The sequence below is a fragment of the Pelmatolapia mariae genome, linkage group LG16_19, assembly GCF_036321145.2.
Source record: "Pelmatolapia mariae isolate MD_Pm_ZW linkage group LG16_19, Pm_UMD_F_2, whole genome shotgun sequence".
Taxonomy (NCBI): domain Eukaryota; kingdom Metazoa; phylum Chordata; class Actinopteri; order Cichliformes; family Cichlidae; genus Pelmatolapia; species Pelmatolapia mariae.
The window spans coordinates 53,511,835-53,582,714 of record NC_086241.1 but is presented as its reverse complement, the minus strand read 5'-3'; the positions used below and the strand labels follow the sequence as shown (position 1 = coordinate 53,582,714).

The following is a 70,880-nucleotide window of genomic DNA, read 5'->3' as shown; positions in this document are numbered from 1 at the left end:
CTTTTAAAACCATGCGAGCAGAGCTGAGCCCAGAGAGTGCGCAGATGTGAGAGTTCATATATGATCACACGCTCTCACACACACTCACAGCCAGCTTTGCCTATTGAAGCCACATCTGTAAGAGCGCTGCTCAGATTACAGCATAAACGGTGGGTTCAGGTGAAGCCTAACGTTTGCCAGATGCTGCGATTAAGTCACCAGGAGGTTAGCCTAACACTGGAGTGTTGTTGTTGGTCGGGGAGGGTGGAATCATCAGCCTCCTTAACAAGAGGGGCGCACATCTGGCGTGAAGCAAAGTAATTTATGAGCATTATCTTAAACAAGCGTGAATAACTGCACTGATGCTCTGGCTTATCTCCATTATTTAAACAGCACAATGGATCAGTAATCTCGGGATTGATTTGAAAAGAAAGGTAGCTTCTCCTGTTGATCTAATCCTCGGCTTGTAATCTCTCGGCCTCTGAGGCCTCACAGACGTCTGGAGGACAATAATTAACTCAGTCCCTCAACACGTTGACACAGGTGAGCACTGCTCGAGTGGTTAAACAGTCATTATGAGGTTGTTGTTACGTGAATGAACACATATGCACACTCACACACACTGATCAGCTAACTTTGTCTTAGCTTGTCTGTCACGTCAGGCTTTGGCCTAATCAGCTACAAAATGCCACTGCTGATTGTAGTAACACCGATTAGATCAGCTCCACTCCTCCATCCTCTGCTAACCTTTAAAATATAACCCACAGGAAACCGAACATGTTGCATCCCTTGGTTTTTATGAAAACAATGCAGAGCTGCGAAACTTAACGCTAACTTCTTAGAAACTGTTTCTTTCTTGAAACTGAGATGTTGCTTTGTGTCCTATAAAGTATTTGAAGTGTTGTATTTATGTGAGATCACGTGTTTCAAGTCATGTAATGTAATCTAACAAGTGAAAGATCCCTGGTTCAGTTCAGAGGTTGTGTCACGAAGGGCTTCTGGTATAAAAAATATGCCAATTTGGACATAGCAAGCTGCCCAATGTGGTGAAAGTAGCATATGTGTGTTGAGGTCATCTTTCTTAGGCAGTGGTCTTTATCAATGTAGTTAATATACATCTTTTGTCTTTTCAAATATTTGACTATCCATGAGGCAAAAAAGAGAAAAAGATCTCAAAATCTGAGCAAATAAACGTCACCGATCATAAGTGCTAAATCCCATACAGGAGTTGAGTGAAACAATCCTTTTATGTATCTCATATTATGCATTGATATTTATTGTATTCAAATTGACACATATTTATTACACATGTCAATTTTATTATGAATTTCAGGGTCTTTTTTTAAGTGCTTCAAGTTTATGAGAACTTTCTCGCAAAGGCCATATTCCTCTTTTGGCCATCCTAGGGGTTTGGAGGAAGCAACATTTTTAGAAATCTTCAGTGGCGTTGACCCTCCACTTTTGGCCAGACTCTTAACTTAGTGGTGTGAGGATATTTTCAGTAATTACAGAGTAACCAGGGAATGTTCAGCAGGAAATGTCCATAATACAATACACACACAGACCAGGCACGGCTAAACAGATATAGCAGTTTCCTGGTAGTGTTTCTCTCCTCTGGAGTGAGTCATGCTTCTATTACTTCACCTTTTTTGCTCAGAAGTAATACTTTGTACAGATTTCGAAGCTTTTCTTGGGGGGGGGGGGGGGGGGGGGGGGTCGGCTGTGCTGTTTGTAAGATGTAAAAAAAAATAACGGGTCACAGAGCCAGGATGGACTCACAGGGCCTAAAATGATTCACAGACAGAACACGAATAACAAAACACATTGGACCATTATATGAGCTGAGAGAGGTGACCTTTCAGTGATGGTGCCTGAACATGGCAATGCAATGCTAACCACCTGGTGCAGTATCCATTTTCCCCAAATCTTTATGTCTATCCCGTGGTGGCGTTCACATCACAGCACTCCAATTAAAACCACTCGGGATAAAAACATTATGTCATTTTGGACTGATTAGATCTGAGCAGAAAATTCACAAGCACCTATGAAATAGTTCTGATCACTGTACACATAAGTGGACAAGTATACGACAGCCAGAAAGTATTAGAAAAAGTCCAGTAGCTTGTCCAAGACGTGTGTCATTTGCTTGCTTGTGGAGATCACTAGTCTGTGTAAGAGCCTTTAATCAGGTCACTGAGAGCCCAGGCCTCTCTGCTCCCACTCTACGCCCTCCGTCTGGAGGGCTCCGCCAGGGGTGACCAAGAGGGGCACCGCTGACCCAGATTAGGAAAGGGTAAGTGTATGTGTGTGTGTGTGTGTGTGTGTGTGTGTGTGTGTGTGTGTGTGTGTGTGTGTGTGTTTGTGTGTGTGTGTGTGTGTGTAAGAGTGGGGGAATCAGCTGTGCATCATGTCTCAGTCTGCACCGTTCCAATCCATTAGCAGCACAAGGAGCAGACAAGAGAAATGAGGAGGGGTGGATTGTGTGCGTGCATTTGTATATGCATGCATGTGGAGTGGGTGGGGGGGCAGAGGGAGGAAGAATACAATGTCAGTGACAGAAGGAGAAAGTCACTGCTGCGGTTCATCTTAGATTATCAGGCACCCACTTGACCTAGAAACACATGACACACAGGTGCAGAGATACCCACCAGGGACCTAATGGCCTCTGTATGTGTGTCTCTGTGAAGCCTGACCAGCTGAACCCCTGCAGCATCCGCCACAGCGTCAGACCCCTCTACAGCTTTCTTTCTCTCAATTCCTCTCTTTCTTTCACAGTCTGAGTGTCTCTTTCTCCTTTCTGTCACTCGCCCTCAAGTGTGTTCCTCAGACATTTTCCACACCAATTTTCTCTGCCCCTCTCAGCTCGCTCCCTTCATTGGACTGCTTTCTCATCACCCAAGCAAATTTCCTGTTTGTATTTCTCTATCATGTTTCCCGGTCCGTGTGTTCTTCATACAAAACCACATGTATTAACTTCCGTGGGGTCTGTGAGGAAGTTGGACAGCCATATTTGACCCTGAACGCCTCAGTTAGTAGATGCAAGTAGATGTCAGAATTTTGAACCAACCTCTTTTGTCTTAAAACTTCGTACCAATACCATTACACCATGTAATTGGTCACAAATGTTGGGATTAGTTTATTTCCATTTCGATGGTAGCTTGCAACCGCAACATGCCGGCTAGCACTACAGCAAGATAGATCAGTATAACAGACTTGGACCCCCACTCTTAAACTCTCCTCGTGGTACTGGCCACACTGTGTGGGTATGTCACATAAAGCGTGGATCAAGACAATCTTTAAATGCAAGGTCAGAACTCTAGTTCAAGTGAGTTTATAGTGCACCACAAATACCCCCTTTGCAAAAACTGCGAGAGGAACAGCTATTACACGAGAGCATTTGTATCAAAAATAATTATATAGTCATCATCTGGTAGTAATCAGCAAATAGTTGCCTGGATTGATTCTGGTTAAATGTTAAGATTGTAGCTCCACAATGGTGAGACCAAATGAAAACTGTGGATCAGACTCATTCTTTCCTAGCATTGTGGAGACAACTAGCAGACACAGCCAATTTGTGCTGTCTGCAGACGTGCATATTTTGCAACATTGAAAGCAGAGATTTGGGTCCAAAGAACTTCCATTAATGGCCGACCAGCTGTACAGTAAGCTCAGTGTCTGATGGAAGAGTGACTGTTGATGAATATCTTGATTAAAGAAAAAGAATAAACCTACAGATTTCAAGTCCAAACCCTTTTTTGTTTACAGTTGAAGACCAGTGGAAGGTGTTGTGACTAATCAGACCAAGTCACAGACACCAGGTGGAGTTGGTGTAGATCCTAGCCACAATCACCAGGTCTGGGTTGTGCACGGAAAGCCAGATGTTTATCCTCATTGGATGGCTAGAGAATAAACCAACTGTTCCAGTCTGTTGATGAAAATGACAAAACAGTAGTGTGACCAACACCTGCTCTCCACCCGCCAAGCCACACTCAGCATTATACTCAGCTTGTTTTGGACCAGTGTGGTGATCATGGACTTAAATGGTCTTCTGTGGCTTGTCTCCCACCTGCTATACAGTTCCACTGCCTGGATGGGTTCTTGCATCTAGAGAGCATTATTCATACCCAAGGACATCAACAGGGCCACCTGTCAACATAGTTATGACAACTACCCTGTTCCCACAGCGAGCAGCACAATATTTCCTTACATTATTGGATTTTTTAAACATAAACAGCAGCTCTACATGCTGTACTTCTGATGTATGTTTAATGGGACACATGCTGCTTAATCATTTGGCACTCTCAGTGCTGGACAACGGAAATTAATTCCCTATTCAGTAGCAACAAAGACCTAGAACCCCTGTTCACACACTCCATTCGGATATTCAGCAAAACAACAGAAAACGGCACATAGTGGGCGAGTGTGTGACTCAGTGAATGACGTATGGGTAAGTTTATCTTCTGACATATTATGTACCCTCTCATCTACAAATCCAGCAGGATCATTATGCGCAAGCTTGAACAAGGGACTCTAACATAGATAACAAGTGGCCAATACAAAACAACAATGTGCATAAAATGTCATGTCACTGCCTGGGTCACTAAGGCGAAAAGCTTGGGATCTGTAGGCTGCTCAAAGCTGATGGAGAAGACTGAGGCGTCTTTGATGAAGGACAGAGTGAAAACACACCAACAGTGCATGGCGTGTACTTGCGCACACACACACACACTTGGGATATAAAGAATTAAGTTTCACTGAGTTTCTTGGCACTTAATTATCCTCTCAAGATGAGTCTGCACTTGCAGATGAAAAAGATACCCTTCTGTATACAGAGCTACCTCTCCACGGGACAGTATAGAGGTTTATCTTCGCTGTCTTGTTCTGTTTCATCTCATTATCCTACACCCTGTTTTCGTGCAAAAGGAGGCACTTTGTTTATGTTAACACAAGGTGCTTTGAGAGATAAAGACGAGTGGGGGAGTGAGATCCTGCATGTGAAAACTGATTTTTTTTTTTTCATAGAAGTAGAACTGATGTTAATATCTTTTGCTTCCTTGATAGTAATTGAAATTTAAAAACAGAAAAAAAGGAAAAAAAAAGTGAATTCAAATGCCATCGGGAGAGAGAAAGGGAGAAGGGAGAAGAAGGGGGTGCTGCTAATTATGCGTGGCGATTGTTGATGGCTTGATTGTCTGCGTCCAGCTGCATGGAGGAGCAGGGAGAGGGAGGGCGGTGAGAGAGGCAGACTCACTGACGCCGGGCTCGGAATTCTCCCATCCATTGAAAGAGAGACCCGATTGTGTCCGGGGCCTTTCCGACAAGCACCTGATCCCTGCCCAGACACACTAGTGCGTGTGTGCGCGTTTTCACAGATTTACGCACTAGGAACTCTGGAATCTACAGGCCCCTGGCAATGAGTACCACAGGAAAATGCTATACTACCATTTTTAACAAGACAGAAATGGCTCCTTGCTCTTTAAAATGACCAAGAAAGTGATTTCTGTCTGATTAACAAACGCCAAATCTTTACCCAGACCCTGTCACGACAGCTGGCTCGGTCAGCAAACGCAAACAATTATTTTCCCACCAAGCCTGGGAATTTGAAAGCAATATTTGTCCTTCCCTTCAGCAAATTTAAGAAAGATACTTTAGGTCAAAGTCTTGTTTGGATACCCAGCGCTGCTCACACAATATGACTTTAAAATAGTCTGGATCGAAGTCCCATCTCACGGTTCAGTGTGGTTTGCGCTAAAGTGAGGTCTCTGAATGACTCGTAATACAGGGTCAACTGCCGTGAGGAGGAGGGGGGGGGGGTGCCACAAGGAAAGCAGCGAGTGGAACATCTGTTGAACCTCTGGGCAGATGGGACATCTCTGGGAGCATGTTTGTGCACAGATTTATAAGATTGTGAAGTTTTTGTATTACCCAGCTATTTTAATCAGCTACTCCTGTAGCATGTGACGCGATGTTCAAATTGTTGCCACCTTCGCTACAGTTAAAAAGAGCCTATGATAACAAAGATAGGCCAAAGTTTTAGTTCTCTGTGGTGGAGACTTTCAGAGTGGTTGCAAAATATCGCATACAGGCTACTTTTGTGGCACCCACAGACCACTGGGCAACACTATTGTTCAAATCATTTTTTTCTCTTCACACTGAAATGTTACATTTGGACTTCTTCATTAGGAACAGAGATAGAGAATCTACAGTGCTGTGCTGTAACTTTTCATGATTCATCTCTGAGCTACAGTTGCGTATATCCAGCATTGCAAAAGTTGTGGATATTTAGAAATACTTTCCCTTCGATTTCTGTCTTGAGTCCATCTGTAGACCCAAGCAGAGAAGCGTGGAGGCGCAGAGTCCGGTTAATGAGTGATAGAACCGCTCAGCCAATCCGATCTCCGAGCGCCTCTGCTTCCCTCCCTCCCCATGGTTCACGGGGGAGGGCGGGCCGTCTGCCAAAGAGGGGAGTGCGCGTCGGGGTGAATGGATGACGTCGGGAGGCTGGCGCCAGCATGTCTGGGACTGGCGCGTTAGATCAACACAGCTGGGCCGGGATAGGACACACAGCTGGCTCAGGCCTGCATTCCTCCACAAAACAGGATTGTGAGAAAAGAGGAAAATAAGACCCAAATAGGAGCAGAACGGGGCGTGCTTTGATGTAAACCAAAATGGAGCGACATTCTACATGGTTAAAATATAACTTTTATAAAAAGAGTCTCGCCCAAAAGAAGCCAGATTTTTACATTAAAGGACATCTTAAGCACACAGGGCTTCAATAATAGGAGTGATTTTTCGTTAGTCATGGCACACAGTGAGACTAAACAGTAGGCTGTGAACTATCACTGTACCCTAAATGGACAGCCAGGGAATAAGTGGATGAGCATGTGATTCTTGGAAACTTTAATTTCCTCTGACCTTTTGCCTGTAATCGGTTATGAATTTCCAATATATTTGTATCTTTGTTGGGAAGTGTGTGTCCGAAAATGTGGAAGTTCATAAGATTTAATATAGAGCCTTTTTGTAGGCCCGTACTGATGTGCTGAAGCGATTCAGAAGCCTGTGAGAGAGGTGTTTCCAGGGGCTGGACATAGACACATTTCCTGAAGGTCCAGTGATCACGGATAACAAAGTGTGATGAAAGAAGTAAAAGTCCAACTCTAAACCACGTTCCTTGCTATTATTCACAAGGCAGAACTCCATGGGTAATAGAAGCCCTCATTTACACGGTATTCTTCTGCAGCTCCAAAGTGACCTAGTTTAAAACCTTTCATCTGTTTAAAATAAACAGCACTATCAGAAAACGATAGCTTAAAAAATCGATTGACAATTCCCTTCAGGCATCCCTACCTTATTTCCTCATTCCTTCCAAACGCTTCCCCAATTCCGTATCAGCCAATGGGATTAGGTTTATTCTTTACATTGGCCAATCACGAGAAAGGGGGCGTCTGCAAGCGCGTGCCTTATAAAAACCGAAGTGTACGCCGCTGTCACTGCACTGTAGCTGTTCAGGACACTGATTGAAAAGACCTTAGCAGGAAAACTTACAAGCCGAGTGAATCGCTCTAGTTTCACCTGCGTTTTCACCATGAAAGCCATCAGTCCCGTCCGCTCGGTGAGGAGCTGCTACAAGGCCGTGTGCTGCATTTCGGAGCAGAGCCTCGCCATCAGCCGGAATAAACACTCCTGTCTGGATGAGCCGGTGAGCGCCCTGTGCGACATGAACGACTGCTACTCCAAGCTGAAGGAGCTGGTTCCGAGCATCCCGCAGAACAAGTCGGTCAGCCAGGTGGAGATCCTGCAACACGTTATTGACTACATCTTCGACCTGCAGATCGCGCTGGAGGCAGGGGACACGGCCACGCCGGAGATGGTTTTGTCAATAAAGGTGAGGGGAGATGCAGGCTGATGCTGGGTCGCTTTCCGACATCCCCAGTCACGATCACTGGCAGGAATTTGCTGCTGGTTATTTGCACTGCATAAATCTGGACTGCAGAGTCATTTAAAGTTCAAGGCCGTGCTCTGTGAATTTTCCAAAGTTTGTTCGCATGCGTACGTGTGCGCATCGCGCTGCTGTTCTGCTGTAGACCGCAGTCACACAGCAGCAGATGGTGCTCTGCGATGTGACACCTCTGCTCAGGCATTTATTAGAATATACTTCTGTTATTGCCAGCTGCTGAAACTTGCTTCTCTTCTCTCTGCTCTCCATTCAGACTGCGGACATTAGTCGCAATTTCTCCAAAGAAGATGGGCGGTTGTGCCATTAAGATGGAGATGGCATGTTATGGTACGTATATATTCCTAATTGATACATATATATATATGTAAATATATATAATAATATAATAAATATATATATGAGGCAAATGTGCCCTGAAGCAAATCATCATATCTCGAATTACTCCTTTTTACTTAAGTTCAAATAAATCTATAAATGCCAGAGAGAATAATGTAAGTACTGATATGCTTAAAAGTGAAAGTCTTCACTCGTCCACATTCATTATGCTCGCCAATTAGACAGGCCAGTGATTGTGTAGTGGATTCATTGCTATCTGCCTGGGGTTAATGAAAGTTCCATGCTAGGCGCCAGTCTGTCTGCTCCCCTCTGCAGGGAGGGAGAGAGGGAGGGTGAGAGGGAGAGATCTGACTTCACTTTTCTTCCTTTCTCTCCACGCAGGTGCAGGGAAACACATGTCTCCACTTCACTCCGGGCAAGAGGACAAGAGGGGCAGAAAGGGTGGGATAGGTATTTGGGAGAGAAGGAGAAGAAGAAGGAGGAGGAGGCGGGTTTGACGAAAGAAAGAGAAAAAGTGGACTGTTTCCTAGATGAGTGGGGATCAACAGTATTGCATGAGCAAGAAAACAGAGACTCATTCTTTGGCCCCCGGACAGACAAATCAACACACCAAAGTAGAAGCCAGGATTGGAAAGTGAAAGCTACCAGCTTTGTATGCCTTCCTCTTAAAAAAAAGAAACAACAACCTGGGATTCCTTATAGATAGTCGGAGGAATTGTTCTTCTTTTCTTTTCTTTTCTTTTCTTTTCTTTTCTTTTCTTTTCTTTTCTTTTCTTTTCTTTTTGTATTGCATTCCAAACATAAGTTTTTGTGGACACACAACCTGAACTTTGTATCCACCAAGTCTCATATCACCTCACACAATTATCACCCCCCCCCCCCCCCCCCCCCCCTCCCCAAAAGCAAAACACATGTTTTCTAATAATCTCGAGGACTGATCAAACTTCTTAAGAAGGTGTACATATCTGCTGGGGGTGTGAAATGTGAATCAATATGGATGTTTCTTTTTCTTTTGGTTTTTTTGGATTGGGAGTTTGCGTGTCTTAGGTATAATCAGAACTCTATACTAGAGTCAATTGTAAATGTTTGTAGGGATTGTGTTATTTCTACAGACAATGTGCTGTGAGTTTCATAAACTCTTTATTATAAAGTTTGCTTTGTATGTACATGTATGTTTTTATGTAATGAAATAAAAAAAAAAAAGAAGAAGAAGAATGTGAAACTGTTTTCCTGGTGTGGTGTGTTTGGTCTAGAAAAATGAATGAGTTTGAACTAGTCGTATTCTTCTGAAGACGATGGGGATGCTGACGTGACTTTCTGGCTTTGGATGACAGTGAAATGCTGATACAACAGGATGTATTTAGATGAATCTTGAGGTTGAGTGGTTGGAAATCAAACAAAGGGAGTTTCCTCTGAGTGTTTCTATTTTTCCAAAGAAAGCATCACCAGTTCATAGCAGCTGAATTTCCTAAATGGTGTAAAAGAGAGAGGATGTTACGTGATTGTTAAACTGCATCTGATCATTCATAAATCTGGTTAAAATGTCACCTTCATGACACCAGTGTATAGAGGTATGCTGCCTACCTAGAAAGCTAAAAAGCACCACTCTTGAGGTAGCACTATACAATTTTTAAAAAAGAAGATAGGAAGATGTTTCCATGGCTTTTACAGAGAAGCTTTCCTTATGGAATCATATTAATTAGAGAGTGAAACAATGCATGGGCAGTATGTGAAGTATGACTGTAGACAACTGATTTCCAAAAGCTGAACAAACGCTTGGATCTGTGTGGAATTTCAGGAATTAGATGTTGACACACACTACCGGTATCTCTCTAGAACAATAGTTACACTGAACGGAAGTTTTGTACTTTTGCACTTTTCTTTCTTTCTTTCTTTCTTTCTTTTTATTTATTTATTTATCTGAAAATAGGAGAAAGCTAACAACAGCAAAACAACTAGGGAGAAGAGTTAAACATGATGACCCAATTCTAACCTTCCTCGTACAGCTAATAATGAAATAGCAACGCCATCTAGTGGTGTAAATGCGTTATTGGCTTTTCTCGCCGTAGGAAGTTGTCACATTAACAGTACACGGTGGAGAATATTTTGTGATACAAAATATAATTATTACTACCTATATGGACTTCATATTTAATATTATATATGTTATATACTTTTAAAATGCTCGTGTACATTATTATTAATAGTAACAGCACCACAGCCTGAAGTTCAGGACAACAAGGTTACATGACAGCTTAACTGCTATCAGACTAATAAGTGGACAGTATGCATCATAATAAATAGATAATACATGGATACAGTGCAATAGCTGAGCACACCTCAGCTGTAGATTCTATTTTGTATATATTAGTTTTCTTCATTTTGTTTTCTTTGACTGAACGACAGTCAATTTATAACCCTGTCTTTTTTTTTATTGTGACGTTCTTGTTTTTCTCTGTGCATATAATTTTGTTCAGCAATATATCAGTGATGTATTGCTGAACGATAATAAAGGAATCAATAAAGGAATGAATTTTAAAATAACAGTGTTAGGATGGCTCATAGCGGGTGGGTTTAAATAGGAGGCTTGTGGTAGAGATGAGGTGCAGACCACCCACGTGTTTATTCACCAACGTTAAAAAATAAAAAACAAAAGCCAAAACATAACAAAAAATAACACAATGTAGCCCAGTGGTGGGACCTGGTTCCAGCAGGATGTTAACTGGCAGCCTTTTATAGACTGCTGCTAATTGGGTCTCAAGCCATACCAGACATACATGCTAAAGTAAAATAATAAACTGCACACCAGTCTTTTCTAATAATGTTTCTTAACATCAAATCAATACTGTAAAAATAATTACAACTAATATTTTCCCACTTGGCCTACCACCTAAAATCTACAATAAAACTATTATGGCTATTCAATCCCCTCTTCGATCACTAGGTGCTGCCTGGAACCTTTAAAAAGCACTTAGGAAGTCTTGGGACTCTTTTGGCTGGCAAAAACATTGGGAGAAAACACAAGTAGGACACGATCTTGTCATCAAAATAGTCACTTGGGATATAAATTGGCTCTCCTACCCATTAGAATACACACCAGGTAAATATCAAACTGGTATTTTCCACCAGTTTAACCAAATTTACGCACATATTAACCAGTGCCAGCTGAAAGATTGCCAACAAGAAAACCCTACAGACAAATAACCAATAAAAAAACATGTCAAACTTTTTTGTATTTATTCTTTAACACCAATGTTAAACATTAATCATGTATGTTAATCTGGTTAAGTAATGAAGAAGACTATTGCAAGCAGCAAACAACATGAAGATCAGCTGCCAGTCCACACTAGATGGGGCTGTTGGATGAGGATGGAGCCTCCTGACATCAAGAACTGTTGCTTTCAGTGTCAAAATGAAGCAGAGTAGACTAAAGCTCAAGCTCAAAATGTAGGATTGCACAATAATTTGAAAATGATTTTTCTTCTTTACAGCAGCACAGTGGACAAATGACTGACAAGCTGTCTCGTGGCCAAGTAAGCCCAGTTCTCTTCTTATTTTGTGACAAATTCAGAAGGTGAAAAATCTGGAGGCGATTCCAATTGTTGAACTTGCTGGTGAAAGGTGCAAATCAGTAGTCTACTATATTCTTAAAAATAATGAATACCCTGACCAGCTCAATAACATAGAAAGGCCCAAAAGACTGAACTAGTGCATGATTATAGGATAACCTTCTTTGTTCAGAAAACACTGAAGACATCGTTGAAAACATTCTCAAACAGGTGGGTGTATCACTCTCAAGGTCTGTTATTAAATACAGAGGGTTTATAACTAAGTGCAAACTACTGGTGTCCCTCCAGAACAATGAGGAGGGATTAGTCTTTGCCAGGAAACAGCTCAAAGAGTTTGCACAGTTCTGGGGGGAAAAAATGTTGGACAGATGAAACCAAGATTAACTTGTACCAGAATGATGGGAAGAGAAAAGCATGGAGAAAGAAAGGAATGGCTCATGATGGTGATAAATAAACTGGTACTTATATCATGCTTTTCTACTTGGAGCACTCAAAGCACTTTTTACTACTCTCATTCACCCAATCAAACACAATATTACAAGGGCTTTTTTTTCTATATACCTAAGCACCACGAACATTCGCTCTAACGTCGATTGACGCAGCGAGGGTTCTCGCCTGAGGATACTTCGATACAGAGTGGAGTAGTCAGGGATCGAAGCACTGACTTTCCGAGTAGGCAACCTGCTCAACCTCAGGTGCAGCCACCCATGACAAGAAGCATACCACATTGCCAAACATGGTAGAGGGGATGTTATGGGATGAGCATGTACAACAATTCGGCATAACATTATGACTGCCTGCCTGATATTCTGTTGACCATCCTTTTTGTTGCCAAAATAGCCCTGATCCATGGAGGCATGGACTCCACTAGACCCCTAAAGATGTGCTGTGATAACTGGCACTAAGATGTTAGCAACAGATCCTTTAAGCCCTGTAAATTGTGCGGTGGGGGCCTCTGTGGACTGGACTTGTTTGCTCAGCATATCTCACAGATGCTTGATTGGATTGAGATCTGGGGAACCATTTTTGCTTTGTGGCAGGGCGCATTATCCTGCTGAAAGAGGCCACACCCATCAGAGAATATAATTTCCATCAAAGGGTGTACATGTCCGTAACAATGCTTAGGTATTTGGTACGTGTCAAAATAACATCCACATGATGGCAGAACCTAAGTTTTCCCAGCAGAATGTTCCCCAAAACCTCACACTACCTCCACTGGCTTGGCTTCTTCCTGTAGTGGATCCTGGTGCTCGCTGTTGTGCCAGGTGAGTGACACACACATACCGGGCTATCCATGTGAAAACATGCTTCATCAGATGAGGCAATTTTCTTCCATTGCTCCAAGCTCCAGTTCTGATGTGCACTTGACCATTGTTGGCGCTTTCGGTAGTGGACACAGGTCAGCAAGGGCCCCCTGACTGACACCTTTCTATCAGAACCAGCATCAACTTTTTCAGCAGTTTCAGCTACAGTAGCTCGTCTGTTGGATTGGATCACATGGGTCTTCAGTCCTGCTTCGGTGAGCTTTAGCTGCCCATGACCCTGTCACTGGTTTACCACTGTTCCTTCCTTGGACCACTTTTAAAAGATACTGATCACTGCAGAACAGGAACACCCCACATGAGCTGCAATTGTGGAGTTCTAGCCTTCACAATTTAGCCCTCGTCAAGCTTGCTTAAATCTTTGCCCATATTTCCTGTTTCTGTCAGCTTTGTGGATAAAAATGTTCACTTGCTTCTTAATATATCCCACTCAAAAACAGGTGTAATGATGAGGAGATAACCAGTGTTATTGACTTCACCTGTCAGTGGTCATATTGTTATGCCTGCTTGGTGTATGGCTCTAAGTGGAACTAGATCACTAGTGTTTATCGATTATATGAATGCCGATATAAGCAGCATGAATTCTGAAATGTGCATTACTATACTCTCTGCTCACATTCAGTCAGATGCTGCAAAACGGATGAATGATGACCCAAAAGCATACAGCAAAAGGTACCCAAGATTTTCTCAAGACAATGAGATATCAAGGGCTAAGTCGGTCACCTGACTGGCAACCCCATCTAGCATGCACTTAGTGCACTAAGTACAAAAACAAATGCAGAAAAACCCATAAACAGGCAGCAGCTGACATTTCTGCAGTAAAGGCCTAGCAGAGTGTCTCAAGGGAGGAAAAACAGCATTAAGTGATATTTCCTGGTTCTACTTCAGTCATCACTTGCGCCCTTACTGAAAATAGAGGACTCTATATACAAATGGCTATAAATAGCACAGCCATTTGGGGGTGTAGGCAGCAAAGCTACAATAAATGTGTAACTGTCCCAACACTCATTTAACTCCACATGAGTTTCATAAAACAAATTCACAGTTTGATACACTGAACAAATTTTGAAACATCATAAATTTTGATGTGACAGAGAGAAACAACACTAAAAAAAAAAAAAAAAGAAAGTAGGAAAAGAAACAAGCAACAAAGTTTAAAGTACAAAATGTACATCACTAGAATGCTGTGAGATGTTGCATGTCATGCAGTTGAGATAAAACATGAATCTGAATTTCCAGTATTGCTAGTTATGCAAGAACACCTACAAATTGTGCAGGATTTTGTGTGAAAGAGGAAGAAACATGAGGGTGGGGATAATATACGTTGCACTCTGTGGGCATCCAGTGCAGTAATATGTGGGGAACAAAGCAAATTTCTTTCATCTGACAATTAAGAATTATCTCCCGATCTCTAATCCAGTGTAATAAGGAGGCAACTGTGTCAGCTTTTTTTCTTCACCCTCGGTTTTTTAAAGGCACAGATGCACAACAAACAATCATTTTTGTTGTGCATTCAAACCACTTTCAACTTTGATTATTTCATTCAAAATGCAGTTCAGATTGATACCGGACAATGGGGCTGCTTTGGCGGAGAGTCTACTTTGTCTTGGCCAAGGGGGTCAAGTCATATGGCTTGGGTTTGGTTGCTGCAAATGGGGGAGGGGGTGTTTTCTTTCAATACCTCCTCTGAGCCAATAAGCAGGAGTGGTACTGAGTGAATCCAATTATCATCTATAAACTACCCCAGTAACACCTTGTAACAGAGAACAATACACTTTGATCACATGGAATACAATAATGCAAAATTGTCTTTATTGTTTACAAAAAACATACAGTGTATATTTAATTATATTTAAAAAATAAAACTTAAAAAAAACTTCCCAATCCTTTCTTGCCCTCTGATTTCTAATACACATATTTTATTATGTCCTGATTACCCAGAGAGCAATTCGGCACTATTTGAACATACTGTACATGATTGTGCCGTTTGCAGAATCAGACTTCATTTTAATACACTGCAAATTTCATATAAACATATGAAGTTAATGTTTAACCGTTTTTGTAATCTTTGACTGTCAAGGAACTGAACTGGGATGCTGTAAAATGCAAGTAAGTGGTTACAAGTGGAGTTAAAAAGGCAATAAAAAGTGCTCCAACAACAATAATGCACCTCTAAGCATGGTGATTATAAAGTCTGGGCAGGTCATTGTCTCCATATCCAGCCTGGCAATGAAAGAACACCATGTCTCGGATGTGTGCTCCTGTCCCTTTAAGCAGATCACTCCCATCCCCGTACAACTGTTTTATGCAAATTAGACAAGCCGAACGTGCCATGAGCCAATCAGAAGCGGCTTTCAGCCGCGGGAGATCCGAATTTCGCGGGATGAAGTTTGGCGGTAAAAAGACTGCTCTGCCCCAGCTCTTGCCCCCTTGTATGGAGAGAGGAGCTCTGAGGTGGACGGACAGGACTGGCATACTGGGTCGGATTCAGCACCAGAGGGAGGCACAATAATTTGTTAATCTCCAGCTGGATCTCAGTGAGACCTGGAAGCCTTGGAGAGTTAAACTTTAAAGTTCTGGACGTTTGAAATAGTTTATTTATTCAGGAAGCTATTCTTTATAACTGGTAAGGCAAGTTTCCTCTACACTGTTACAGGACAAAGGATAACAACACCGACCAGCCTGTTAAATGTACTAAGGATAAACGTCACATTATAACATATAAGCCTGTACTGCATGTGTAATTCATGCGGCTTGCAGCTAATTCGGCAGTTTACGCTGTGAAAGTTGCTTTTGTTTTGTTTGTGTGTTACAGTATAGGCAGTTAATATATTCATAGAGGTCCTGCAGTAGGTGAAGCTTGCTGAGCGATTCAGTGTGCTCAAATACAGGCACACTTCTGCCTTCGCCTCACCGGTCCGGTTAAATTTAGTCTACTCAGGAAAATGATGCGGATGCCTAAAGGCGTCTCGCCGGCATCGGGTCGGCAGGCAGTGGGGCTGCCTTGCTCTCAGCAGAAGATGAAGCTTTTGTCCACCGGTGGAGTGAAGACCGACTTCTTTCTCACCGGACTGTCCAGTCCGCAGATGAACACGGTACCGGCCGGATATTTCACCCAGATCTGCAACACCAGCGTGGCCGAACAAAGAGCCAACAGCCTGTATTCAACCCCCCATGGACCCGAGGTTAAACCCATCAGATCATCCTCCGGGCGACTGCCGGTAAATAATCACACAAATACAAGCCTGGGGTCGTGTTTCCTTACTGTTTAATATCCAGCGAATGATATGCATATGTCCGGGGGAGGAATATTTAACGTTTTTCATTGCTATGCATGTTTGAGAAGGGTGCATTCAGATATGTTTTGACGTGATAAGCCACAGAGGGGCCACTGTGGCTGCTGCTGCTGCTGATGTGCATGACTGGTGTCTTCTCTCTTTCTTTTTTTTCCTTATCCATGCCAGGCTGTGTGACATCTTCTCCCGCAGTCCAGCTGTAGCTAAGACAAGGCCAGACGCCTTGTTCTGTGTTTGATGGTTTTGATGAGCCAGTGGGGGTGCTTAGAGAGAGGCCCCACTCTCTTGTGCCCAAATGATGAGTGTCGCCCCTCCTTGGTGCAGCAGAGCTAGTTTTTTTTTTTAAATACAAGCAAACAATGCAGGGGCTCGACCAAGCTGGAGGAAAGACACTTAAGGCAAATTCATAGCTTCCCAACAGTTGTAATGGGTGATAACACACATAACAGATGCTCCACCCTCACTTCCCATTATGTCAAAACAGGGTCTGTGTTGGACTGTGGGAAGAAAGCATAGGTCAGAGGTCATAACCACAGAACAGGTGTATTTTCTGGAGTGTGAAAGTATTACTATCGGAAGGCCTAAAGCATCACCAATAAGTAAAGGATTAACCTGTTTTGTAAAGCACATACACAGTTGGCTTTAATGATGTTAAGTAATGTTGTTCATTTTAAACTCGAATGCTGAAGATTATTTGAAAATCCTGATCTGAGAAGATTGGATGACACTCAGCAGCCTTTTAGTGCTCCACACCTGTTGTTGTTTGTTGTATTTGGTGTCTTTATTCCAGCTGACTCGTCAGCCCTGGAGTCTTTTTTTAGATTTAATGAATTGCAGTAACGCTAAAGGGGTTAGAGTGTGTACAGGGTTTTCAAATCTCATGTCAAATCCCCAGCCCTAATAGGCCCTTCAAGAGGATTAGATGGATATAAGTAAAGTGAGAAATAGGGTACCACCTGGCATATCATGTGTCAAGGTGAACCTAACTGCTGTCAAAGTGTGTATGCGTTGTTGGTTTCTAGAAATATTACGTGCATTCACGCTTGATAACCTGGTTTTCCCCTTGAAATCCAACCTTAAAGTTTGTTCATATAAGGGGTCCATACTGGATGTGATGTGGTTCAGTAGGCTTTATGACACGACCCCCGTGTACGCAGTCATGTCGCCTGTGTTTTTCTGCATGCACACTGTGACCACGGTAACTTCTGTTTTCAAGGGATTTGAATATTTTCAGTTGTTGCACATTGTCACAGGTGCACGTTTCAATTTTACCAGAAAAACAGGAGCCTAGTTCGGGTTGACAGAAGTGACGTCACGGTTGAAAATACGGATGAGGTTTCAAAAAGTTCTCTGATTAAGAAACTTCCTCTGGATCACTTCGGTAATTTGGGTAAACTTAATCAAAGGGAGTGAACCCACCTTAAAGTTTCTGTTTGTAAACTAATCATTTTAAGTGATTTGATTCCCGTGTCTAGAAATAAGTGGTACAGTGGGCTTTAATGATGTTTGAGCGTATTCCTTCTATTATACGTTAGTTTATGATTTGACACAAGGATGTCATTATCATTATGATTGGGTTTGAATGACTAAACGTCACGACATTTGAGTTGCTCCTGTATCTGTTGTAATGGCTGATGGTAGCTATCTTGCAGAATACATTTGATGCGATGATATTATGAAGTTTTATTGACGACAGTAAAGAAGCTGAAGATAATAATGTGTTGCTGACACAGCTGTTTCAGTGCATGTTCAGTCATGACTCCTCTGTTTACAGGAAGTATTGTCTTTTCATGTACTTACAGCTCACTTCCTTTAACCTATACAACATTTTAACCACAGCTTTTTTCTTTAAGCTTTCCTTTTTTAAAACTTTGACTGGGAAACCAGATTCTAAAGCTTAGCATTTATTTCTTTTAAGTACAAACAATCTAAACACTCTCTGAACACATTACACAAAGTCCCACACTTTTGTAGGCACCTACCTACAAAAATAAAAAAAAAGGTTAATATTTGACTGATTTTAGTAAACTTTAGCTGCAGAAATCCCGTCTTTACTTATTAATCTTACCAACTCTAGAAAAAGGCAACGTATCAGCTATTGGCATGTGAATTTTAACCAGGGTGTGTAAACTGTTGATAAACTGTTGTCTCTGCTTCCTTTCAGCTCGATAGGGATGTAAATGTGTTACAGTATTCAGACCTCCAGCCAAAGTCCAGGGAAGCCCTTTTCCCTTATTGGACTGCGGATGAATGAATTTGTCAGTTTAGGCAAAGTTCAGTACAGTCAAACAGCGGTATGGCAACAGGATGCATCTCCATAATATTCACCAGGAACAATGTCCCATTTATTCCATGCTTATGTGACGTGTACTCGGAGTTTCATGGAATGCGCACAATCCACCACAACTGAGTGATTACGGATGTCAGCTAATGCCTTAGTCTTTCTCCCTTGGTAATTTTTAGGAACACACACTTCTCCTGCAACGACCTTCAGCTCTGGTTTGACCTTTTTTGAGCCCCTAGGGTTAACAACCCATTCAGGCTGATGCTTTGGTGTGATATTGGACACAGTACCAACTGTATGCATTCTCTCTATTATCTGTTTTGTTGGTGTGTTTTCCATTTAACCCCAGCTTCAGGCAAATACCAGCCCTACAGGGCAATGCTCTCTATAGGGGAAGTTTTGCATTTCAAAGCAGCCTACCCCCATCAGGCAGACAAGCCACAGTGTGGACGGATCCACACCTCTGTTTAACCGCTTAAGAGGCTGTTGTAGTGCAACTTTTGTTTTTCCTTTATGTCCAAGGGTGTGGTAGTGAAGGGGCTCGGTACAGAGCGGTAGGTACTTGCAGGCATACTGAAACTTGCCCTTTGCCTGGATGGAATCTAAGTCTGGTGCAGCCTGACTAGCAAGATCTGTTTGTTTGAGGAGAGGCCCGACTACAGAAGCCCTTCACGTGATTATGATTACATGCGTAGAGTTTTGAGCACAGCAGCAGAGACGGCGGGAACCAGCCAAAGAATACACAGCAAACAGAAGGGGCCACGTGCAGTAGATGGGCGTAACTGGGCAATCAGGCAGGGTGAGGTTACAGCAAACGTGAGTGGCGTGATACTGCCAGTCTTTGAGATAAAGTGCTAATAAGGAGGGCAGCTGACTCGGGCCTCTCCCATCCTCTCTTATAGCTGCACCATACGTATGTGAGAGCTAGTTTTAGGGTGTGAAAGCTTTTGGATTCAGATTTTCACAATGTTGTGTTGTAACACCTTAAAAGTGATGTGTGCTAGGCGGCATACCTGTGCACTTTCTGTAAAATGTAACCATTTCTCAATAGCTGCACTTCTTCTTTCAGTGGTCTGTTAGTCTGTTAAGTGAGGAATTAAAAAAAAAAAAAAAAAAGGTCTTTCCTCTAAATGACTTTGGGTTTGCGTAATACGGTTGAATCACCAGAGAAAGCACTCATGCAAAAAAAGGAGCACCCAAGCCCCCACTCTGATGTACAGCTGCAGGGGGAAACCGCTGGTTCCATTCTTACAAGTCATCATGCATCAGGCTATGACTCAAATTGTACACGTACATTAAAAAGTTTGACTTGACACACGTTGACCTGCTCGTTTTAAGTCATAGAAATGACAAATCTTCAGCCTTATTTGGTGAAAAAATGCGACATTTTTTTTCTTTGTGCTGGGACACTTAGTCAATGGAAAGCTGTGGCAGTTTTTCTCTGGTTAAACCACAGCTGTCACGGCTGTAGGCAGTCCAACTGATATCATCTGCTTCCTTTCTGCGACTCCAAGTGTTTGATAGCGACTTTCACGACCATCAGCCAATGAAAACTCAAAGTTTGAATCGTGCAAGAGGTCGTTTTAGAGGCAACAGTGAGCATTTTGTTCTTCGGTAGCTGGTCATCGTCCTGTTGCGGGTGTCTCTGTATGCCTGACTGTGTGTTTTAGGGATTAAAATCCAGCCTGCCAACAGCACAGGGCTGCTCCAGATGTCACGAGTCAACAGGTGGACGTGTTAGGGAGAACACTGGGGGACAATGGCAGCCTTCATTATCCCTTTACTCGCACATGCGTAGGCACATCCACACGCGGTAACGTGAACTCCCTGCTTTTCCCATCTCTGAAAAAGCAATTTCCCTAAACCTGTTAACTAAAACAGTTCACTGGCCGCATGTACGCTGTCGTGGCAAAAGGGATTATTCCTACCAAGTATTCGTGAGGAGACAGGATGAAAGGAGTTTGTGAGATCTAGCCAGGCACTACAAATTACCCAGCAGCCAGAGTGTGCTGAGGTGAAATGCCATTGCCTCACTAGCTCAGTCATTGTGTTTTTGTGTGGGCAGTTGTTGGATTTCCAACTGACAGCAAACGTTCTCGTCCACCGTGAACTTTTGATGATGACAGCATATCTGCACGTGGGGTGTGGTGGTAATTTCCTAATCCTTAAGAGAGTAGCGCTTTCACTTCAGCTAAGTAGGCCAGTGGATGGCGGGAAAAAAAAAGCAATGGTCATTTGAAGATTTTATATTGGGTTACAAAGGTTGTTTATGTGCTTTTGATTGTATGATGCATCGCTGTTATGGTCAGATAATGTTCTGCTTGTGTGCGCGCGTGTGTCTCTGTGAGGAGCCTGTGTGCTAAGCACAGAAGGAGGAGGGTTGAGAGGGGGGAGGAGAGGTCACTGAGTGATTCCAGGGACTTCCTGACGTATGGCAGGCAACGAGTCGGGCCTATAGACCTCCCGCTTCTGTTGACTGCAGACAAACAAAATCAGCCCCTGTTGAAGTGCTTGGGAAAGTGTGCGTGTGGGGGGTGCTTTGTTCCTGCACTTGAGGGTTGTTGGCACATTTACGACATGGTACTTTTAAACAAGCCCCTATTTAGCCGTCTAGCATTGATGCCACTGTTCCACAGAAGGTCTGGACTTGCCCTACAAACTATTTAATTCTTTCAGCTTTTTAACTAGCCATTATTTAAAGTCAGTAGGATGAGTTAAACACCTTGCATAATGTGCTTTTTTTTCAGCCTACACTGGGATTGGAAGAATTTCAGTCTTATACACCCTTTACATGTTCTTATGTAGTGAAACAGCAGTTAATACAGAGGAAATAGTAGAGCTGTAAGTCACACCTGCTTTGTAACATTTGCATCTTTTTGCTTATCTTTGATAAACGTCTTTCCTCTAGGCCAAGAGGAAGCTGGATTTAGAAGACCCTCTGTATCTGCCAGAGTTTCGTACGCCAAAAGGAAAATGCAGCATTGCAGCACGGATACCAAGCCCAAGGAGTGAGTAGACTGTACATCTTTTGTTGTTTTTGTGTACAGCACTTCGTGTCTGCTGTGACGGTGTTGAAAGTGCTCTATAAATAAAGTTGGTGTGGTGTGGTACACATCAGTGGGTGGAAAATATTTTTTGTACTGTGCAAAGGGAAGAAGCAGTTCAACATTAAAAGAAAAGAATAAAAGCAAACAATGAAAAGAAGTTGATTGTACAGTACTCTTTAGCATTAATCTGAACCCAGGCAGGGTGGGTAATGCCAGGTTCACATGACACGACCTCAGCCTGATTGCGTCCTGACCCTTTGGGTTGTGAACAAACACGAACAGACCTGTTTGCTATGGGTCAAACTGACATGGCAGGAAGACTACTGCTTTTGGAGTATTCCGCAATAGTTTCCTCACTTTCTGCGAAGTTCACCCATATGAGCACAGAGTGCTGTACCAGCAGCTCAGTTGCGTACAGCTTTACACATAACAGATAAAAAAAAGCAATGGTGCAGCCAGGAGTAGAGAGCCAGTATCATAAACTGGCTTGTTGACATTCTTTTCCTAGAATACACAAGCTAGCGCCTCCTTCCCAACGACATCTCAAATCTCACAGCTCAGCAGGAATGACGGATCAGGGAGGAATATGCGGTCTGCCGTGTCTCTCAGTTATGAAATTGCAATGTCTTATGATTGTTTGATGGCCAGTTCTCTGGAATTCAGGAGCCCTGAGAATATGTTATTACTAACATTATCAGACCTATTGATTCATTTTCTATCACCATTGTGGTTATATGTTATTGAGTCATGGGGAGAGCACAGTAAGCAGAGATGCCAGGACCTCTTTCACAGTATTCCAGGAGAATACTTTAGTGTTCCCAAGACAACAGAGGGCCATAATCTCCGATGTGCCCCGAGTCTTACACAAAGATTCCCACCAGCTGGAGCTGCCTAAACCACCTAAACTGGCTCTTTGATGCAGAGGAGCAGAGACGTCCAGCTAATCAAGACTGATTATTAAACCTGTAGCAGATTAAAGCAATATGAAGACACAGTCATCGGAGACAGATGCTGTTTCTGGTTTACAATACCGTACCCATAGCGCTTATTTTCATATTTTCCGTGCGAGGAAGAAATATTGCTGTTCGGAGGATTATTTGTAATTTCGAACATGATATCAAACATAAAAAGTAAAACATAAAGGCAGAAATAAATCTAGTTGACACATTCCAATAACTGTTTGTTTTCATGTTTCACAGTTGTCAACAGCTTGTATGACTAATTCAGTAAATATCTGAATCAGTGATCTCTCCGCCAGCTCATCAGCCAAATAAAACACTTGAATGAATTAGTATAAATCAGAGTTGTATAACTCAAGCACATTTCTAGTCTTATGCGCTACTTTTCTGTGTGTTTCCTCGCAGCTCCGAAATCTCCGGGTGAGCGGACGCGGTACGACACGTCGTTAGGCCTGCTGACCAAGAAATTTGTGGGTCTGATTGCCGAGTCTCCTGATGGAGTCCTTGATCTGAACTGGGCCACTGAGGTCCTGGAGGTCCAGAAAAGACGCATTTATGACATCACCAATGTTCTAGAGGGAGTCCAGCTTATCAGGAAGAAGTCAAAAAACAACATCCAGTGGCTGTAAGTAGAAATGCAGAAGAAGGTTAAGTAGCAGGAATAGTGGGAGGTTTATCAACTGCGTGTAGCTCACAGAAGCAAACCAGGGACTGCGTAACTATTAAGTGAAGCCTTGGCATTTAGGGTTCCTTACAGACTTTCACAATAATGTTGGGCAAAGCATGGGCAGGACTGTTGACAGCAGCAATTTGGTCTTATTAACAAAGCTGTGTAACATAGTGGAATGCAGCTTGGTTCTTTTTGCGCATGTCAAACAGCTGTGACAAGATATTAATATCTTATAAAAGTTTGCTTTTATAACATATTTACTCTAGATTTTTATAATGATTTTACAAAGTAGTGTTTTTATGCTGCACACTTTGTGGACTAATTAGTAAAAAAGAGAGATATATAGACATTTGCAAAAGAAACTACCAGTTGTTCTTGAGTCTATTTATACTGGGCTTTGATTGCATTCTAAAAATGTCTCCATTGCTTTTATTCTTCATGAAGTATTAAAAGGAAAAAAAACTTCATACTGGTACTCGCTTGTCTGCCCCCTAGTGGCAGTCAGCAGACATTGCAGTGCCAGTTGTAGACACTACCTAAACGTGTGGAGTTGTTTTGACTGTTACAGACTTTTATTATTCATAGACGTGTTTATAGTGTGTATGTGTGTGTTTCTCCAGGGTTGGAGACGTGTTTGAAGGTGGAGCGGGTGGAGGGGAGAAGGCCCGTGCCCTGAGGAAAGAGCTTGGAGACCTAGAGAGAGCAGAGAGATCTCTGGATGAACAGATTCAGTCCAGCACCACACAGCTCAAACAACTCACTGAATATAAAGAGAGTCAGAGATATCCTTTACATAGAGCTCCGCGGTTATCCACATCATTCTTTCATGATCTCGGTTTCCACTTGTTGTTGGCATGTTCCACTGTAGCTTGCTTGGTTGAGTAGGTAACCCATATGCTAAAAGGCAGCAGGGACGTTTGTCTTTCCCTACTTTACTATCAGATTTCTACTAATATCTTGCCAGATATAGCCAAAAAATAATAAAAGAGAAAAAAAAGACAAGCACACACGCACGTGTATTTAAATTCCACTGTTGTTACCCTTAACCCCATGATCCACATTGGGCTATGTGACGTATCAAGACATCCGCTCCATCGGCAGCCTTCAAGACCAGACAGTCATTGCTGTTAAAGCCCCTGCAGAGACCAAGCTGGAGGTGCCAGACACAGCAGGGGTGAGATTTGGTTTATGTTTCAGTTTGTCCCCTTAACCCCTCCTTTCTTTAAATTGTGCATTTGTCCTGATGTCAGATTGTTTTGATAAATAACTGCTTCTTCTCTTGTTTCCTTACAGCAGGGGTCTTTGCAGATCTATTTAAAGAGTAGAAATGGTCCCATAGAAGTCTACCTATGTCCTGATGAGGGTCTTGAAGAAGCTAGTCCTGTTAAGAGTGTTGTCACTCCCAAAAAGGAATTCCCTCAAACGCAAGACCCTCCCGCTGCAACCCCAATAGGACCACCGAGTTACAGCGTCAAAGAGGAACCTGTTGACTGTAAGCTTTGAGTTTTGAATAGAATACCACCTTTATTTGAGCTACCCTTACTTTGATCGTACCCGTGCACTAGTCTTAGACTGCATCTAGTTTTACAACTAGCATTAATTTAGTTTTACAAGTTTTACAAAGTGATTTTATGCCAAGGCTTCCAGAACATTAAAAATGAATTGCGCCTCTTCAGCTGGAGCCAGTCCAAAGATCAAATAGCACCATTAAAGCAGAAAGGTCACACTTCTTTTTGGCGGTTTCATGCGATGCCATGATAAGTCGGTGACAAATTGAACAAATGGCATGTTATTTAATCAGCTTTAGATTTGCTTGTTTGGTTGTTGTATTTTGTTTTGCATTCTGCAAAAAAATGTTGAACTGTTCCTTTAACTTTTTCATTATTTAACCCCTCAGCTGAAAGCATAAAAAACAACAAAAAACTCAGTGAGTATGTGCACAAGAGTAGAATAAAAATAGAACTTGTATGAGGATAAAAGATGTAAAAACTATTCAAATTTAGGAAGCTAAAAAGAAAAGTGTAGCAGTACACCACCTCTCTAAATGTTTTTTTAATGCAGTGCCCTTAGCACAAAATTAATTTCCAACGCTTTCTTCAACACAGCCAACATTTCCGCAGCAGCTCCAGCCGCCTCCTCAGCTGTGACCTCCACGTCCTCTCTGCTTGACGTAGAAGGTCTGCTGGGTTTGCCCCCCAGCCTGCTTCAGATAACCGAGGACCAGCTTCCTGGCACCTCCTTCACTTCAGATCCCAACACCCCCTTTGTCAGTTTTTCTCCACCTTTGGACCACGAGGACTACCTCTGGAGCCTGGAGGACAGCGAGGGAGTGTCAGACTTCTTCGACACTTACGATCTCGGAGATTTGTTGAAAAGCTGAGGCTTAGATGAAGGGACGGGGCGAAGAAAATTCAGGGAGAAGAAGGGTAATATTTAATCGAATGCCTTCTTGGGACAAACTATTACACTATGAAGCCATCTGTTTTAATGTCCGATGGAGGAATCAACTTCTTTGTTTAAATTATAAAGTGAAAATATTTGTATATATAGTAAATTTGGGCAGTAAGTCGAGTAAATCTCATAGAAAGCAGGAGTTATTGTTTATATTGTATTGTCAGCGAAAGAACTGATGATGCATTTGTTTATCAGTCATTGTTTAGTGTGACCAACTCAGGAACTTTTTTTTTGTTTTACCCCTCGTTTCCAAAGTCTAAATAATTGTTTGTACCACTCTTTGGCCCATAGGGGGCAGCATTGTATAATGTCAGCTTTAACTGCCATGCAGCTTTACAGGATTCAATCACTGGATCAAAGTAAGCTAAAGCCGTGAAGAGCCATACACACAGGGTATGTTTGCAGTGTTTTCACCACTGATCAAATTAAGCTGTGAATGAACTTCAGTGTCGACATGCATCTACAGCTCGAGAATACACATCAGGTGAGATCTCAGCATAGATTTTAGACATTAAAACTGGTTTTCAAAGGTGCGCATGTTGCTTCTTTCATGCCTTAAGCTTTGTGTCAAGCCTTGTGTGCCTGAATGTGCAGGCTGTGACCCAGAGTCGAGTTAGAGGTAATGACAAATGGTGGCTATTTTTTTTTCTTTTTATCTCTTTGAACATGTACAATCTTTGAGCGACCCCTTGTAGGTTTGGCAGCTTTGTTTCAGTTGTTGCTCTGTTGAGTTTAATAGTTGTCTTTAACTGAGTGGTTTTAATTTATTAGTGTAAAACTACTATTGTATTTCTTAGGAAATAACCCAAAACAAATTAAATGCAGCATCTGTGTTGCAAGGGGGGTGAAGAGGGGTGGGTGATGGGGGAGAGGAGGGGGTTAATTGATGTAAATGAGGTTTAATTAGAGGAGCAATTTCTTTTTCCACTAGTTTTAAAATGAATGAACTCTGTTACTTCAGCAGAAACAGAAACAATGAGAAATTTGTCTTTGCTGTTCAGGTTTTAGGCCCACAAATACTTTCCCTGCCTGCTGCGGCGTAACACTTTTACATGTCAGAGATGTGCTCCTGAGGATGGAGTAGCTCTGACTTTAATCTGTTTGTTTGTTTTTAAAAAGTGTTTTTTTGAAGTGTTCTAGAAATATAAAATTTGGTATATTTTTGGCTTTCCCTCTACACTGCAGAGATAAGCTAACTGTCCTGTCCTATCAAAACTTGAAATTGAGTGTTGTGGTGCGTATTTGACAGCTTGGGAAATGGTTGTTGTGCGTTTGTGCGTGCAGGTTTTTTTTACAATGTAGATTAGAGAATTGTGAATTCAGATTTTGTAGTGTGTGTGTGTGTTTTTTTTTTTTTCAATGAGCATTATTGTTTTTGGTATTTGTACATAACTTGTTTTGTATTTATACCTATTTTTTTCTGAATTTTTTGGACTGTTGTAAGTCATTCAGCACTTAATGATTTGTAATATTGTGACGTTATTAAATAAAATATACTGCAGCCATTGTTTACACATGAATTTGAGTTCCTCCTTTTTAATCATGTCAGAAAAACCGGAATGCGTATTAATTGCTTTGTATGACGTGACTCTTGGTTTGATATTCTGATGTATCGCTAATTCTTCGACATCTGTGGAAGCCATATGAAAGTTTAAACAGTGCAGCCACTGAACTAATATAAAGTGACATTTCCTGAGAGTGACAATAAGTCTGCATAGTGACAACAAAACAGAAACAGCTATAAACACATTCAGACAGGTGCACAAAGGCACCCATCATTCTTCACAGGCTTGTTGCTTTGGAAACCGCTCACAAAAGGGAGCAAGCAATCAGCAGGTCAAAGTTCAGTGGGTCACGTTGGAATGGAGTGTTGGGGGTGAAAAATCTGCAAGGAAAAACTATGTCATTAATTTTAGTCAAAGGGGTTTGCACATTGCTGCTAAGTTAGAAAAGCAACTACTAGTTTCTTCAGAGATCGGTTTATGAACACTTCTTTAGGAATAACTAAGCTCGCATGGAACTCCAAGGAGCGTCCACGTGACTTGTATGACCAACTCGAAGTTTATATAGCTTTATACTCCTTACAATGTAGGGAGAGGGTGTGAGTAACAAAGGACAATTTGTGCTGCTTCTCTGCAAACTGTCTGTTAACAGAAACTACAGAACAGCTCGTGTTCTGAACAAGAGATCTTAAACAAGCATGTCAGCCATCACATGACAGCCCTGGCTGCATGGTTTGCATGGAATCTAAAGAGCAAGCTACCTTGTTTCTGTTACTGCTACAATCAGCTGAAGTAAATCTTGTCAGCTGGATCATTTAATTGCAGAAAATATAAATATCTCTTTCTGACTAATGTTCACCAATTTGCAGCACATACCCACACAGTCCTTTAAAACACTACATGTTGTTTTTTACGGCTCCAGGATGAGAAGCGGTTCTGCTTGGTTGGGAAACTTTGGGTGGACTTACAACCTATTAGTTACATGGATAGTATCACTCGTACGACTCAAATGACACGCAATTAACATCAATATGAATCACAAACAAGTCTGTCTACCTGTTCCCACTCTGCAAAACCTTTTGTTACCATACCAACTGTAATAACAGGTACACTGACATTGGCGTCTGTTTGAGGGTGGAGTAAACATTGTTGCCTGCCCAGAAGCCAGACCACGGAGAACCTGCATGGAATGGCACTGGACTGACAGTGCTCAGTCAGTGAGTCACAGATGATGTATTTTTCCAAAACAGCAGCTGTCACTTAACATCAGAACTATTATTTTATTTACATCAAAGCTGCTCTTCAATGCAGGTTCTTGAGGCAAATTAGTTTCAATGGGGCTCCAGTCCTATTCAATACACCTCATATGCCTATTCCAGTGGGAAACTAAAGCCCTGTGTTTTGCAATGAATCAACTTTACTTTGTCTCCCCAGTCCCCCAATTTTCAGTCATCCATGTCAACCAGAAGAGGGGGTATTTTACGGTAAGCCCGGGCCCCCCTGTCCTGACAGGGGTAGTAAATTGATAGCAGTGCTAGTGGAGCTGAGTCAACAAGCAGCAAGATGAGGGAGATATTTTTTTGGGGGGAGGGTTGCTGGAGGCCGGGTTCATTGAAGAACCTTATCCTGCTCCTCTGGGCTGCTGGGAAGCAAGAAGGGAAATCCGGGCAACTCTAATCTTTACTGGAAGATGTTGCTGTAACCTCTAACGCCGTGTGTGCGTCACAGAGAAAGAGAAGCTGTATTTGATGTATATCACTTCCTCACTGCCAAAATTTCCCTGCTCGCAGTCTCTGAGAGGAGTTTGCTCTAACACAAGAAATGATGTGGCATGAAAGGGAAGCAACCAGTTAAATTACCCTTAAGAGGGGAAGAAGAGAGTTTCTTAATATTTAAAAAGAAAAGGGCGGTAAAGGGTGGAGACAAGGAGGGAAAACATTAAGTGAGTCACATTTCCAATAAAGCTTTGATCTTTTTCTGCATTCCTGTGTTATTCCACCTTTGTCGACCTTCCTGCAGACAAATTCTCACTGCTAAACTCCCAACATCACTGAAAAAAAAGGAAAACAATTTTCCCCTGTCAATTTTTCATCTCTTCTCTCCCGCCCACCCTGGCCTTGGACTTGGGTTCTTCACTACATGTTAGTTCATTGCCTGAGCAGACCGGTTTGCTCAGTTTTACAATAGGACCCGGGCTCAAAGGCTGGCTGGCATACAAAGGCTCTGCTTCTTTACTGAGTGCTGCAAAGAAACTGAAGGAGGGTATTGTTTGAACACTGCAAGCCCCTGCATTACATCAGCTAGAAGTGCATTTTAAAAAAAAATGAGTGCATGCACAGTGAGCATAAAATCACACACGCTGCACATATGTCACAATAATAGATGCCAGCATGTATCCATGCAAGTTGCAAATATACAATATCTGTTTTCTGTCTTTCCCTGCTTAGCGTCCTCACACTTGGAGCCATGCAACAAACAATGACTGAATGAGGCCCCGCTAAAGTGGGTCGCCAACCCTATTTATGTGATGTGTGCCCTCACTTCCTTTCAAGAGTGCACATTTTTTCACAATGATTGAAAGGTTAAAGAGTGGGGTTTTACAGCTTTTCCTCTGGAGACTTTGGTCCACATTTTAAATTGTGTTGCGCCTTATCTCATAAGGAAAAACCAGAGATATGTTTGTTTGGACTCCAGAGGAACTTTTTTTTTTCCATAGCCCCCCCTTTGAGCTTTCAGTTTAAGCTCTCTGTGTGAGTGAGCGTGTGTGCCTGTGGGTGTGTGTGTGCAACACAACAATGATATCTTGTACTGCTATGCATGTACATTTTGGCCTGTCTGTGTTATTGGCTTAATAACACGACATGCAACTCAAAAGGAGCTTGTCTATCTTTGTGACTGCACACACACAGCACCACTGTGAGCGCCCACATTTAAGACACTGCATCCATTCTGTACTTGTTCACTGAGCTGCAGTAATAAGCGGGAAAAGCGAACAGATAAAATCCTTTAAACAAAAACTAATCCTATTTTTGCTGATTGAATATGGTAGAGATAACCGGTTACCTGTTGAATTGGCTGTAATTCAGTTTTTCCCTTCATGTATCTAATGTAGGCAAATATGTGGTTTTGTGGTAACGCTAAAGGGAGCCACTAAAATCAGCCATCTGCACTTCATAGTGTATTTTATCGCTGCTCAGCCTGAGGCAATGTTCACTGATACAACTCTTTTTTTCAAGTTGACAGGCTTAACAATAGCAGGCATGCAGGACTTATGTTAGACACACAACCCTTGCCTTTTTCACCACCTCTCTGATGCACTAGGTCTTCTTTTCTTTTCCCTTTTTTCCCTTTCTTGTCTCCCCAAACGACTACAGGAAATGTCAGTGAGGAGGGATATCAGAAATCCTCCCCCTTTGAGAAATATCTTTTCATTAGATGAAAAGGAAGAAGAAGGAGGCTTTGGAGCCTCAGCCAAGAGGATCAAGGTGCAAAGACGCAATGAGCCATATAATTAAAGAGCAGCGCACATAAAAACCCGAATCCTTTTCTCGGGTTTAAAGAAATACCTTTTCCTCTTTCCAGTGTTTTGGTAAAACTGCAAAGTGCAGTTTTGAAAGACAGCATTCAGTGACAGTCGATAAACTGAGTCCTATCATAGCATCCCATCCATTGAAATTCTTCTCCTTAAGTTAAGTCTGTGAATGAAGAATTCTGCATCCATGGCGACCGGACTATAGTTTGCATAGAAATGAGAAGTATTAATGAAAGAGGTGGTGACAAGAACACACACATACACACACACACATACGCTTTTCTCTCTGTTTCTGGTTTGCCAGAAAGCACAAACATTCCCACGTGACGGTGGAGTTTGCTCCCTCCCTCATTGAATGCGCTCACAGTAGCGCGCTGGTGCACCTTCACGCGCACACGTTCTCGGAGTCGCTCGGGACTTGCAAAGTCTAGTTTGACTCAACTTTCCACCTTAAAGACTTTGTTCAAAGGAACTCAAACTCAGAGGAATACGGTGTTTTTTTTATTATATATTTTTTCAGTTTCCGCAAAGGAAGGAGGGAGTGACCGTACTCTTTCCCTTCTTCTTCTTCTTCTTCCACTTCAAATGGGAATTACATGCGCGCGTGTAACTTTGCCTCACTTTTCTCTTCACTGACTGTCGGACCCGCTTCGCCCGAAACATGCCGGAGCGAATAAGCGTTTCGGACTTTGTGGTCCTGACAAACGAGGATTTGTCTTCTCCGGGAACTTCAACGTTTCAGTCTAAAATGAGCGACTGTCGGAGCACAGTTTCAGCCGTGGAGGAGGTGAGAGTTGTGGAAGGGGGAGGTGTGTGCAGAAGACATACACCTTTGTTGTTTACCTGACGTTTTACCCCTACCTGTAGCTTGTTTTTTGTTTTAAACTCAAGCTTTAATTTTTTTTGTAACATAGTTTGCACGTGAGCACAGGTTTCAGCAGTAAACTTGCTGTCTTTCACGGACCGGTAATTTAATTCCAAAAGGTATAGAACCTACAACTATGCAGTGGCTTTCTGTCGGAAAAAGCGGGACTGTCAGTGTATTCATTTTGGAATTTCATGGTTCCCCAGTTTAGGACATGGGAGTAGGTTATGTTTTCTGAAATGTGGAAATTGATGGGTGCTGCGCTTGTACAGGACAGGCTTAGAGTGCGTATATGATCTGTTCAGTATAAACCCCAGTGCCTGATTCAGCAAATGAGTGAAGGTTACATGAGGTTACAGTGTTCTTGTCGTCGGTCTAGTGGGAGTCAGAGTGGTGGGGCACTAACAGAGCACACACGACACAGAAACATGCCTGAGTCACACAGAGTGATGGATTGTGTTTGTAAGGGTAAGCATGCACACATGCCCATAGCTGCAAGCAGGTCTGTCTGCATGCCCCTCTTCATAACTAGTACTATGAAGACTTGTTTAAGGCTTCTCTGTGTGCGCATTGGTGTTTTGTTTGAAATCTTTTCTCTCAAAGCTCCTCGGGCAAACGAGGAAGCAGAGGGAGCCCACTATGAACTTGGCCATAAAACAAATATTCCAAATGTGCATGTCAATACTTCCTTGTCTGTATTCTTTGTGACTAAACCTTATGGATCAGGGTTCTGCTGTGGTCCAGATGGATTTGTGTTTTTGGTTAGAGTCACATCAGTCTGAGTCACTGCTCCTAGCCTGGATATCTTGATGGCCACCTCTAATAAGAGGAAACCTCACCATAGCCAGAGAGAGATGAAGGGTGTTCTTTAGGAGTTCCCTGGCTTGAAAGTGAGACTAAGTGGAGACTCTAGTAAAGAAGAGCATTTTAAACAGCTGTGTGATGCATTTTACTTGGGCTCATGTCCTTATTTATCAGCATGACACGCTGGAAAATACATGGCTGGAATTGCTGTTTAGGGAGGGTCATGCTGGAATCCTACACATGTGAACACAACCAGATGTAAGGGCAGTTATTTCTTTTCATAGATGCTCAGATTATAGTTATCATGTTCGGTCAGCTCATCCAGGACTAGGTTGATTAGTGGCAGGAGTAAACCACAAGAAGAAAAGCAGAAATAAACAGTTTCACTTTCTTTAGCAATAGGCAACAGTAGGCCATGTCATTCCCAGACATGCTTTTAAGAACCGATCTAATCTTGATCAATGGGTTGATGTGTTGAAATGTAACACTGTGTAAATTTTCCCAGTGATAAGTGTAATCATCATGCCAAACTTAATGTGGTGAGTACAGATCATATATCAGTGAAGTCATCCAATGTTAAAGTCTACTCACACACCCGTACAGTGGGAATACACAGCCATAGATAATGAAGCAAAGTAACTGTAAGTGACACTGCATTATATCAACATGAGTACACATGCATTGTTGGTCTATTTCAGCTGAATGGTGGGTTGTCTCTAAAGTTTTTGCGCGCTCTTTCTCGTATTTATCACATTTAGTTCATCAAAAGCAACCTGTTTCACTGACCTGCCTCAGCTTGTTTCCACTATTTATTGCCATCTGCCAACCAACTCACCAGAGGAAACTCCAGCAACTCCCATCTCCAGTCTCTACTAAATCACTTTCCCACTTCTTGACTATGGCGTCACATAACAGAACACACCCGCACCGCCTTTTAATTAATGAACTAACATTTAGGGAGTGAACCCGACCGGGAAGGCCTGTGGTTTGTAAACAACACCGTCCGATGAGGCAGAGTGTCTGTTAAGTCTAGATTGCTGGCTCATTAAAGCTATTTCTGGTGACGTGTAGGTGGAGTGTCGTAAGTGTAGTTCATTTAAACAAGGGCCCGCGAGAGGAGCATAAACAATATGTAGCTTCAAATAGTTTGGGCTTTGAAGAGTTATTGTTCAAATACAATGAAGGCATTTTAATGTCTGTGCCATGTCTTTGTTATGCAGTGGGGTTTTTTTTTAGTCTCACAGTGAAAACTTGTTGTTTCAACGCAGACAGTGACAGGTGAAATGCATATTGTGACATCATTTGGGACTGTACACGACAGTGAAACGCAGACTATCATATGCTGGGTGAAGGCTTACTCATCTGTTTGGCTTTGTCACACACCGTGAGAAAATTAAACCAACGCAGATTCTCAATGTAATTTCTGAAAGTGTACCGATACACTTGCTGGCACTTTATTAGGTACACCTTTCTAGTATTAGATTGAATCCCATTCAGAAGTGCCTTAGTTCATTGTGGCATCGATTCTACAAGTTACTGGAAACATTCCTCAGAGATTTTGTCTATATTACCACGATAACATCGTAGTTGTTTTTACAGATTTGTCGGCTGCATGTCCACGGCGTTAATCTCTGTTTTACCACACCTTGAAGTTGCTCTGTGGGATTAAGATCTGGTGACTGTGGAGGCCCTTTAAGCGTCACAATCAAAAAAGCAGTTTGATATGATTTGAGTATTGTGAAGTGGCACGCTATCCTGCTGGAAGCAGGCATCAGAAGATGGATACACTGTGGTAATAAAGGAATGGACATGGTCAGCATTCCTGAGCATTGTTTAAATGCCAAAGGATACTTTGGCATTTAAACAATGCTCAGTTGGTAGTAAGGGGGAGAATATATGTCAAAAAAATATCTACCACACCGTTACATTGCCAAAAACTTGAAGTGTTGATACAAGACAGGATGGATCCATGCTTGCATGTTCAGACCCTACTATTCACATTTCATAGCCAATATCAAGACTCATCAGACCAGGAATTTTTTTTCCAGTCTTGTGTTGTCCAGTTTTGATGAAACCGTGCGAAATTGTAACCTCAGTTTCCTGTTCTTAGCTGACAGGAGTGGCACCTGGTGTGGTCTTCTGCTGTTGTAGCCCATCTGTTTCAAGTTTCAACATGCTGTGCGTTCTTAGATGCTCTTCTGCTTACTTGGCTAAAAGGAATGGTTATTTGAATTAAATTTGCCTTCCTATCTCATTGAAGCAGTCTGTCTGTTCTGTCTGACATCAACAAGGCATTTTCACCCAGAGAACAGCTGCTCATTGGATGTTGGTTGGTGATGATTGTCGTATGGGTGGGAAAATCCCAGTAGATCAACAGTTTTGAAATAGCCAGACCAGGCACCAGCAATTAAGCAAAGTTCACATGAACTTAAATCAGTTTTCTTCCCCATTCTGATGCTCAGTTTGAACTTAAGCAGGTCATGTTAATGATGTCTACATCCCTAAATGGACTAGGTTGCTGCCATGTAATTGTCGGTTTTAGATATATGTTTAAACAAGCAGACGAACTGGTGTAGCAAACAAACTGATGTAACAGAGAATTCAGTAAGCATACTTTTTGCTGTAAATGTTGAGTTACTGCAAGTGCAAACATTCTTATCTCATTCCTGATTTCTCTTTCTTTGCAGTCTCTGGAGACAGACCACATAGCCCTGCAGAGGATGAAGAAAACAATCAAAGCTATACACACTTCTGGAATCTGTAAGTGCCAGCGTGTCACATGCAATTCTCATTCACTCAGTAGATTATGAGTTAAAGAAAACAATTCTACCTGCACTTATTACTTAGAAAAGTCCCCTTAGTTCTCTTTTTTTTTGTACATGAAAAAGGTGATACCGGAGAAAATGCAACAGAAGCACAATAAATTAGCTTACACAAGCTGTAGTTGCACATAAGTTTGTATTTAAAGTGCTACAGTGCAAAAGGGAGCAACAGAAAGGGGAAGAAAGTAGGGTTATTTAAAAACAAAATCCCCAGATAATGATTTCCATCTATACAGAAAGTAAAATAACCCATCTCTCACTAGCCAGCTGTCAAGTAAAGGTCAACCTCTATTTTGACTGTATGATCTGCTTAGTGCATAGGGGAGCCTTCAGTTCAATTCAGTTTTATTTATGCAGCGCCACGACAACAGTCACAAGAACATTTCCTTACGTTGTAAGGTAAAAACCCTACAATATTAGAAAGAAAACCCCAACAAACATGTGATCCCTTAAGGGTGAGCACCTGGCGACAGTGGGAAGGAAAAACTCCCCTTTAACAGGAAGAAAACTTCCAATAGAGCAAGGCTCAGTGAGGGGCAGGTATCTACCACAAGCAGCTGGGGGGCGAAGGGGAAAAAGAAAAGAGCAGTGACACACTATGAGAGAAAGAACCAGAGTTTAATAATTACTAATGACCCTTCACATAATTTCTGCTATGGATGACGTCATCCGACTTGTGTTTATGAGTCAGGCCCCCTATTCTGGCACCCAGGTACGTGGGATGATGTTTATTTAAACAACACACTCTATTGTTATGGGCTGTGTATGCGTTGGATTCTGTGTTTAAAGTAAGTGGCTTTGGTGGTTTCGGCAACTACAAGGCACCCTCTTCATTGACCTCAGTATCCACAAGGTCACCAAGTGAGTGCTTTCTGAGTTTGTGTGTGTGTGTTGTGTAGATTTATGTCACTGTAGCTCGCCGCGGAGCTGTCAGATGTGGGCATGAATAACACATTAATGCTCACCTCAAAAATGTGTTGGAGAAACAGAGAAAATGCTTAACATATCCTGAGTTTGTTTTTCTAAAGTTGCTTGCAAGCCTTGCTTCCCATTTTAAGGCATCGGCTTGTACTTTTTAGTAAAATGAGTCAGCAGGCTAGCTGCACAGAGTTGGGCAACCAGATGTATCCAACTGTGCTATAGCATCTATAAAGAAATATTTCATTATTGTTTGCTTTGTCTAGTTTTTGTCTCTCTAAGTGGAATCATGTGGGTTAGTTCCAGTAATCCGAGGCTGGGAGGCCCTTCCCTTTCACTCATTATGCTATTGAACCTATTTAACAGTCCTGATGTTAGTTGTGGACCAACAGTGTGACTCACAATGATAAAAAGCCTGACTCCCACTCCTCCCCCGTGCTGGTTTGATGCTCTGTTACTGTGTCACACGTATGTGCAAATTAAGAGATTCTTTTATTTCTTTCTCTATTCCCATAAGTACTCAGTACTTGTTTATGCCAAGATGCTGTGGCCTGTGAGTCTGTGTGTGTTCTGGTAGAGCAGTGAAAAAGCAGAGTTGCCCCGGTGGTATCTGGCAGTTAAAGGTCAGCTGTAACATCATCCTTTGAGCTACGCAGCGACTCAGCTGTTTGTTATTTGATAGTTGCACGTATGTTTATTGTAATAATTTTTCTTTTCAGCGGCCATGCAGCCACAACCTCTGCAGTTTTCATGCAAACCCATAGATCTCATCTCCTCCATCCCGCAGTTTGTCTGCATTCCTTCCTTAATTCACAATTTTTCTGTCAGACAAAATGTTCCATTTCTGCTTTTCAGCCAGTGTTAGCCTGTCTCCCATCTGCAGTCAGTTTACCATTTTATATTTGTCTTGAAGTGGAAGTGGAGCAGAAACTTGCTGTGCTTCCTCCCCATGTCTACTTCTGTCTGTTTAGTCAGCTCTGGGTGCCTCTACAGATGTGAGGTCCACGTTATAAGGAGCCCATATTTGTTGATTTACATCCAAGATTTCCTAGCTTGCATTATAACGTGTGTTTGTTCATCCTCTTTTAAAAAAACCTGTAGAATGAAACCTTGTTTTATACTACGTAAACAAAAGTCGTGCCCAGATTCTTCTCCATCAGCACTTGTTCATAAATATTCAACAGACCGAGAGCTTACAAAAGTCATGGCCTTTAAGAAAGGGACCTATAAGCCTCTTGGACAAACATGAATTTCTATGTGTTCTACTCCTCCTCCTCCACTGGGTGTAAACCAGTGCTAATTTGTCCCACATGCTCACCTTGTTAAACTATTCCCAAGACAACAAGTCAGTCTGCCTTTGTCAGATTTTCTGTGCCTGTAAATTACTCTGAGTCACTCCTTACGGTCTGTATCAATACTTACTCTGTGTGTTGTTTTTCAGCACATGTGGACAGCAAGGAGCAATATATTGAGCTGCTGGAGAACTTGGGAAATAGCCACCTGACTCAGGACAACAATGAAGTCTCCACAGGGTTCCTCAACTTGGCTGTGTTCACCAGAGAGGTCACATCCCTCTTCAAAAATCTGGTGGGTTAAAAAGGACAAAAGATGGGAATACAAGGGAAAGGAGACATTTGCTTAAATTCTGCTGCTTTTACTAGAGTTAAAATCATTTACACTAGGTGCATAGAACTAGGACTAAGGAAGACATGGCTCTAATATACACAAATATTCATATAATCAGAGAATTTTCAAAGGAAATGTGCCAAATTTACTTTATTGGTCCCCATAAGCACATGTGTGTGCTCGCATACTTACATGTTGCATGAACGAAGGTGGTTTTCAACAGCTGAATACTTGGGCCTTTTGTTTGAGGCAATCCAGAACCCTCCCTCTGATAGTTTCTTTGGTGATGATAATTCATCCCAGACCTCTACGTGTGAGTCAGCACACACACACACACACACACATAGACACACACACACTTAACATGTGTCAGGGCCTCACAGGGGAAACTACAGCTTACAGATGTAAAAGGAAGTGGGCCCAAAAGCCTAAAAGGAGGGTGATTTAAGGAGTTGTACTGCAAAAAACTGCCTGAGCATGTCCCTTAATGCCTCGTTTGAGTGTTAGCGTACGTGCCCCACTGTCTCAGTGTGCATATAAACATGAATCCATTGATCCATGTCATCTGTCCATGTGTTGACACTGGAAGCCGGAATTTCCCTGTGTAAGAACTTTATGTGTTATCTATCGGCTACCCCAGTGTTTGGCTGCCAACCAAAACAAACTTGCCACTCTTCAGGCTGCTGTGTCAATATATCAAGGTTAGCTCTACAGTCGGCTCAAGGATGTGGTTGGACATTATTTATGTTAAGAGCAGGGTTCAGCTTGGTTGTAATTCACCAGAAGCCATAAAAAGGAAATCTAGATGATAGTGATCCGGGGATGTGTATCAGTGAGTCATGATGAATGTATGTTGCCATGCATGCCAAATTACTCATGTGATGTACTTAGATGGAGGAACTGGTTGTATTACAGTAAAAAGCGACTTGTTGGGGTTATACTGGTTGTTTTGTGATTCATTCTTCCCAAATCCACAATGGCGTTAATCTAAACTTCATCCAAATTTCAAATGAATTTCACTTTACTTTGCACAAACACTTCATCTAGAGTCATTGCATCATCCTCCCACTTGGATTCGAGCATTGTAGTGGTGCAGTGTTTTGTTTTTGATGACTCGTTAGTCCAGAATAACAATATCACCGTGCTTGTGAGTTATCAATTTCTCATTCCCAGAAATGCTCGTACAGACAGTCAGAGTGCGTAAAACTCAATGTGAGTGCATCTGTTTCTGCTTATACTGCAGCAGCTAAAGGTCATCTGTGGCATTTTACGAAATATTTTTCCATTCTTCACTGATTTATTTATTTTTTTGTTCTCTTACATGCTTCAGGTACAAAACCTTAACAACATCATGGCGTTTCCTCTGGAAAATGTACTGAAGTCTGAGCTTCGGGACAGCAGATTGGTGCGTCTGGATTTTATTACTAATAAATGAAATGCTCATTTAATTACTGCTACCTAAACTGGTTCACATGTGATAAAGTTTTATCGTTATTGTTTATCTAGCAACAGATATGTGGATTGTAATCCCTTTTTTGAAAAAAGAAATGCACATTTTTGTCAAATATGTGAAGATAGCTCAATATTATAAAATAGAAAAAGATGTTTAGATGTTACAGTTCACACAGAAATCTTCCTATGAGCGAACCAAAAGCCTCGCAATGACTTTATATAGTCAAGATGCAGTGCTTTGTATCTGACGAGGTTCTGTTTGTATATGTGATATCATTGTCTGGAAGAATGATTCAACTATTGCAGTGTAAACTCTATTTTAGGGCAGATTTCAACTGGCAGAAGTTGTATTCACTTAAATGTTGACCCCACTAAAGTATTGTTTAATATAAGATTATTTATCCAAATTAAATAGTAAGAGTTTGCTACGTTCCAGCACAGAACTTACCCGTCTTGCCAAGTATTTAACCTTTTGATTTGCCATGCTAACAGACTAGTGAGTAATAACCAGCCAGTGCTTCTGCAATCTCCCATCTCTGCCCTGTCTTTTAAACAGCTGACTCTGCAACTGAATATTGCTTCATTATAACTGTGAAAGAAGGCACAATGCCACTGAAATCCTGTTCATCCAGATAGCAGACTAGCCAGGACAATTGCTCGACTAATTGCATCACAGTGTGTTACCTGTCTTGCTCCACCCGCTTGAGTAATAACCAGGAAGAGCTGTAAAATACAGTTATTACTGTGTGTAATGCAATGGGGATATATTATTAATCGTTTTCTCTCCTCTCCCCTCAAACAGGAGCTCAAGAAACAAATGGAGAAGAGCTGGAAGGATTATGATGTAAAAATGTAATTATCCATACTCTATCCATACTGTTACTTCACATTCATCTGCAAGACTCAGACTGCAGTAGAGTTCTTCATCATTGGCTCATTGTTTTCCTGAGAGTAAACAACCTTTTAAAAGCTGCACTGTAGATATGATGTAGTAATGCCATAGCCTCATGTGACATTTTGATTTGTGCGACGATAACGGCGCCGTGAAATGAAAATGTTTGTATGTCAGAGGCTGTAATTGTATCTGGCTTGCTCATAATGCCAATGCAAGCCGGTAATCTTGGAGTGCAGCCTCATGCCTTTTTAATAGCTTGGCTAATCCACGTATAGCCCTCTGTGTCCTTGTCCTCTGCATTGCAGCAACTTCAGCAAAAGTAACTTTTGTTTCACATTTATTAACTCCAGCTCTATTGCCTTTTCATATGCAGTTTTAGTTGCCGTTGTCTGATGTTAGCAGATAAACACGATATATACACCCATTTCCAGCAAGTGTTTTCCTAGTGAATTTGCAAAATAATGCAGGCACGAGGGTTCACAAAGTGTAAATGCTCATAAATTCATAGCCACTTGCACAGGCCTCACATTGATGCATGACAGAAATATAGATGAAGATAGTGACGAATGTGTTTGTTTCAAAAGCATCATGTATTATATTTCCTTCTCATGTGGGGTTTAGGAATTTGTGTGGCAGCATAAGTTAATAAGATAATGATTCATATCCCAAGGTCATTCCCAGTTACTTTAAAAAGAAATCAAGCCGAAGCATTTGCACTTTACAGCCGTTATTTGATTTCAGTCCAGCTCTGGTTCAAAGTGTTTTATAATGCTGTAAGGAGATTACATTTCATCCAACTTCCTCGCTCTACACGAGAAAGGGAAGCATGATGGTGGAGTTTGTGATGGAGTAAAAGCTGCATGTGTTCATACAGATGGAGCTGATCAGATTTAGCTTTTGTGACACACATCGTGTGTGCAAGTAAAGATGGATAACCTTCTTTATGTCTTCTTTTCATTCTTTCTTCCATTCCCTTCCCCCTCCAGAGTGAAGCTAGAGAAGGAGAGGAGGGAAAAGAACAGGCAGCTGGGACTGATCAGGACAGAGGGATCAGATGGAGCAGAGGACATGGAGAGAGAGAGACGGATCTTCCAGCTGCAAATGTGTGAGGTGGGGAATTGGTGCCAGTCAAAATACCATATTCCAGACTCCGTTGGCATACCTGAGCTGGGCTTCATTTATTTTACCAGGGTGGTCTGCTTATTTAGATTACATATTCTATTCATGGTGGACTGGTGGTCACTCCTTTTTGTGTCTCTTCAATCCAGTTCCTTTGATGGAAAAATATATTTCATTAGGCTTAAACATGAGCATAGTTATTGAGTCTCAGAACTGAATTTCAGAATAGGTGGTGTCCTATAGATTAGCATACAAAGAAAATTCAGAAGCAGGTAATTGTGCATCATCATGCATAATCAATCACCAGATTGGGGGAAATGGGTGAAAAATGCACTAGTGGTGTAGTCCTAACTGAGTTTGGTGGTGCACATGCAGCTGGAGAAAAGCCTGAGGAAAAAAAATAGTCTTATCTTGACTGAGACCAGCTGTGGAGACAGAGGAGAGGCAGGGGAAGATGAAATTTTCACTTGTTGCAGCTCACCCCAAACCCTCTGTCTATTAATCTTTCTTTCCACCTACATATATGTAAACTCAGTAAATCACACAAAATGTCACGTGAATGAGCAACACAGAGCTGCTTCAGGTAGACACTGATGGATGAATCCAGATGAAGGTTTTATGGGGCAAAGAGTACAGTGTAGTCATTCAATCCACACAGAGCTAAAACCCCATCGCTTGCACTCAAAGTCTCTCTCCCTCTTTTTTTACATTTCATCATTACATACTGTGAATTTGTGTGTTTTTTGTTTGTCAATAAAGACTCTTTACACTCGAGCTGTACAGTTAAAATATGCAGTAAACACATTAAAGGTGTGCACTCAAGGGTGGAATTTAAGCTACTGAAAAACGGTAGCGTCATGCTTCGCTGCATGTGTTTACAGACCCATCGGTCCTTTCTATGGAGAGTGGTTTCAGAGGTGTTTTTAACTGTCTGCGTTTATTCTTTTAGTACCTTTTGAAGATCCAGGAGCTGAAGGTGCGTCAGGGTCCTGATCTTCTCCAGAGCCTCATCAAATATTTCCAGGCTCAGCTGAGGTCAGTATCTCAGCTGGCATTTACTTTCACAGATATGTTGAGTTTTAAGGGATTCTGCGCAGCAGTCGGTCTTTTGTTGTGGTTCTTGTTAACCATTTACACTTTTTATTCCTACCTAGGCTTTTTTTTTAATGTGGGAGTGAAACTGTTGTTACAGTTTCAGCATGTGGTGTTTTAGTTGGTGTGAAATCAGATGTTTAAACTAAAGTAGCTTGACTCAGCATTTGTTCTTTTTCTGATCTCAGTTTCTTTCAGGATGGGCTGAAAGCTGCAGAGAATCTCTCTCCCTTTATCGAGAAGCTTGCTTCATCTATTCACACGGTACACATGAAAGATGCTCTGTGTTTTTCACTCCTCCTGGATTATATGCATGTTTTTTGTTTTTTCTTACCCAGTGTTGCTGTAATTGCTGTAATTTTAAAAGAATATTTGATTGTGACTAAGAGGTCAAAATATGCACATACCCCACATATTGATGTAGGGTATGTCTATTTTAGACTACTTTTCTTCATTCATTTATGTTTGGGAGGAAAAAACTGTGCACATGTAGAATTTTACAGTAAAACCCTGTGTTATGTTTTAGCATCTACTTTTTCAGTGTTGGTCTTTCACAACAGCCAACCCCCTCTTCACTGAATCCACAAGCAGCGACTGTTTAAAGGAGTCTCTTCCCAGAAATGCTTGCCCTCGTTTCCAATAGATGGAAATGAATGTATCATTCATTTTCATACTTTCCTTAGTACACATCTATTTCTCCAACCGCTTTAACTGGGTTTCTGCCTGCGCACTATTTGCCGTGCTCCGTTTTTCTGGTTGGAGCTGCTGGAAACAGACTGTTAACTGTGATACTGGAAACGTTAGAGGTTTTTCTGGTTCTTCATGGGCAGAACACAGAGCCGTTCAGACATGCCAGACCTCAGTCTCGGGAAGGAAATTCAGATAGAATCTGTGTCATGGTTCTCCAGGAAAACAAAATACTTAAACTTCCCAGTTAAACTGGCCTGTGTTGCTTGTGAGTGTGGTCATTCTGCTTCTTAATACAAAATGAAAAACCTCAGAAGACTACACACCCAAATACTGAACTCTGTTCTAGATCATTTAGATCATTACACAAAGCTGTGTGTTGTCATTCCACACCCAGAACAAATGAAAAAAAAACATGTATGTGATCAAGTGAACATATTCTCTTCTTCCAACTTTTTTTCTTCTTTTTTTTAGTAAAAATATTTTCATGGTGTGTTTTGTAGGTACGCCTAGACCAAGATGAAGAGGTAAAACAACTCACACAGTTAAGGGATTCTCTTAGATCACTTCTACAAGTGGAGGGCAAAGAGGTATGTTTATTTATGTTAGACTCTTTATTTATGTCTGGTAAGTTAGCTTACTGTAGACCTTTTAATTTGTCTGTGTAAAACCAATATCAGCGCTAGAAAAAGCCCAGGTGCACTGGCTTTAAGTTTCCTGCTGATTACAACAGTAGTGTTTTGCCACCGTTGTTATTGTATTGCTTTGAATTTTTATAATCTGGAGAACTGGTTTGTAGCTTTAAAGTTAAATCCTTAAATCACTGTTTATATTCCAGGAGTACCTCAACAGGAAAAACTCTGGCAATGGGTATAGCATTCACCAACCGCAAGGAAACAAGAAGTACGGAACGGAGAAATCCGGTTTCCTGCTTAAGAAGAGTGACGGGTGTGTAAAGGCATTAGCTGGTGTCACGTATGAAGTTGGAACACAAGCATTTTGCAGGAATTGCAAATACATACAGAATAAGAAGAATGCGGTAAACGGTGCTCACTAACATTGTAAAAGACAGAAATGATCTCAGCTGGGTGAAAATTAAGTAAGTATGGCACAGAGAGAGAAAGGCTAATGCAAACTTTGTCTGCCCCAGCTGGTCTTCATTATTGTGAGATGAACTTTCAAGCAGGGGCCCCTCCTGTGGAACTTATTGGCAGACTGGCTAGCTAGCTGATCCAACTTTTGCGTCATGCGCATGCACGAACACACACAGACACACACACACAGCCCTAGATTAGTGTGTGATAAAGAGAGGGGATGTGGTTCAGTAGGGCAAATAGGAGGCTTTGGGGGAGTAAACTTTTCTCAGGCCACTGACAAAAAACAGAACATGTGCTTAGCAGTTTTACCTGATTCAATCAAGATGACGAAAACAGGAGTACTGTGAATAGGAATAATCTGGGCCAGCAGAGTGTATCTAATGGTATCTGTTAACACGGCTTTCACTTAATGCACTGCACACATCATACAGAGAGATAATAAATATATTCTTCATGCATTTGATTATTTTTTTTAATAATAATTGGGCTTTTTTTTTCTTCATTTGTGCTTCATCTCAAAGGATAAGGAAGGTTTGGCAGAAGAGAAAGTGTGGAGTCAAATTCGGCTGCCTGACTATTTCCCACAGTACGGTGAGGACTCATGATTGATACTGTGCTTTTAGACAATAAATGCCACATGAGGTAAACTGTCAGCAGGGAATACAGCAAATATGTGAGCAAATACATACTGATACAAATGTGTTTGTCTTCAGATCAATCGACCCCCAGCCAAGCTGAACCTGCTGACCTGCCAGGTGCGACCGAACCCCGAGGACAGGAGGACCTTTGACCTTGTCACTCGTAGGTTTATTTTTAACTTTTGACCTTCAAGCTTTCCCCTCAGCATATGATCATTAAAGACTGTAAAGAGTCATCTGCAGCACAGATGACTTGGAAACTTGCCTCTTTGGTCCTCGCATTTGAAATCAGGATCTGAGATATTTCATTTTGGCGTAAATGGCAGACATTCCCAGTGATTAATATGAACTGCTGCGCGGTAAATCAGGGGTGGTTGTGTGCTTCATGCTTGTTTTATGCCATGTCTAGTTGCGCAAGCTTTATGTTCACTGTTATCTTTCAACCCTCTCTGCTCCAATTTCTACTGTGTAATTTAGTTTTCAAGATAATATTTAACTTTTGTTTTTACCCTCTCCATAGATAACCGGACATATCATTTCCAGGCAGAAGACGAGCAGGAATGTTTGATGTAAGCTTTGAAAGTCCTGTAGGCTGCATGCTGGTATTTTTGTGTGTTTTCTCATTTAAAAGCAAGTTGTTGCATGTCATACCCTTTTTATGTCAGTGGAGTTATGTATAAGAAAGAACCTTTGCAATGTACACATAAACAGCCAGGACTCCAGTCAGAGACAATAAATCGTTCCTGTAAGGAAAGGGTTAAACGTGTTTTCATGAAACAAGAAACGCTATAATTTGATGGCTTATGCAGTAAAGAACAAGCTGAGCTGACAATTTACAAAAAGTAAGACAAACTAAATGATGCAGAAAGACTGTTTGAGTCTGAGAGAAACCTAGTCGGTTCTGGGTGGGAATTTTCTTGGTAGCCACAGGCGTCGAGCAGGGGAACTTTGTGTGTTCTGATGTGGTTTTGGATGGGATTGCAAGTGGGGTTCTTCGTCCGCTGTCCTTCCCTTCTGTGTGGGCCTCCAGGCAGTTTCTTTGATGTGATGAGCTATGTAAGTTTAGGGGTACAATGACAAATGGTTTAAATGGAAAAGTATCCGAGCTTCAGAAATGACAGATGTGAGAATCACAATAACTCTAGGTGGATTAAAGTTGAATTAGTCATAATTCAACAATAAAAAACATGGATAAAATAAATTGTTCAGCATTTTTTGATGTTTTAGTGAAAGAGTCTTCTCGTTTCCCATGGTGTCGCCGACTCTCTGTGGCTTAAACTTCAAAATGAATTGTTACAATATATGAAATTTAATAACAATGTTCTAAATGTATATCATCTGCGCTTTAGTTGGGTGTCCGTGCTGCAGAACAGTAAGGAGGAGGCCCTGAACACAGCGCTGGGTGGGGATCAGCTTCACCTCCAGGACAGTGGGCTTCAGGAACTTTCCAAAGCCATTATTGCTGAGCTTCGACACATGCCTGGCAATGAGGCCTGCGCAGACTGTGGAGCTCCAGGTTGGCCAGTCATTCTTATAGATGGTTACAGAAGTACAAGTATGTAATTACATTTGTTTTATGAGCATAATGAATAATCACCAGCTGTGTATCGCAGATCCAACATGGCTGTCGACCAATCTGGGCATCCTGACGTGTATTGAGTGCTCCGGCATCCACAGAGAGCTAGGGGTCCACTACTCCAGGATCCAGTCCCTCACTCTGGACCTACTGAGCACCTCCGAACTACTGGTACTAAATAGACACATGGGAACAGACAGTCTGCAGGAAACTTGACAGACAGTTTTTTCTTTTTCTTTTTTTGGTCTGCATATCCTACTTGCAGACATTATGCAACAATGTGCTATTCTTTGAAATGTCTTCACGTCACATATTTGTGGATGTATTGTGTGTCACTCCAGCTGGCCGTCAGTATTGGCAACACTCGATTCAATGACATCATGGAGGCAGGCCTTCCAAATGACTCTGTCAAACCATTGCCACAAAGTGACATGTGAGTCTCTGATTTATAATTTAAGTGATCATGAAAATGAGTTATAAATACACACTGCCTTTGACATTAAGAATGCCTTCAACAATGCCAGCTTATTAGTTTATTTTATTGAATTGCATTTGCTTAACAACCAGGAATGCCAGGAAGGAATACATTGTGGCAAAGTACGCTGAGCGTCGATACGTCCTACGCAGAGAAGAAGCAAATCCTAGCCTGCTTTATGACGCCGTGAGGAGCCGTGACCTTGCTTTGCTTCTGCAGCTCTATGCTGAGAGAGCAGATCTGGCCAAACCACTCACACTCCCTGAAGGACAGGTAAAGATAACTTAAAGCCACAAGTGGAATCCCACACATTCATTTCCTCCCAAAAACTGCCCTGTTAGGGTGGGGAAAGCTTGTAATAAACCCTCATTACGCAGTGACAGATTTAAACTTGTGACATTCCTGCAAATGATGTGCGTTTAGTTTGAATGACAGCTACATCCTGACCGGGCCGCCCATCCAGTTTGTTTACAGGTTTAAAGGGAGAGGTTTTAAAATGTTGCTTTGTTGTTTTCACTCTAGAAAAGTTGACAGAAATAAAGACAGAAATCCACCTAATGTTTTAAAAAAATATCTATATGACACAGTGTTCATATAATGCAAGTAAACAGTTGCAGTATTTGAAATATATTTAAGGTGGGTGGGTCATGAGAGGCCCTCCCATCTCTTTTGACCTTTAATTTAGTCTTTACCCTCCTCTGTTGTCTCTCTCCAACGTCTCGCCTTCAAGTCTTTAATCATATTCTGCCCTCCTGTTATGGACTTCCTAGTCAGCGCATGTTCGCGCGTGCATGTGTGTGTGCTTGTTTGTGTTGGTTGGCTTTCATTTATTATTTCAGCTCTTAGGTCAGAGCTCATGTCTCTGGAGAACAAATAAGCCAGGCTCATTGAATTATGCAGGCTCTTCTGTCTTTCTTCTGCCCCTCCTGTTTGCCCTTCATATAAACAGATAAGGCCTGAAGCTTTTAGCAGTTTTTAACACACCAACATGAAACGGTTGTTGCATGGTCAACCTCTGACTTAAGCTTTACTGTTATCATATTTGTAAGACTGATTTTTAACATAATGTGCAGCCACTTCAGGTGATTGACTGAAGTAGCTATGCAAAAAAATATGAAAACAATATGTAGTACAGATGGAAGATCTCTTTAAATGTCACCAATTTGACTTTGTTTATCTTTGCTTTCCATTAAGGGACTTAAGGAGACAGCGCTCCATCTTGCTGTGCGTCTGGAGGAAAAAAGCTCTCTGGCACTTGTGGATTTCCTTTGTCAGAACAGGTCAGACATTGATATGTAGCATGTTTTACTTACTTTGCATGGGCAGTTTGGTTTTTGCTTTAGTACAGTTTTATGCCATCTATCAAATCTATACATTCATCTTACAGTAACTGTCTGGAGAAGAGAACTGCAGAGGGGAACACGGCCCTTCACTACAGCGTCTTGTATCATAAGCCTGAATCTCTTAAGTTACTCCTCAAAGCGAAGGCAGCGCTTCAAACAGGTACATTTTACTCTGTTAATTGTATTTCTCTTTTGCATAGTGTCACAAGTAGAAAGCCGCTATTCTTTCTTTCTCCTGTAGTGAACTCGGCAGGAGAGACGGCCTTGGATACTGCCAGGAGATTGCAGCATAAACAGTGTGTCGAGCTGGTGAGATCTCACTTCCCCTTTAGCTTTTAAAGTTTTTAATTCATAATACTCAGAACACACACTGGCAGGAAGTAAGTTCAGCTGAGGAATCAAGTTGCAACATTATAATACCTACCAGAAATCCAACTCCAGAAACAAAATGACCCAATTTGCACAGCTGGAAACACTACCTTGAAATAACTCCCTGTGCAGCAGAGCTCAGCTAGGGAACCCTATCCTCATTGGGTCCCAGTGTGTATCATTCATAAACTGGTTTTATTTTCTTACCGGCCATCTACGCTGCTGAATCAGACCTGCCTTGAGTAACATCCTGTTTGATTGTGAGAAATCTTAAAAAGAATCCTGTGTGGAACAATAAAAAAAAAAAAAAAAAAAAAAGACGAGTAAACTACAAAATTCCTGCGTTGCATAATCGGCTGTACCCCTTTTAGTTTGCAATCACACACGACTGTTTATGTGGAAGGATGTAGACAGACTCTTTGGACTTTTGGTTTCACTTTGGTGAAAAATATTGACCCAAGAGTCAAACTTCCCCATCATGCCTTTTTTCCTGCTAGCTGTATTTTTTGTCTTTAATATAACAGCTAACGGAAAAGATTGCAATGTTTACTATTATTAGTATGCAAAAAAAACAAACAAACAAAACTACATTACAGGAAAACGTTAACAAGCAAAATAAAGAGAAGACGGCAATCAAGTCAGCGTAGGAGTGAAATAAATTAGGTTTGATATAACAAAGTTAACTGGTCAAATAAAGTCACGTGTACTAATGTAGAGTTAAATATTCTGTTTGTGCTCTTTTGTGTTTGCGTATGTGTTTTTTAGTTGGAGCTGGCGCAAAGTGGGAAGTTTAACTCTCAGATACACGTAGAGTTCATGTGGGAGACGCAGTCTCAGGAATTCTATGACAGTGAAGATGACCTGGATGAGAGGGTAAATGACACACACACTAACCACAGTCATTACTGACTTTACCTTTAAGTCAAAATAGACTGTGAAAAGCTTGGACTTTTTCCTTTCATTTTACATTATCCATTTTGGAAAGTTTATAAATAAAATTAAACGAAGAAAGATGAGGCGGCGCTATAGAAATTAATGTTTTGTTCATTATCTCCTAACTCCAGGTGAGCCCATTACCCAAAAACCGATCTCCTCTATCATCAAATGGAGGTGGTGGACCTTCCTTTGCCCACTGGAGTGTCAGTTCTTCCGCTGCTAGTACAAGTAGCAGACCTTGTCAGGCTTACGAGAATATAGAATTTCTATATAAAAATCCACCAGTCAATAGCGCCCCCTCTGGAGCTTCAATGCCTCCGCCACTGCCAGCTAAATCCATCCAAAGAGGTAAGCTACGTTATACAGATTCTCTAGATTAAAAATAAATGAATGAGTTATAATGAGTTATTTAAGCCAATGCTAGTTTTATTAATTTACATTGTTGCTCTTGTTCTTCTTTTTTTGCCCTCCACAGGCCGCTCAGACCCACAGATCTCAGTCACACCGCATGAAGGAAACCAAATTCCACGACGCTGCTCGAACCCATCCTATCACTCATCCAGTCCCCAGATGCAGGCACGACACAGTCCTCCTTCAGGAAATACAGAAAACCAAGGCCATTGTGGGAGACCCCCTAGGTCTCCAAATGGACAAGCAAGCCTGCTCAGGACGCATAGGCAGACATGGGATGGTCATCTTGGTTTGAGTTCTGGATCTCAAAGTGGTGCCACATCAGGTTTTTCTCAGAATCACATAGGGCCTGTCAGGTGAGGAAGAAGAATGTGAATCTAGCTCCTGTTGTTTTAATACTACACAGTTTAGTATAATTTGATCTTGTTATTTCTGGGTTATTTTTCCAGTTCGGAGAAGACCACGTCATACCGCCGCACGAGCAGTGGAGGAGGCAGCCAGGGAAAGTGTAGCGTTTTGTCTCCGGCCTGTGTGGGCAGCCAGGAGGATCTGTACTCCACCCCAGGTGGGAATAGTAAAGCCCTTACCCCAGCTACTGCTCCAGCCCCCGCCCCTTCGTCCTCACCTGATTTGACCTGTATCCCACGACCTCGCAGGAATGCTATGGTACAAACGACAAAGAAACCTTTTTGTATTATTTTTAAATAAGTTCAAGTTCTCTATGTCACACGCTTCCATTTCAGGAGTTTTTCACTGAGGAAAAAACGCTTAAGAGATTTCACAGTCAGTGTATACATTTGCTGGTGGCACACTGAGAAGCATAGCTTACAGAAGCATATGTCTTTTCCAGATTTCTAACAGCAGGCCACATCAGAAGCGCGTCAAGGCTTTGGTGGACTGCCGAGCCGTCAGTTCTGAGCAGCTCGCCTTTTTCAAAGATGAAATTATTGTGGTCACAGCCACTAATGACCCCCACTGGTGGGTAAGTGTAACTACAGATTCATTACGACCTATTTTCCACTCAGTAGCAGTTTTTTGCATGAAGGCCCAGCCATCAGTCTAAGATAACCTTGTTCATTCACCCACTGCATACTTTGTTTCTTTCAGTAGTTTACTCAGGAGTCAATCCAACAGTTATTACAATTTGGCATTTTTGTGGATTTGTATATTTATAAACTCAGAGTAAAGTACAGTAAAATAAATTACCAAAGTTAAAAAAGTTAAAATAAATCAACTGGAAATAGTACATAGAGGGATTTGATTGACAGACATATATTTTTCCTAACAGACTGGTCACATAGAGGGGGATCCATCCAGGAGTGGGACCTTTCCTGTAAACTATGTGCACAAACTAACAGACTAAAGAGGGAACACAGTATTCTTCAAAATGGCAAAACCCAACCATTTGATCTTTGGAAGTTGATCATCACAAGTTGGAATTTATCCAGGAGTGGACTGTATTATTTTTCTTGGATACAACTGGAACTGACAACATTCCCACACAACGATTTCTTGGCAAAGGGATATGTGAACATTGCGACTTTAGGATTTTAAACATTTAGTCATCCCTAGAAGGCAATAACAAGAACTGAAAGCTTTCATGCCACCCTTTCTAAAACCTAAACAGCTATTAAAATGAACATGTTGTGCATTTATTGTCCAATGTTCATTTGACCATTAATCATATATTTGTATAGCAAATGCTGAAGTTGCTTATACTGATCTAGGACTTGTACATAGAGGCAATATTTACTTGTAGGGCAGAAACCCTGTAAGGCACTTTAAACTCTGAAGGAATCTTCAGAAAAGCTGGCACACCTGTAAGTGTGTACATAGCCAGCTACTGAATTGGGATGTAGCCCCCCCCCCCCCCTTTTTCCTTTGTTCTTAATGGAAACTGTTGAACTGTTTGGAATCGCAGTATACTGTGACTTGGATATAAGGTTCAAACCTGCTCAGTGTCTCAGTGCCGCCTTCCCGGGAACCTGCCAGCCAGTCTGCCTCCTGCAGGCGTCTGGACACCCCAAGGAGAGATCAGAAACTTTAGCCCAGCCGTGTTGACTGTCTGCATAGCTCTCTGGCGGCATGGAGAGCAGAGGATCCGGTTTCTTTTGGCTGTAGGCACTATTCTCTGGAGAACATGGAATAACGATGGTGTTAAGAAAAAAAAAAGACTCTTCTGTACTACCAGAAAATGGCACTTTAAGAGGGCTTGTTAAGAATAGCACCCTACTGCAGTAATTTGTTCAGTGAACACATCTTTTCATACACACACAGTGGTCTTCAGGATCCTTTAGGAAAGAAAGGATAGGAAAGCAGAGAATGGGAGAGCTTTCACTGCCAGACGTAAATCTTCAAATCTAACACATTTCACAGAATTTAACCCACAACTTCTTGTACATACGTGTCTGAAATGTCTATATATGTGCACTCATCCAGAGTATATAACACCATTTTTTTTCATTTTTACATTTTATGTATCATAAAGGATTATATCATTACAGATAATCTTACTTCATGTCACAAATTTGATGTCCTCTCATTTGACATCTTTTGTCTTCTGGTGTTTTGTTAGTTGTTAAATGACTGTGGATGGGAGCGGATAGACACAGATGCATAATGTATTCATAAAGCATTCTTTCTCATTAAACTAAAAACTTGTCACAGTTTCTTCTGGCAAATAAATCATGAGAGAAGCAGGTTATCAAAGATGACAACAGTTTACTGCATCTGTAAGTAGGAACTAGCAGATTAGCTAATTTCATTGGGTGTATTTGACACATACACATTAAACTTGTTTCAGTCCTGTGATGTCTTTTATACTTTTAAATAAGGTCAGATGTTTTGGTACCAAGGATGTCATCTACTAATCAGAAGGTTGGTGGTTCGATCCCTGGCTGATTGAGTTATTGTGCCAAACTGTTACTGGGCGAGATTCTGAAGCCCAATTCGCTCTAGATGTGTTAATCAGTGTGCGAGTGATATAAGACATGAGTTGCATAAAGTGCTTTGAGTGCTTAAGTGTAGTAGGGAAGTGCTATATACAAACCAGTCCATTTATTTCAGCACATTATTAAAAGTAGAGTTGGTGGGATGGTAACTCGAGACAGCAATCAGGGAGATTAAAATGCACTTTACTGTCTTGTCTCCAGCTGCCTGTGGCTGCGACAGAGTATAATCTAGGCTCGACACTGCCAGATTATGAAATGTGTGACTTATAATACTTAAGAATACACTAATCCCTAATAGTCCATATTCTGAAAACCTGAACTCATTTAAGATCTTTAGAGTCCAATATAAGACCTGCAAAAAATTACTTTGTTCTAATCAACAGGTTAAAACCTCTTTTTTTAAAAAAAAAAGAATAAATTGAATTTTAATATTGACATTTGCTTTTCCACCTTTCTTTCTTTTTCCGATATTACCCCCCATTTTATTCTTAAATGCCTTCCTACAGCTAAATCTCTTCAGCCGTCTCTCTTGGCGGTATTCTCTACAGTTCTGTGTTATTCCAGCTTCACTTACTCTCCATCCAGATGTTACTTATCCCCAACCCTCTGTCCCAGAGCCAGGATGACCAAATTCCAACCTGTCACTTACATAACACTTAACTAACAGCCAGGATAATAACTCACTCTACCACATACTAGTCTGTTCTGCTGGCTGAGCAGCCCATGTGTAAACCCATATCCGTTGTCCTGTCTGGCTGTACTAGTACACCCAGAGTATATAAATGTCAGCTGTAAAATATTATTTTCTAAAAACCTTTAAATAACAAACATCTGTTCACTAATAGGCTTATCTATTTAATCATTATATACACGAATACAAGAATGTACAAATATAATTTAATGTAATACACTGAAATATTATAGGCATCTATAAAATGTGGAGTAAAATTAATGATTCCAAAGCAATTTTTTGTAAATATAATAGGTTTGAATATAAGTTTGCAAACGCTTAAAATTAATAAAATGTAATGGAGATTATACTAACTTCCTAATACTCAAGATAGTGAAATCTGTAAAACCCATACACATGTTAATGCTTCTTATTAAGTGAGAAGCAGTAAAATCACTGGCTTAAAGTGATATAAGACATCCTTGTTTGCAATAATGAGCACTTAGAAGTGGGATATATTTGAGTAATTATGCAATTTCCCTGAACAGAGGGTTATCAAGCTTCCACTTAACTGCATAATGAGCTGAGAAAGGACTCTAATGGACAAGCAAATGGCTAAATGGTAACGGTAAGACATGCTAAATGTATTTGCTGGATGATGCTTTCACAGTTTGTTCCTTTCTGGCCTGCAGCAGTTACGTCAAAAAAGCAGTTTTCTGCTGACCTGGGCCTACGCTGCTGTGAGCTACTGCAAGCTGCTGCTGCAAGGTGACCCTAATAGTTCTTAAACCTCCCACGCAACTAGAACACAGATTAAATTTAGAGATTCCATCTGAAATTTGAGCACTTTATATTAGCAGGTTCTGGGGAAGGAGGAAAAAAAGCAGCCTATTTCTGCAGCATTTGAATCATTAAGTCCATTTATTCTAATAATTCAGGCTATTTTACAAAAAAAACCCTATAATGCTTAAAATGAAATCATACTAGCCTTGCACAATGTGGCTCTGTGCCTCAAGTTTGTAACAGTGTCAAGAGAGCAAAAAGAAGTAGTAGCAAATTCAAGCAAAATAAGAAAACAGGGCAGAACATTCAGTATTTCACTTTCCAGCAAAAACCACAAGCCTGTTTTTCAAAAGTACATCAGTTACATCAAGGTTCAGGAGATAATTAACTTCCATTTCAGCTCAATTTGTAACACTGAGAGAAAATCAGTGGCCACAACCCTGCAGTTAAGCATATAACATTGACTAAAATCTGATTTAACATTCATACTATAGTAGAATATACAGCTCTCAATCAGTAAAAATATCGTACTGTGAATATTCGACACCTGATTTACCGGAAATGAAAAGCTTACAACATAAATATATTTATATATATATTATACCACATCACACAGTAACAAACACAAAATATTAAAAACGTTCTAAGGATGAATAGCAATCAGAAAAGTAGTTTTGGATCTGTGGTCGGCCAGCGTCTGAGTCTGTAAAGGGCTGTAAAGAGATGCAATTGTGGTAATAGTTTCCACATCTTCAAAAAGAGTTAAAATCACTCGTATCAAAAGTTTAAGTAATTCCAGCAGTACGGAATGAACACAAGAGCATTTTTCTGTTTTGTTTTTTTTGCAAACCACAGGTCCAAAAAAGATACATGTAATTATTATATTGGAAGAAAAAACATAACAAACAGCAAAAAAATATATAGCAATAAACATTACATTCATTCTGCAAGTGGGCCCAGAGATCTTTGGGAAACATAGTTGTTGTTATTTTCATTCATAGAAAACACAAAAGGTGCAGTCCCACAGCAGTGCATGACTAGTGTGGGGTTTTTTTCCTGTTCAGACAAAGATGCTTCAGGATGAGGTCTATGATGGCCATGAGTTAACCTGTTCATATATCATTACCATCGGTGTATAGGAACTGCCAATGCACACATACTGGATAAGGCATATTGAAAGCAATCTACAGTATAGGTCAGCTGGATGATCAGTTATAACTCAAGCTATATACATAGGACCATGAATACACGTTTAAGGCCTATGAGACCGTTTTGTTCTGCAAAGCATTTTGCTATCAACTAGCAGAGCTGAATATCGTTTGGTATATGTGCACAAGCAAGCAGTAGATAAATACCTTAGTCATGTGGAATGCTTAAATAGAGTTAGTCAACATTCAATGATAAGGTCATCATGTCTGTCGGTTGCTCAGCGGTAACACTGAAGATGCCGTTTCCTTTGCTTGAAGGGGTACTCCAGTGATTCTGTAAGGTAACAAAGTTGAGGAGCTTTCTTGATAGACCTCTTTGTCTTCCAAATCAGATTTTTGAATAATCCCTCCATTTTGCATCAGTTTTCACAGTCCTAGTGGTTTTCTATTTACAAGTGAACTGAAATTTATGTGTAAAATTTATGGAGTACCCCCTTTATATTGTGCTGAAAAGAAACTTAGACAAACAGACCATTTAAGCCCTTAAAATGAAAGTTAGAAAATATCCCAACTATTTCTCTCACTGCTTTCAACCCTATAAAATTTAAGCTCATGCTTTAGTTGTCACATCTACTTTAACATGCATCTTGTTTTTTTTGTTTGTTTTTTTTCCTCACATTGACTGCATGATTCTGAAACTGAACGCTTTACTAGTTTCTTTTGAAATTCCTTACTTTACAGAGTCACAGACTCTGTGATGCATCATCTCGGAAACATTTACAACAAGAATATCTAAGCTCACGGGATTTTGTAGAAACCTACAGAAAGCAATTACACCGTCACATGACGAGCCTGTTTTGTAAGCAGCCCTGCTCCTTTGTTCTTCGGAAAGGTCGTTTATAATAGGAGAGCAAACAAAGCACCATCAGGGACTGTGAAAACCCTTTTTTGATTCTTTTAGAAAGTAGCTCACGTAGATGGAAACCAGCACTAACTCACAGCTCTATACGTGCTTTTTTTCAACATATGCTACACTGAAATTGAGTGCTTGCTTCTTTGCTATAACCTTCAAATGCCAGAAATAGATGTCCCTGGTGTACTGGCTGTGAATTCTGGACACTCAGACCTAGCTGAAGCAAGGGATTGGTGGAAACAGATGAAGACAAGAGATACTTTGTCATTGCTTAATCCAAAGACAAAAGAAATGGGTGGAATGAAATGAAGAACTGGGGCAAAAAATGAGAGCAATCTATATGTAAAAACTAGGTCACCTTCTGCACATGGGACAACGCTTTGCATTAAGTATTACAATGTAATTACAGGTTGATCGCTTAGTATAACAAGAAAAAAAAAAAATATATATATATATTTTCTGGATGTTCATACACATCTCACAAACAAACCCTGAATGTGAACTACTTATCTAACTTAAGAGTGCAATCACAGGGGGAGCCGCTGCAACTCTTACAGCCACATGCAGCACCAAGACACAATCAGCAAATGGTGATGCTCTAGTTTTCTAAGTGATGCATACATGGGTGTAGCCCCAAATCATCAGATAAACAGTGTTAGCAACAAGCTTTTATCAATAGTATTTCCTCCTACGCAGGCAGTTCTAGTAGATTTTTAAATAAGTAAGTAGAATTATTAGCTCCTAAATCCTTCAGTGGATCTCTAAAGCCAAATCATAGTGTTGTAGTTACAGCTCTCTGCTGGATACATTCTGTATGTTTGCGCAAGAGGATTTAGGATACAGAGATGACTGGTTGCTAGGTGACTGGCTAAAAAGAGGCCACAGGTGGAAGTCTTCCAGCCCGAATTTCTTTCCTGCTGTCTTTCCTTGTTTATGCTGCCAGAAGCAGATGCTGTGGTAGTGGACGAGTGGTCTCAGAGAAGCCAAGGCACGTTTTCTTTGTAGGTAAAAGCCATCTAAGTTCTAAAATTTGTTCCTTTTCTATTTTTCTGGTTCTTACATCTCCCGTTCCTGCATACTTGGTTTTACATAACACTGCAGCAATCTTTAGCTTGCTCTTTCACTGCCCTTAACTCCCCTCACAACGAGGCCGAAAAGGCAGATGCTTTCATCCTTTCTTCATCTTTTTTTTCTTCTTAAATCAATTCACAGAGTTGTTTCTTTTCCATTTTGTGAATGGGTAAATATTACATAATTCTCATAGCTGTATAACTTAAGCCATATACACGGAAGCTCTCGGTACCTCACGGGCCAGTCTGAACCTCTCCTCTCACATCACCTGAAATATGACTCATCCATGCACCACAGATAGATTCTATCTGAATCTCTCCTGTGCAACTCCAGCCCCACAACAAACTGCAAGCAGCAAACTATGTGCGGAAAAAATAGAGAACTAATGACATCCTGTACACATTGCACTGGTACTGGCTTGATTAGTTTCCTAATCAAAAAATTTCCTCAGTAACACACTGAAAGGAAAGCTCTTTACTAGCAATTGTGATTATTGTAGGCACTCTAAAGCCCCCCAAGGACCAGCCTCAGGAAACAAGAAAAGAAAAGGTGGAAACTAGAGAGCAGCCGTGTCAATGAGTGATAGCTAAAGAACGGAAGTCTGTCTTCCCAGTTATTTAAAGCACATTTCTAAAGTTATGGATGAAATGTTAGCTATTTTAGCTTCATAGACCAGGGGAGGCACGTGCGAAGTCCAAGCATAGAGGAAAAAACGATTGTAGGCCGATGCTTCTTGAACTTAAGGCCTTTCTTGAGCCGTTGGCTGTTCTCCGCCACGTACAGCTCCCCCTGCTGGGCTGCACTTGATATCCGCGACACCAGTTCCCCGTGAAGCACCACCTCCTGCTCGGAGCGCACAAACACTTCCCTGAGCTCTTCCAGTCGCTTTTCCATCTCTCTGATGACACGTTGGCGCTCCTCTACCTCCAGGAGGCGCCGCCGAGCTGCCTCAAACTCCATGCTGGAGCTGGGGGTGACAAGTTTGGAGGAGGGGGCCGTGGCAGAGGTGGATGGGGGTTCCGAACCTGCTAGCAGAGCCCCTGTCACCCTCCGGAAGTCTCCCATGGAAATGGAGCGCCTGGTGGCTGGAGATGCAAGAGCCAGGAGAGCTGAGGCAGATCCAGAAGGTGGCATGGCTAACGGAGGAAGAGGGGGAGAAGATGATGATGATGACGATGGAGAATCCGGTGGCTCAAGATCAGGCTCTGAATCCGGGCTTTTAATGGCTTCCGTCATGTCCTCAGTTGTGTCTGCATTGTGTGTTTCTGTGTTCTTTTGTCGTCTCTTCATAGCCAGTTTTTGACTCTTCCTGTGCTGCTGCTGTCCTTGTTGTCACTGTTGATGTTTTCTCCCAGTTTTCCTGTGTCAGTTGAGAGAGCAGCCGAGCAGCGAGTGCAGAGGTGTGCTGTGATGCAGCCTGGGAACGGCTCCATTCATTAATAAGAGATCTGAGCCAGGCTTGTGCCGTCTCTGCGTCTGAGTGGTTGTGCTGGAGAGGGGTGCCTCCTGGCATTTCATTGGCTGCTGAACTCATGAGCATGTCAGCTGATGATTGGGCAGCCTCCCGCTCTACTGCTGATGTTGGCAGGCTGTCTCGTCCTCTGCTTGACTATTTTGCTTCGTCGTCATCATCATCATCTGGAGCACAGCTTTGATCAGCTCTGCTCACTCAAGCGAGAGATGCACTAGTATCAGGTCGCTCTCTTTTTTTCTGCACTCTTTCACTTGCTTCCTATTCTCCCAGCCTCTCTGCTGCCATCCCTCTTACAAGCTGGTCTCTCCATTTTCCTTTTTTTCCTTTCTTGCTCGGATGGTTACCCGTAGCAACACCGCCTTGACATAAAATAGCAAAAACAGGAGGGAGGGGGTTATGTTTCAGCCTGCTGCTCAGCATCACTTCTCCCTCACACCCTGACGCTTGTTTGACTCATATGTGAATGTGCAGTCCTTCCAGCAAATTGCATAACTTTGTCTGTTAAATTGCTTCACCTTCATGTCCATAAAAGATGAATTTGAGAACTAACACTTTTGTGAATTTCACCACTTATAGGTCTCCTTCAAAGATTTAATGCAGTAACTGACAGAAATCACAATGAAGCACTATCATACAGCACTGAAAAGTAGTTGCTTCCTTTCTGATTTCTTAGTTTTTTGCACATTTGTTGCACGTGGATGTTTCAGATCATCAAACACATTTTGATATAATACAAAGATAACTCCAGTAAACCTCATTTTTTAGACAGCTGAGTTTAATTTCAGTAGCCGCACCCAGGCCTGATTAGTGCCAGAACTGTTGAACCAAGAAATCATGCCAGAGTCATTAACATCCATCAGTCTGAAAAGGGTTACAAAGCCATTCGTTAGGCTTTGGAGCTCCAATGAACCATATGGAGAGTCATTATCCACAAATGGAAAAAAACTTGGAACAGAGTGACCAGCCTACCAAAATTATTCTGTGACCATCAACTACATCCAACAGCATCATCCAGGAGATCACAAAAGAACTCTTCATTCTTTTGAATTTGAAATTATTTTTTAAATTTTTATTGTGTTTATTTCTTAACTTAAATTTGTCATATCGGTCGCTTTTATCATTGTTGAGGACTTTGTAACTTTTTTTGAAAGGTGCTTTATAAACACAAAGGTAAAAAAATTTAACTAGAAAAACAAAGAGAACTGAAAGCCAGCATCTAACATTCAGAGTGCCAGTGTCTTATTTTTTTGTATTTAAACTAAACTGTTGCTGCAGTGTTGTAATCCTCATTTTAAACACTTCATTCTTATTAAATTCATATTAAACAAATATGTAGGACTGCTTTCTTCCATTTGCGCAATATCTTAAAAATTAGAAATATCCTGTCTCAGAGTGACGCTGAAAAACTAGGTCATCCATTTATTACTTCCAGGCTGGACTACTGTAATTCATTATTATCAGGATGTCCTAAAAAGCCTTCAGTTAATCCAAAATGCAAGACAGGGACTAGAAAGAGAGAGCATATTTCTCCTATACTGGCCTTCCTTCATTGGCTCCCTGTTAAATTCCACAATTGAATTAAAAAAATCCTGCTTCTCACATACAAGGTCTTAAATAATCAGCCCCCATCTTATTTTAATGACCTTGTAGTACCATATCACCCTATTAGAGCACTTCGCTCTCACACTGCAGGCTTACTTGTTGTTCCTAGAGTATCTAAAAGTAGAATGGGAGGGAGAGCCTTCAGTTTTCAGGCCCCTCTTCTGTGGAACCAGCTTCCAGTTTGGATTCAGGAGACAGGAGACAGTTGTTGATTCAGTTGAATCAACAACTGAAGCTTTTAGCAGGTCAGAGGTTGACTTGCATTTCTGCGAGCAGACAGATTCAAACTTATCTTTTTGCTAAAGCATATAGTTAGGGCTGGATCAGGTGATCCTGAATCCTCCCTTAGTTATGCTGCAATAGGTGTAGACCGCTGGGGGATTCCCATGATGCACTGAATATTTCTTCTTCAGTCACCTTTCTCACTCAGTATGTGTTAATAGACCTCTCTGCACTGAATCATACTTGTTATTAGTCTCTGGCTCTCTTCCACAGCACATCTTTCATCCTGTCTTCCTTCTCTCACCCCAACCTGTCGCAGCAGATGGCCGCCCCTCCCTGAGCCTGGTTCTGCCGGAGGTTTCTTCCTGTTAAAAGGGATTTTTTCCTTCCCACTGTTGCCAAAGCGCTTGCTCATAGGAGGTCATATGATTGTTGGGTTTTTCTCTGCAGGTATTATCATAGGGTCTACCTTACAATATAAAGCGCCTTGATGCAGTTGTGATTTGGTGCTGTATAAATAAAATTGAATTGAACTGAATTCTGCAAACCGAGCACATTGAATTGGATTGAATTGAACTTTCTACACGTTTCACCTTTTTACTGCAATGCAGCAACATTAAATACTGAAAAATACTCTCATGTTTCCGAGCTGTATTGTATGTAAACTAATGACTAGTCTAACCATTTTAGTCAGTATGATCTGGTTACATCATCGTGATAGAGTACCCTGACTTTTCACCCCGTCTTGCTGTGATCCCTAGTGCACACCCTCTCTGTCTAGACAAGTATTGACTGCTTCATCCTGTGGTTGCAAGTGATATGATCAGTGTATGTAAAGTAAGACACGGGGTGAGTTCACTCAAACACACCTGAAAGGACACGCATACTCAGACAGTTTGAAAGGGTAACACTGCTGCATTCGGAGCCCTACAGTAAGAAGTGATGCTTTAAATAACTGCCCTCTGCTAGATTGAATCAACAACTGAAGCTTTTAGCAGGTCAGAGGTTGACTTGCATTTCTGCGAGCATCTACGTGCATGCATATTTCAGTGTTCACTCTGCTCTTTGCTTTTATCTGAGGATTGACATTGCATTAGTGGTAACACCAACTGCTCTCTTCCTGCTTTTAGCTTTACTGATCTCCAGAGAGAAGACAGAGCAGGATCCAACACAGAAAATTACACAGATAATGAACCAAACAAGAAGCGAGAGTGGAGGCAGGATTATAAGTGCTTATAGAAAGATTAAATGACAGAAAACCCCAAAGATGCTCTTCAGGCTTTTATCCTGCTATTTAAAAAAAAAATCTGAAACAACAACATGACAGAGATTGCAGTTCTGAAGAAGACGTGATTTTCAGGAAGAGATGAAAGAGCTGAGAGAAATTTAAAGGTTCAGGATAAAACTTGGTTATTATTGGAAATGTTGCATGGTGTTAAAGTGTCTACATGAAACACTATATGGAGCTAATACATGCTTTACAATTTCTTTTAGATATGCATGGTGTTAAAATAAGCATGATGGCTTGTGTGAGTAAATCCTTTAGGGATCAAGAAAAGATTCCTCAGTGGAGTTTTCTTATTTTTTCTCCAACATGATTTCCGTTATTGGAAGACTCTATTGGTTGTGTAACATTCCACAGTTAAAAACCACTCACTCCACACTAATCCCGAATGTTGAATACACAGCTGTACGTGCGCTTTGCCATAATCACTGGCAAACAATTTGACTGGCAAGACGGAGCCTGTCTGAAAACAAGAGGATGCTTAAAAATATTTATTTTTTTTAAAGTTCAGTTTTTTGTTTTTTTTTAAAGCCACATGTACTCACACATTTTTCACACTCAGAAAAACAAGTCGTTCTGTCACAGAATGTGCAGAATTAATTGAGTCTAAGTGCAAAATCCTTCTCAGAAACAATTATCTTTCACCCCATTTCACCAATGTCTCTCCTCTACCCGTGAAACTAAAATTGTGATTAACGTCCGTTCTCAATCTCTGTTCCAGATTACTTTAATCTGTGTGCTGCGTTTGTATTTGATGCATGCACGTGTGAGGAGTTAGAGGATCTGTGTGCCTTCTGATTGCTGAATCCATTTGGGTCAAATTAACTAGTATTAGAATTGTATAACAAGTATTGTGAGCTTCTTTTTGCAGTTTGTCTTAAGGACAAGTTATCTGTAGTGGGGTATGTAGCAGTATTATACTGGAACATGGATCCTAAGGATATGGAAAATATTATAAGGCAAAAAAGTTGGATATGGTTATACATGGAACACAAATTTGAAGTACTGGATTCTCAGTTTTATTTATTTTTATATTTAACTACTGTAATGGTGACTCTTAGGTCTCTACAACTGCAGTAGTGGTGGTTAGTGCCTTTATAGCTGGAGCACTCATTTTCACAGACATTATTGGACACTTTATTAGGTACACCTGTTCAGCTGCTTGTTAAAACAAATATTGAATCTACCAATTGGCAGCAATTGAATGCATTTAGGCATGTAGACATAATCAAGACGACCTGCTGAGGTTCAAACTGAGCAGCCATGGCATGGTTGTTGTTGTCAGACATGCTGGTCAGTAATTCAAATAACTACTCGTTACAGCCAAGGAAAGCAAAAGAGTATTTTGGGAGATTAAATAGGTTGCAGCAGAAGAACACACCAAGTGCTGAGGCTGCAGTTTGCACAAGCTCACTAAAACAGAACAACAGAATATAGAAAGAAAGTCTTACTCCCAATTTCTGCAGCGAAACTTGGATGGTAAGTAGTGCTGGGCGATATGACGATATATATCGTGTGGACGATAGAAAAGTGTCTATCGTGCCATTTGTCTTCTATCGTTTCTATCGTTTCTAACCCTAATTTAATAAATTATTACATAAAATATATCATTAACCCTTTACAACCGGTCGGAGCAGGCACACTCCGTTTTCCCTAACTATTTTTAAATCCCTGTAGAACTGGAACCACGTAAGGTAGCGCAATAATTTTTTTTAGGAGTTGTACTTACATCTTATTCCATTAGCTTGTCCTAGGACACGGTTTCCTTCCACATATAGCTTTGCAAAAATTGCATAAAAAGCACTTCCAGCAACAAAAACATAATATTCCAGAAACATGCTTTGCCGATCCGATCAGCTGTTCATAACACTTCCTAGTTGGAATATAAGTCAGCGCGAACTATCGCATGTCCGCCATTACCTGCCCGAAACCGGAAGTGACGTCATTTTCTCGGAAAATGTAGTTTTTTAGCTTCAAAGCCTATATTGGTGTTTTTAAAAGTCATGTTTGACTTTATGCTTTTCTGTACCGTTTCTGGGATGCTTAGAAGTCAAATTACACTGTTGGAAATAGTTTATTTTAATGCACATGCTGTGTTTTTGCAAATTTGCATTTATTTATTTTCATTTTTCCTGTAGTATATAAAAATTTGTGTATCTCAAAAATAAAACTATTAAGACACTCAAAATAAATTTCTCGTGGTTGGAAACTATTTTGTGCAACTTTTTTGTATTTACAGTTTTGAGGGATAAGCCTCTTAAATTTCTAGAAACTAGAAATATATGCAAAAAAAAGATTTTCAATTTTTTTGTAGTTTATTGCACTTTTTTGCAATTTACGTAGTTACTATGGACTTAATGCATACATATTATTAAAATTTGGGCTATAACGGTTGCATTGTTGTATAGCAACTTGAAATGCTCCCACAAATGGCACTACAGCATGTAAAATGTAAAGATAACCTCTGGCAGACTTGGTTCTATGGTAGGTCTTAAAGGGTTAAATAGCCTGTGGCAAATATATTAGTGTTGTCTTCTCACTATACATGCTCTTAACTTTATGCAAGAGAAAATAAAGTATAAAAAAATGATATTTTTCGCAAAGAAACTCCATCTTGTGGTTTTGCGACATGGTGCTGCTTTACGTGCACCCGGATTTGCGACATGCTTTACGGTAACTCAAAACAAAGACTCTCCACTCGCTGTTTACAGACTGCATACTTTCCAGATGACCACAGGTCAGGTGGTATATCGTGATATATATCGTTATCGTGATATAAAATAATTCATATCATGATAAATATTTTTTCCATATCGCCCAGCACTAATGGTAAGGTTAGATTTGACATGGCCATGTCCGTTCCTTTATGATGAAAGTATACGCATCATTTACCCATCATAATATACCAAATCATAAAACTCAAGTCATTTCAGATTGGTTCCTTGAACATGTACTCAATCACTGTACTCCTGTTATTGATAAGTCACTGAGATGAGACATACCGCCATCGTTCCACACCAACACATTTGTGTTTTTATCTATACGTGGAGGTAAGAACTAATTATAAATGTGGTTATTTTGTTGCAATAAAATTTTAAATTAACCCTGGAGGCTGTTGTGTAGAATAGAAAAGATAAGATTAAGATTCATATTAGATTTTGTATTTATTTTAACAGAACCTCTGGAGATGCTCGAAGCAGCACTTCACAACCAACTCACATCAGACAGAATAAAACAAAAAACACAGCCAGAAAGACATTCAAAAGTAATGAGGAATTTCACCTAAAATATTCATCCATACAGAGTGTCCTCTTTTACAGCTCAGATCAGACAAGAATGCACCGTCACATACACCCACAGACACTTCCACTGTTGTAAAAACCCAGGAAAATTCAGCATCTAAGAAGAGCCGCTCCAGCTGACAGCTGCTGTAAACTAAGGAGACAGGATGGGGATAAAAAACAGCACCACTTTATTCTCTACTGAGATAGGAGACAGATGATGGTGATGCTACTGGTTTTCTGTTTTTTTGTAATCAATATCAGTGACTTCTTTCTGCTGCTGCAGGCTGAGTCAGTCAGTCTGTCTGTGTGTCTGTGTGTGCGTGTGTGTGTAAGTGTAAAAGAGCAGGAAGTCATTCGTCGCAGTGTGACTTACTGGTAAGATGACGTCAAACACAGACCAGTGGGAATATATCACACTATGTATGTGCGTCTGTAAATAAATAGCTGCATTTGTCTCTGACATGATGGTGCACACCGTGTCAGCATAAATCATCCTCCCCCACAACCTGAGCAGCAGTGGCTGTTATGTAAGTGAATGCTGCTGTGCATACAGAAGCAGGTAACATCAAGTACAAGCATGAGGCGATACTAAGAGCTGATACTAATAAAGCTGAATCTGCCATATTGCTGAAGGAGGGAAAGCTGGGACATGACAGTTAAAATGCTACAAGCAAGAACAGATGGAGAGAGGCTGCAGAAGAAAGTCGTTCACACACAAATATTGTCTCCAAGTGAATGCATAAATATGAATCACAGTATTTAATGTGGCTTTAATTTGGTCTACCAACTGATGCTTTTCATCACAGGGAAAAAGTGACAGCAGCAGTTTTAAACATGAGGTTTGAATAATTAAACATAGTGGAATAATAAAAAATAAAGGAGTATAGTATTCATGCTGACCAGCCTTGACCTTTGCCTCAATCCATCTACTTATGCAGGCATGGATTGATTTGACCTATGTTTGTATGTTTGCACTTTATCTCCCTCCAGTGACCATCTGTGGAAATACACCAGGCTTTGGTCTGCTGAGACAGGAAGTGAAGGTCATTAAAGGCACACAACAATGCACCAACCCAGCCCAATCGAGTCCAGTTTTTCACAAGCAGGGACAACATCCTTAATTAGATTACCTAAATTACCTCCTCAATATGTCTTGAAGTTCTCCAGAAGCCTGGAAATGAACTAATCATTTGATTCAGGTGTGTTGACCTAGCATATCTAAAACCTGTAGGACACCGGCCCTCGAGGCCTGGAGTTCAACACCCTTGGCTTAGACAGACTATTCAGTTCAATTTTATTTGTAAGGCGCACCAATCACATCAGTCTCCTCAATGTGCTTTAGATGGTAAGCAATGTTCCCTCTAATTTTTCATGTGTCTGAGCGAACACACAAACTCCCTGAGCGGTCCCTTGGACCACTGTGAGCAACATTAGACGTGTGGACTGTGGTCAAGCCAGCATCTAATCCATCCAAGTTACATGGTTTATTAAAATAATCCAATTACAGCATTTACATTTATGTTAGACTACTTTTAATTAACTGTTTTAGCCCACTTACAATGAAAATTTAAAAAAATCTTGTTCATGACCTGTGTAGCATGTTAACACTATTGGAAGTAAAAATAACTTGAACTCCAATTTTGAAAACACAACTTTCTATTTTTTTTTTTTATATAAAGCTCTGACTTGTATTATGAGTATGAGTCTGTGGTCTGAGAGAGAGTCCTGTAACTCTGTCTGCAAAATACAGTATATAATGACCAATGTTGGGCAATTAATTATATAGTTACTTCTTCAAAAAAGTAACTGAGTTATGCAAACAAAGTTTTTTGCAGTTGTTTACCTAAAAATGCAGCCAAGGCGTTTTTTTAAATAAACATTTCAAACTATTTACAGAGCAATCAGCTGTTCTGCATCAAATTTGATGCCACACAAATCATTTGTGCCACTCCAAAAGATAATTTCTGTCCACTATGAGATAAAGGAGAACAACAGCCTGATACCTGCAGGCCTGACAACAGGAGATGTATCACTCCTGTAACATTCAGCAGTCGCCTCATTGTTCTGACACGCACAACAAAACTATTGACTACACTACACACTAACTACACAAGATTTGCGCTAAACGTCGCAAATCTCTCACATCTCAAAACACCGCCGTCACTCCTAAAACTTCCCCCTTCCTAAACAATTAAATGCCATGTTGCCATATCATTTTTTGATTGGTCGACATGGTACATTTTTCGACCAATAGGAAAGGGTGGGGTTTTTTTTGGTTTCGTTTTTGCTCACAGGCGGAGAGCGCTTTTGAGGTTTTCCTTATAAAACGCCGTTTTTACCGTTTCTTCCCGCAGTAAATATAAACAACGATAGTATTCCGGAAGAAAACCAAACATTGCATATAATTTTATCATAACTCTGGTTTTACGTGGCCTATCAACACAATTTAAAAACTGGTATAAAGTCCACACTTTTCCCGTCAATTGTTCCGTCTGTCCTGCTCACATCTCCAATGGTTGTACACGTTGTCATTAACGTGGCTTCACTCCACATCAGCCACGCCGCTTTGCTAGCTAAAACACCGGTGTCGGCACATAAGGACGCTGTCATAGCCTGTCAACCACGTTGATTAGCTGCATATATACAAATGTGAATCGCATTATTGGCTGGACTATGGGATAAGGTGGCATCGTTCTAATCCCATATGGGAGCAGCCAGTAACTTACTAACACTGCAAAACAGAATTGTTAAAGTATTAGTTTTAATTTCAATTCAGGTTAGATTTTTTTTTCAGTGCGCAGAGACCGTGCCAGCAGTGCGCAATTGCGCAAGCGCGCAGCTTAGAGGGAACATTGATGGTAAGGTATCTATAACATTAGAAAGAAACCCCCAACAATCACATAACCCCCTATGAATAAGCACGTGATGACAATGGGAAGGAAAACCTCCCTTTTAACAGGAAGAAACCTCTGGCAGAGCAAGGCTCATGGAAGGTCCGGCCGTCTAGCGCGACCAGATGGGGGTGAGGGAAATGAGAAAGGAACAGAGGGAGACAGGACAAAAGGCGAACTATAGGAGAGAGAGTCAGACTTTAGTAGTTACTGATAATTAAATGCAAAATGGTTTATAAACACACAGTGTGGAAAGAGAAGAGTGAAGAAGAAACACTCAGTGCATCATGGGAGCCCCCCCCAGCAACGTAGGCCTATCGCAGCATAAGTGAGGGATGGTTCAGGGCACAAATTATGAGAGAGAGATGACATTTTAATTGGGTGCAGTTTTCTTGTATAAACAACTGGGGAGTGAGAAGACGGGAGTGGAGAAGTACTCAGTGTAAGGAAGTCAGCTGCCTGAGCCAACAGCAGCATAACCAAGTGATGGTTCCTGGATCCAACCCAGGAAAAGAAAACCAAACCAGCACCAATACTTGTTTGTGAATGAAAAACAGCTACTCACCAAAAACTGTATGCATAAAGAATTATTAGTTATAAGAAGTACTACTGATCTTACAGTATTATGTGTTCTTTTTCATATTTCTATATCTGGGAATTGTGTTTTTTATACACTTGAATGTCCCAAAAAGATACAAGTTATAAAAAAACAATAAAGCAAGACAGACACTTTGTCATAGCAACTCAATTTTTAATATTGTAAGATATAAAAATCTTCATCTTTATCATACAATAACATCTTACCATAAATTTTGACAAAGGAGGGAGATTTTTGCCACCAAACAAGAATTATAATATAACTTTGATTTCTTTTGAGGTAAGACAGCTGCTTCATAGATTCTTAAGCCACACAGGTCTTTCCTTCTACACATGCACAGCATCTTCTTATCCTTACGGTGTGCTTTCCATGCAAGACATTCCGCCTCACCTGTAGGCCTAGGCACTGAGCTAAAAGCAGGACCTACTCCGTGGAGAAGCTTACACTGAGACACCTTTAACTCTAGGCCTCGTATTCAGTGTCAATAAAATACTAACGAGTCGGATAATCAACAAATGGAATTCCAATATAATGAATGAAAAAAAGATAATCCACAATAAGGGCAAGTCTGTGTGACATTATAACCAGTGATTTGACAGAGATTTTAACAAGTGCTTATTTCCATAAAGACAGCAGCCAGCCCTGACTTATTAAACAGAAGAAGAGACCTGTGCGGCATCAAGTCCACAGGCTGTGATGTGCTCAGCATGTCTTTCACTATTTTAAATCACTACTTTCTTTGGATAAAGAGAAAAAAAACAAAACAATCGACAGCAAAAACAACCAACACAGGAAACAGTATTCAATAGGCATTATCCAAGAAACACAGTGATAACAACTAAAAAAAAGAAAACAATGCAAATATAGAATTTTTAACATGCCACATTGTTCCTTGGGCAGGGTTTCTTTCACAGAAAGCCATCTATGTTACTAGTTTTTATAGTAATAAAAATAACAGACATCTCAAATGGTTGCCAGCAGATTGACCAAGCAGAGAAGAGGAATAGGAGCGAAACGAGAAAGCCACATCACCGGACCATGCACATGACTCTGCAGCATCCCGCGAGACAGTACAGACACACACTGCAAGTCATGCAACTGACACACACGCCCACACACACACGCACGCGTCCGCACACACTCTCCATAAAACAAAACGCAAGCATAGATTGACACTAACCAAAACATCAGCAACTGACATTTTCTAGAATGCACATATTCTGGCTGTACCAAAGCCAAAGAGGCATTTATGGCAAAAATGTTTTAATATTCATATCAATAACGTTCTCTGAGAAACATTTAACAGCAGTTTGGACAGTACTGTGGTTTTGTGCTGTCGGCACAGGTTGAATTGGCAGCACAACCGCTAATACGAAGCTCAAAAACCCTACAAAAAGAACGGACAGACGGCAAAAAAAACAAAAAACAGGCAGATGGATAGGCGTGCAGCAAGAATGACAACCAATTACAGCAAAGATGAGAAGAGAAAACTTTCATTGTCACTATCAAAAACAGGGCTGCATCGACTCTGTAGTGGGTCATGCACAAACACGCTCACACACTCGCACAAACACCCACACGGCGCCAACACATCTGCCAAAAAACCTGCACCCATTTTTAAAATTTTTTTTGTATTTTTTTTCGCCCTCATTGCCCCCATCCATCGTCATGATATTTTGATAGTCAAGGAGATCGGCTAACAGCTGCAGCTGCCGAGCCCACACAAGGAGGATGATAGCTAGAGCGGGACAACTGATGTCACAAGATGGGGGCAGGACCACAGTCGGTGTTCCTTGGCTGGTATTGGCGTGTCGACACCAAGTCCCCGAGCAAGCTGACTGGGTGGTTTGGAGCCAGGAGGTGTGGTTTTGATCAGACTCCTGTGACCTGATTGGCTGTTCAGAGTCTCTACAGAGAGGTGGAGGGAAGTTTCTTGACACGCCTCTGAGCAAGGAA

At 41.1% G+C, this 70,880-nt stretch overlaps 5 protein-coding genes across 10 annotated transcripts in view; 3 read left to right on the top strand and 2 right to left on the bottom strand.

The window, feature by feature from the left end:
* Window positions 1–7,332: 7,332 nt before the first annotated feature.
* id3 (inhibitor of DNA binding 3) lies at window positions 7,333–9,164 on the top strand. The gene is made up of 3 exons (XM_063499442.1): window positions 7,333–7,864; window positions 8,190–8,263; window positions 8,654–9,164. Exons 1-2 carry the CDS (start codon window positions 7,565–7,567, stop codon window positions 8,241–8,243), a joined length of 354 nt encoding a protein of 117 aa, XP_063355512.1. The 5' UTR covers window positions 7,333–7,564; the 3' UTR covers window positions 8,244–8,263; window positions 8,654–9,164.
* A 6,434-nt stretch (window positions 9,165–15,598) lies between these two features.
* On the top strand, window positions 15,599–26,710 carry e2f2 (E2F transcription factor 2). The gene is made up of 8 exons (XM_063498769.1): window positions 15,599–16,384; window positions 21,652–21,751; window positions 23,155–23,374; window positions 24,040–24,201; window positions 24,479–24,593; window positions 24,716–24,911; window positions 25,317–25,346; window positions 25,525–26,710. The coding sequence occupies exons 1-8, from the start codon at window positions 16,109–16,111 to the stop codon at window positions 25,797–25,799; spliced, it is 1,374 nt and encodes a 457-aa protein (XP_063354839.1). The 5' UTR covers window positions 15,599–16,108; the 3' UTR covers window positions 25,800–26,710.
* Window positions 26,711–31,289: 4,579 nt separating this feature from the next.
* On the top strand, window positions 31,290–53,346 carry asap3 (ArfGAP with SH3 domain, ankyrin repeat and PH domain 3). 3 transcript variants are annotated; one of them, XM_063498433.1, is made up of 26 exons: window positions 31,290–31,694; window positions 35,264–35,336; window positions 37,758–37,903; window positions 39,273–39,347; window positions 40,197–40,246; window positions 41,276–41,399; window positions 42,358–42,443; window positions 42,689–42,764; window positions 43,691–43,777; window positions 44,026–44,135; window positions 44,806–44,875; window positions 44,998–45,085; window positions 45,443–45,491; window positions 46,272–46,438; window positions 46,536–46,669; window positions 46,840–46,931; window positions 47,066–47,246; window positions 48,168–48,253; window positions 48,361–48,476; window positions 48,558–48,625; window positions 49,451–49,558; window positions 49,750–49,969; window positions 50,097–50,388; window positions 50,482–50,698; window positions 50,883–51,010; window positions 51,321–53,346. In XM_063498433.1, coding segments are annotated over exons 1-26 (2,970 nt in total). In that variant the 5' UTR covers window positions 31,290–31,568; the 3' UTR covers window positions 51,322–53,346. The 3 variants fall into 3 exon arrangements, with proteins under 3 accessions (XP_063354503.1, XP_063354502.1, XP_063354505.1); XM_063498432.1 differs by having other exon boundaries at window positions 50,883–51,014; XM_063498435.1 differs by lacking the exon at window positions 51,321–53,346 and having other exon boundaries at window positions 50,482–50,597; window positions 50,883–50,996.
* Window positions 53,347–55,018: 1,672 nt separating this feature from the next.
* On the bottom strand, window positions 55,019–60,185 carry LOC134645175 (uncharacterized). Its single transcript, XM_063498511.1, has one exon. The coding sequence runs from the start codon at window positions 58,856–58,858 to the stop codon at window positions 58,223–58,225; it is 636 nt and encodes a 211-aa protein (XP_063354581.1). The 5' UTR covers window positions 58,859–60,185; the 3' UTR covers window positions 55,019–58,222.
* Window positions 60,186–69,070: 8,885 nt separating this feature from the next.
* The window catches only part of rps6ka1 (ribosomal protein S6 kinase a, polypeptide 1), a 53,327-nt gene continuing 51,517 nt past the window's right edge, over window positions 69,071–70,880 (bottom strand). For all 4 annotated transcript variants that reach the window (XM_063499880.1, XM_063499882.1, XM_063499883.1 and 1 more), the window contains one exon: window positions 69,071–70,880. This exon is cut by the window's right edge and continues 75 nt beyond it. In XM_063499880.1, the coding sequence (XP_063355950.1) occupies window positions 70,833–70,880 (48 nt within the window). In that variant the 3' untranslated portion in view covers window positions 69,071–70,832.

Excerpts from the sequence above, each read along its gene's own strand:
- id3 (XM_063499442.1), top strand. The coding sequence starts at position 7,565 with ATGAAAGCCATCAGTCCCGTCCGCTCGGTGAGGAGCTGCTACAAGGCC. Across the intron at positions 7,865-8,189 it reads AGATGGTTTTGTCAATAAAG|ACTGCGGACATTAGTCGCAA; the intron begins GTGAGGGGAGAT and ends CTCTCCATTCAG.
- e2f2 (XM_063498769.1), top strand. The coding sequence starts at position 16,109 with ATGATGCGGATGCCTAAAGGCGTCTCGCCGGCATCGGGTCGGCAGGCA. Across the intron at positions 23,375-24,039 it reads AAAAACAACATCCAGTGGCT|GGTTGGAGACGTGTTTGAAG; the intron begins GTAAGTAGAAAT and ends GTGTTTCTCCAG. Across the intron at positions 25,347-25,524 it reads AAAAAACAACAAAAAACTCA|CCAACATTTCCGCAGCAGCT; the intron begins GTGAGTATGTGC and ends TCTTCAACACAG.
- asap3 (XM_063498432.1), top strand. The coding sequence starts at position 31,569 with ATGCCGGAGCGAATAAGCGTTTCGGACTTTGTGGTCCTGACAAACGAG. Across the intron at positions 45,492-46,271 it reads GACGAGCAGGAATGTTTGAT|TTGGGTGTCCGTGCTGCAGA; the intron begins GTAAGCTTTGAA and ends TCTGCGCTTTAG. Across the intron at positions 49,559-49,749 it reads AAGATGACCTGGATGAGAGG|GTGAGCCCATTACCCAAAAA; the intron begins GTAAATGACACA and ends TCCTAACTCCAG.
- LOC134645175 (XM_063498511.1), bottom strand. The coding sequence starts at position 58,858 with ATGAAGAGACGACAAAAGAACACAGAAACACACAATGCAGACACAACT.